This window comes from Hemibagrus wyckioides, linkage group LG01 (genome assembly GCF_019097595.1).
Source record: "Hemibagrus wyckioides isolate EC202008001 linkage group LG01, SWU_Hwy_1.0, whole genome shotgun sequence".
Classification (NCBI taxonomy): Eukaryota; Metazoa; Chordata; class Actinopteri; order Siluriformes; family Bagridae; genus Hemibagrus; species Hemibagrus wyckioides.
Genome location: NC_080710.1, coordinates 16,151,833 through 16,223,921, shown reverse-complemented (window position 1 = coordinate 16,223,921; position 72,089 = coordinate 16,151,833). Strand labels below are relative to the sequence as shown.

At 37.7% G+C, this 72,089-nt stretch overlaps 3 protein-coding genes across 6 annotated transcripts; 1 reads left to right on the top strand and 2 right to left on the bottom strand.

The window, feature by feature from the left end:
• The first annotated feature begins 2,121 nt into the window (after positions 1-2,121).
• On the top strand, positions 2,122-12,896 carry frrs1b (ferric-chelate reductase 1b). The gene is made up of 16 exons (XM_058396126.1): positions 2,122-2,324; positions 3,416-3,614; positions 4,203-4,351; positions 4,469-4,563; positions 4,649-4,778; positions 5,277-5,459; positions 5,541-5,639; positions 6,292-6,442; positions 6,542-6,655; positions 6,754-6,869; positions 6,957-7,043; positions 7,837-7,934; positions 8,677-8,735; positions 8,981-9,124; positions 9,529-9,623; positions 11,464-12,896. The coding sequence occupies exons 1-16, from the start codon at positions 2,127-2,129 to the stop codon at positions 11,554-11,556; spliced, it is 2,010 nt and encodes a 669-aa protein (XP_058252109.1). The 5' UTR covers positions 2,122-2,126; the 3' UTR covers positions 11,557-12,896.
• A 185-nt stretch (positions 12,897-13,081) lies between these two features.
• palmdb (palmdelphin b) lies at positions 13,082-36,159 on the bottom strand. Of its 4 annotated transcripts, XM_058396125.1 has the most exons (9): positions 35,778-36,159; positions 30,924-30,988; positions 29,755-29,835; positions 29,509-29,639; positions 27,617-27,731; positions 27,316-27,340; positions 27,096-27,212; positions 23,900-24,853; positions 20,742-22,606 (listed from the first exon to the last, which is right to left on the bottom strand). In XM_058396125.1, exons 2-9 carry the CDS (start codon positions 30,966-30,968, stop codon positions 22,521-22,523), a joined length of 1,554 nt encoding a protein of 517 aa, XP_058252108.1. In that variant the 5' UTR covers positions 30,969-30,988; positions 35,778-36,159; the 3' UTR covers positions 20,742-22,520. The 4 variants fall into 4 exon arrangements, with proteins under 4 accessions (XP_058252105.1, XP_058252107.1, XP_058252106.1 ...); XM_058396122.1 differs by lacking the exons at positions 20,742-22,606; positions 23,900-24,853; positions 27,096-27,212; positions 27,316-27,340 and adding exons at positions 13,082-14,046; positions 14,608-14,696; positions 14,853-16,923 and having other exon boundaries at positions 35,778-36,067; XM_058396124.1 differs by lacking the exons at positions 23,900-24,853; positions 27,096-27,212; positions 27,316-27,340; ... (3 more) ...; positions 30,924-30,988; positions 35,778-36,159 and adding exons at positions 13,082-14,046; positions 14,608-14,696; positions 14,853-16,923 and having other exon boundaries at positions 20,740-22,238.
• A 10,598-nt stretch (positions 36,160-46,757) lies between these two features.
• On the bottom strand, positions 46,758-63,183 carry LOC131369417 (phospholipid phosphatase-related protein type 4). The gene is made up of 7 exons (XM_058416091.1): positions 62,855-63,183; positions 59,361-59,546; positions 55,299-55,428; positions 54,948-55,143; positions 53,633-53,690; positions 50,312-50,485; positions 46,758-50,187 (listed from the first exon to the last, which is right to left on the bottom strand). The coding sequence occupies exons 1-7, from the start codon at positions 62,930-62,932 to the stop codon at positions 48,793-48,795; spliced, it is 2,217 nt and encodes a 738-aa protein (XP_058272074.1). The 5' UTR covers positions 62,933-63,183; the 3' UTR covers positions 46,758-48,792.
• Between the last annotated feature and the right edge of the window lie 8,906 nt (positions 63,184-72,089).

The window sequence follows — 72,089 nt, the reverse complement described above, 5'->3', positions numbered from 1 at the left end:
GTCTGTGTATAGACTTACATTTTTCCTTTTCATTTTGTGTATGTAACTAGAGGCATTAAAGGTGATAAATCACACTGCACAGCAGAAACAGTGAAGTTAAGCTTGTAATTATGACTATCATTCACATAAATAACATCCTATAAAGCACACAATTAAAGTTTATGTCGGAAACAGAAACAACCCTTTATCATAGTGTACAGAGGAAATGGTGAGGTGAGCTGTGTATAACTTGACCTTGAAGGCTATAAACAGAGGGATTATTACTTCAGTGCATAAACTTTATTGTAACAGCTGATAGGTATGTTTCCTCAAATTATAGTGTACTTTGTTATATAGTTCCCTGAATGTTGTAAACAGTCTCATTTTATTACATTCTTTAGACACTAACCGGATTTTAGCTTGATGTCATTGGGTCCTAATCAGAGAATATGACTTGGCTATCTCCTCACTGCTTGGGATACAGAGACAGATCAGACCAGCACATGCTCAGGGCCCATAGTCTCATCATTAAAAACAGCATAAGAACATCTGGTCACTCAAACAGGAGAGACAGTGTGCTCACTAATTACATGAAAGGGAAATTCAAGACAGAGCTACGCTCCCAACTGGTCTGTGAAATATTAAATAATTTTCACTCAGAATTATTCAATCACTAATCCCAGTCATCTGTGATATGAAAAAATATATAAATCTCTCAGCAACACTCCACTCTAAAATATAGAACATCATTACCTGAGAGCAGAGAATGACAGACGCCACTCTTATTAAACTGTCATCCTCATAATTACGACCGTTAACCTTAATCACTTTGCTATTATTGTTATCCCTACTGTTGATACACTACTGTTTTACTGTTTAATTATTATTATTATTATTATTATTATTATTATTATTATTATTATTATTATTATTATTATTGGTTTCAAGCAGTGGACAGTGTTGCCACCTCAAACCTCCAGGTTTCCCGTTTTGATCCTGGGTTCAGGATGTTGTCTGTGTTGCATGTTCTCCTCAGGTTCATGTGGGTTTCATACAGGTTCTCCAATTTTCCTTACAACTCCAAAAACATGCAGGTAGATGGAATGGCTATGCTAAATTGCCTATAATGCACTCCGATGGATAGACAGCCCATCTGTGAATTCTCCCACCTTGTTATGCCCACTGCTATTAGTATTGCTATTAGTGATACTTATAAATGTACTCCAAGCAGGCATAACATTATGAACAGTGACAGGTGAAGTATATAACACTGATTATCTCGTCATCATGGCACCTGTTAGTGGGTGGGATATATTAGGCAACAAGTGAACATTTTGTCCTCAAAGTTGATGTGTTAGAAGCTGGAAAAATGGGCAAGCGTAAGGATTTGAGCGAGTTTGACAAGGGCCAAACTGTGATGGCTAGACGACTGGATCAGAGCGTCTCCAAAACTGCAGCTCTTGTGGGGTGTTCCCGGTCTGCAGTGGTCAGTATCTATCAAAAGTGGTCCAAGGAAGGAACAGTGGTGAACCAGTGACAGGGTCATGGGCGGTCAAGGCTCATTGATGCATGTGGGGAGAGAAGGCTGGCCCGTGTGATCCGATCCAACAGACAAGCTACTGTTGCTCAGATTGCTGAAAAAGTTAATGCTGGTTCTGATAGAAAGGTGTCAGAATACACAGTGCATGGGCTGTTTTGGCAGCAAAAGGGGGACCGACACAATATTAGGCAGGTGGTCATAATGTTATGCCTAATTGGTGTCTGTAAGTATTATTATTCTTATTACATATTTGATAAAAAAAAAAATCATAATAGTAAGCAATAAAATGTTATATTCCTAGGCAATGAGCAGGTGTTTTACAGCAATAGCAGTGTGCTATCTTCACAGGTTCACCTGAACCTTTTTAGTCTCTTTGGTGTTCGATATAAACTGGCATATTCTGGCCACTAGTGGTGCTATTTACAAAAGATGCTTGGACCACATATTTATTACCAAAGTTCATATTCTTTTTTGATGCTTTGGCTACGCTGCACTACACTAAGGAACACCTCACAGCAGAGCAATAGAGGCGCGTGACACTGAGCAGCAAGTCTAACGGCCTTATCTGGGTGTGTTCGAATAATAACAGCGGTCTGCACGGTCGGACATGACGATCAACACCTCATGTTCTTCAAAACCTGCAGCAGAGGTAATGATTTGTAGATCAGACTCATACTCTTCCGCGTTGTGCTCCGCCTCTTCACGCTGCTCTGAGCCAATCCGATCGCTCCTTCTTACAACTCTACAGGTTCATGAGAAAGGGCTCGGTTTACGCAACTCCATTCACCAGTGTGGAATAATGGAGGTACGTCCTTTTACTCTTCACACTCACCTGCAGATAAACAGCGCACTTTTCTTTCTCTGTTTGCGTCTTTCAGCACACGTCGGAGTTACTACTACATTTCTTTCCTTTGCCTTTCGTGTAAATAGTAACAAAAAAAACGGAGGTTGTGACTAAGGAAATGTATAATTTGGGTCCTCGAGGTGCTTGATTTGTTGTTTACATTACTAGTATTAGATTGCTTGTAATTCCACTGCATTCACGCTTAAAGCTTAACAATAAAGTTGATCAGCACTTGACTGAAGTGCACACAGAGAGTCTGTATGGATGGTGAATGAAACGCGGCACAAACTGACCTTGTAGGCAGGATTTGGAAAGAGATTTTACGTCTAGTCGGAAACTTTGTTTCACAACAGATAGACACTACAGCCACAACAGTGTGGGGCAGCTTTAAATGTGAAATAGTTGTGTATTACTACATTTCTCTTTCGTGATAAAAATACAGTGTAGAAAAACATGCACACATTTAGCATGATTGGTGTCTTATTTCTTTTGTTTGTAATATTTGAGTGTAAAACACTATAGAGGTAGCAAACATTTCTGTTTGGACAGATATACACAGGTTTTCTATAATATTTATATTATAGTTTCTACGTTATTTTTTCTATTATTATAGTTAAATATTATTTTTTATAATATTTCTATTTCTATTAATATTTATACTATATGTTTTTGTAATATTTAAGGTACATATTTTAAAATTACACTTTAAATATTTACATTAAACATATTTTTTTCTTGGAACTGTATGTATTTAATGATTCATTTGACTTCTGAGATTTGTGAAATACAATATTTAACCCCCATGACCCGACAGCCTGCGGCACGTACACTCTTATCTTTACATGCAGCTTGTACATGAGCTGCTTGTTCAGCAAGGAAACAAACCTGTGACCTAAATTCGCGAGTCTTTAGTGGTCTTAAGTGTGTTTATTTTCTACACGTCAACAACATCCACACAAACAGATTGTTTGGTTGTTGTCGTTTGTTCAGTTAACAAACACACAAGATTCACTCTGGGGTTTGTTTATATGTTTGTTTATTTCTTTCTCCAGGTCTCTGTGAAGATGAAGGTGCTGTTCTTCCTGTTTGCTGTGTGTATGAAGTCTGTCTCTAGCTACAGCAATGGAAAAGTCAAAGAAGCTTGTCAGGACATGATGCCTGGCCATCATCATCATCGCCCCAGCCCTACATCTTCACCATACACCATCACTGTGGATAAGTCTATATTCAGTCCTGGAGATCAAATTAAAGGTACGTAGATATCATGTTACGGCTGCTGTATTGTTCAGACTTTACCTTGATTCCAGTCAAGTAGAGCACTTCCGGTGTTGTTATATGAAACCTATTGGAAACTTCTAGGAAGCTTTTATGTGAAACTCTACAGAACTCTACTCTTATACATTTACATTTACAGCATTTATCCAGAGACACCCTTAATCAGAGCAATTTATCTGTATATCACTGTTTGTTATACATCGAAGGTTAAGGGCTTTGCTCAAGAGCCCAGCAGTGGCATCAACTCGCAACCTTCTGATCAGTAGTCCAACACCTTCACCACCAAGCTACCACTTCCACTCTTGTGCTTCCATCATTTTTTTCTTCTCATGCTAATCATTTGCTGTCTTTGGCCTTGTTTAAGTATAGTATATTTGCGTAAGTGTTTTGCATAATATTGCTCATATTTATTAGGCTGTCATAAAGAATTGCACATTCACTAACATTTAACAAATAGCAATTTTATTTGTTTCCTTTTGTTTTTGCTGACAGCGATTTGTTTTCCATTATTAAGATTCATCTTTCCATTATTAAGATTCAATATTCATCTTTTTCTATTCACAGTGACTTTATCATCTCCAGAGAATAATTTGCAGTTCGTAGGCTTTCTTTTAGAAGCCCGAGATGCTGCAAAACTTGATGGTGGATCTGTTGGAACTTTTACTCTCATTGATTCGTCCATCTCACAGCTTCTTTCGTGTCACCACAGAGAGGTTAGCAACTAGACAATAGTTAATAAGTGTGTGAGGCTATACTGATGAAAATCAAATAATAATTTTTTAACTGATGATAAAAAAAAAATCTATGTTAATGTTGAACTCTCTTGTAAGGGCTCTGCTGTGAGTCACACCAGTGGTCACCATAAGACAGAGGTTCAGGTTATCTGGACGGCACCACAGGATGTCCCATCTAGAGTCCAGTTTCTGTGAGTGTCCATGTTACAGTGCATATTTCTGTTCCTAACCAGTTTACTGAGCGAGGAGTTGATGTATATGCTGTGTCAATTTCAGAGCAACTGCGGTTCAGGAATACAAGTTGTTCTGGGTGAAGATTCTGGGTCCTGTGTTGTCTCTAGATGGTGCACCATCTCCAACATTATCTCCTCAGACAACCACCGCTCCCATGCCTCTGCCCCACCCGGTGTGTCCTGCTACACCACAAGTTTATCATGCCTTCTGTAATAAGCTTTATTGGATTGTGAAAAACTTCTTATAATTAAACAGTTTTTGTTTATATAATGGCATGCTCTTATTTTAATAAATGCATATCCATGATTGTTCAGTCCTGAACATCCTGAGCATGCAAAATTTTGCTGACAAGGCTGAAATTAAGGTAATTACGGTCCGAGTTATACACAAACAAATCCAAACAAATTATGGGTTTTGGAACTGCATGTTTTTCTGCCGACAGATGCCTTAAGCTGATGTATTCACTTCCCAGGATAGCAGATTACGTGTGAAACCCTACACCAAACACACCTCGTGTGGCATCTCATTAACACTGTGATGTGTCATCACAGTAGAATGTGTGTGTGTGGGGGGGGCAAACAGCATTTGCAAACAGGACTAATCTACTCCTGTCAGTAATGAAGAATCTGCTAAATGAAGTAACATTTCTCCTTATCTGACTCTCTCACAGTTCACTTCAAAAGGCTGCGGCGATACAAAGACTTGCCTGCGAGATCCAGAAGGCTGCAATCCTGAAAACGACACACTCTGTTACTTCATGTCCTTCACAAAAGTCGAGCAGGGTGTAAAGTTTGAGCTCAGTGGCCTAGCTTCGGGTTACGTCTCCTTCGCCTTATCAACAGATCAATGGATGGTAGCGTAACATGTTCTTGTGCAAAGCATGATTTGTTAGTTGTTGTGAAATTGTGTTAAATGTATGTGTGCCTGTGTTTAGGGGAATGATGATGTTTACCTGTGTGTCAGTGATACCAACCGTGTCAGCATCAGCGCTGCTTATGTTGAGGGAAGGACACATCCAGTGATTGCTGCAGAGGTACCCATTTCCTCAGCTCAGTCAGATTGGAATGTAGGCTACGTGATTAAAGGATTGATTGAGATAGAACAGACTGACAGTGATAACCTGTGAAGACAAATAGGATTGTGAACACTGTATGCCAAAATCAGCATGTACTTGTTAGTGGTATTATTACACAGTGCCAGAGACAGAGGCATGTCTATTTAGATGCAGCTTACATTGCTCTATAACTTAACTTTTCAATAGTAAAGTGGCAACAATGTAGTGGACATTTTTAATGAAAAGCAAACAGATTTTAATGTCTAATCACTTGCAGTAAATAACAATGGTGTTAGAAAAGCCTGAGATTTCTGATAATACACACTAAAGTGTATCATGATATTAATATAATAATACTGTAATATTGCTTATTCCAAATGCTAAGGGTTTGTATGTTCATTTCCCCGGTTATCTAAAAAAAAAAAATGAATAGGAACTACAGTTTTTATGTAGAGAAGATAAACTGAGTCATTTGAAGAGGGAGAAGTAGAAGAAATGTGTGTGTTTTTTCCTATCAGCTACTCCTTTAAAAATTGTAATGCTCAACACTGATGTCTTTAAAACAGTCATCTGTAAGTAATATTCCTGACAGAAAGCCTTCTCTATGATCTTTGCCCTCTGGCTGCTCTAGAATGTTTTGAGAGAGACAGCATGGCGGCTGACTGATGGGGTCATTCAGTGCAGTTTTCACAGGAACATACACATCCCCAGCCCTAATCAAGGCAGATTTGACCTGGATCAGATGTACTACCTATTCATGGCTCATGGTCGAGCAGAGAACGGTGAACTTCGACTCTTATTTTCTTACAGGAAAATAGCATGTTGTACACAGGTATTATTTTTGTTTGTTTAATGATTCTCCTTTCATCTGTCCACTGTAGGGAGAACCCATAGACATGACCGACAGCCCCTTATTTCATCAAAACAAGTAGTTATTACTGGTCCTCCAGAGGATCTGAGCGGCTCTCGTTCTTCCTTACTCATCAAGTTCCATGGTGAGAGTAAACAGAATGTCTGGAACTTTAATGCATCATATGAAAACATCATTAATTCTAAATGAGTAGATCTGACCAGGTTTTCTTTGTGTTTATAGCTGCATTCATGCTCATTGGCTGGATGATGACCGTGAGCACTGGAGTAATTATAGCCAGATACTTTAAACCTGACTGGCCTGAAACAACTGTTTGTGGACAGAGAGTGTGGTTTCAGGTAAAAAAAAAAAAAAATCTGAAAGGAAGACATGATGATTATCGCTATTCCTAACAGTTGCTGACAGTAAGGCTTATGTCTCTGCAGTTTCACAGAGGTCTTATGTTGCTCACAGTTCTTCTGACATGCATTGGCTTCATATTGCCTTTTATATACAGGAGAGGCTGGAGCAAGGTAACTCTCTCTCTCACACACACACACACACACACAGTCTGTCTGCATGACTAATGCTCATCTGTGTGTCATGTTTCTCTCAGCCCCACCACCAAATGTATACCCATATGACTGGTCATTATGTCTAAATGTGTGACTGTCACGTCTGTCCGAACAGAATATATTTTGGGGGAAAACATAGGAAAATTAAGACATTATTATTATTATTATTATTATTATTATTATTATTATTATTATTATTATTATTATTATTATTATTGTTATTATTATTATTATTATTATTATTATTATTATTATTATTATTATTATTATTATTATTATTATTATCTCTTAATGGAATGTTCCAGTTTTACCCCTCAATGCTATTAAATACATTTAAAAAAAAAGGTGTTGATGGTTAATAGTTCCAGGTTGGCTGGGTTTACTGCACAGACACAATCACAGGTTTCGTATGGATTCTCCACGTTCCTCACATTGTCCACAAACAAACTGGTGGGCAGATTGGCCACTATAGTGGCCACTAAACTGCTCACAGGTGTATGTATGTGAATGCACAGTAAACATCTGAAAACTGGAGTTGTATTTCATTAACTAGCATTGCTGCAGTGTTACCAATAGAGGTCATTCTTTCCCCATTGTAATGATGAACATGTGCGCTGTCTATCCTTTTCAAAATCACCTGGCAACGCTACACTGTGATTCATTAAAAGCTGTGCCAGCTCCACTGTGTGGAGATGGATGCGTGGGAGTAAAAAAAGGTTAGCAATAATCATTTCTTGTGTGTTTTTAAAAGCGCGCCGGCTCACACCCTTACTTCGGCTGTACTGTTATGGCTCTGGCTGTTATCCAACCCATTGTGGCTCTGTTCAGACCTGCTCCAGACTCCTCCAGGTAAAACAGGGCTAGTCCTTACTAAATCCTGTCTTTTGGCAAAGCCAGTTAATGTATTCTTTACAGCAACCTTCATATTATTTTTGAATCCCACCCCAATGCCAGGTATCAAATTCTAGGTGTCTGAATATATGCATGTATGTTTTCGGTTGACACTTGATTATATAAACCACTGGTCATTTTATCAAGCACACTTATAGGTTATTCTGTAGAGCCAGGTGTCAGAGAAATAACAATGATGTGACTATAGAGAGTGTAGTGTAGAACTATGGAGAGTCACTATAAATCCATAAAAATTATTCTGACTGGTCACCTTTATGCTGAGAGAAAACATTTCTATCCTCATAGGAGTGGTCTCTTCCTCATCCATAGGCAAAAGGGCTTGCTGAATAATTTCATTTCAGTATGAAAATGATATAAATCATACAATATGCCTTCATAATCACCTGTTTTCAACCTAACTGAACACCTGTGGGAGATTTTGAGTCAAAGTGTTGGCCATCTGCTCAATAGTGGCTTTATACTACTGGTCCCAGTACATTAATGGACATGGCTAAAGGACAGACATTGAGCATTGTAACATTGGGGTACAATCAGTAGCAGGTAAAATAGCCAGTGATTGTACACCCCAGCTGTCAACTCTGTGTATAATTTAGCTATGAAGATGATATTCAGATTGTGCTGTTACTGTGTATTCTTCATTCATTTACAGTTTGCTTTATATGTGTTTTTCTATTTTCAGGAGATATATTTTTAACTGGTTCCACTTGGGCACAGGCACTGTAGCCCAGGTGCTCGCTGGTAAGCAACATGTCTATTGCAAAGTTGTAGATCAAGAAAATTAATGAAATTAGTGATTTATGTACAAGACATGAAGTCATCGAATGAAGATAAACACTATATAATTTAGGCACCCTATATTTAGCTTTTTAAATCCTAGTGGAACCTGTTGCATTCTCTCAGGACTAATAGACACAGATGGCACTGCTTTATACATACAGGCAATAGACATTCATATTAACATGTCCTTTACCTCTTGATTTTAGTCGTGGCCATCTTCTTGGGCATCCATCAGCAAGCTCTGCTGCTCCCTGCCCCCTTGACCACCGGACTCCTGTCTGCCTGTGTGGTCTGGTTTGTGTTGGCAGACCTGGCACTAGAGGTGCACAGAAGAGGGCTTTTACCTATAGGTCAGTGCTCCTAACGCATCCTTTTACAATTAAAAAATGTTCTCTCTGTGTATATAGCATTTAGCATGCCCCCCCCCCTTTTTTGAATGACCTTATTTGCCATACAGAGCAATAATTTGGGCCATGGAGGTGATTAAAGCCATTATGCTTGTAGGAAGAAAATCAATAGAACTGTCAGATTGCATTAAATTGTAAAAGGCTTTTTGGGTGTGGTGTTAGAAGTTGCTATGCTGCTCTGAATACTAATGTCTAATGCCCAACTACAACTGGCCAGGACATGTTATTCGGTGGCAAATTATATGCAAATTATTATACAGGATATAACAAATGGCTCAGCAAAGTACAGTACAGTCTCTTATTTAATCTTCAATAGCTAAACCTAACATGATGTTCTTATATTTTAGGAAAAATGTTCAGAAACTTTCAGGTCTACACAGAAAACCTCCAAACAGAAGACAAAGAGGGGATTCTGTTTGTTCAGTCTGAGAATGAGAGCAAGGTAAAACATAGAGTTTTTATTTCCTTTTCCTTTTTTCCCCCAGAATTCTTAACATCTTTAGTAACTATTTGTTAAAAAAAAAAGAAGAAAAATGCCTTTGTGGTTAATTATTATAATCTTACCGACTCATTAAGTGTGTGTGTGGGGGGGGGCATACATGTACACGATTATTATTATTATTATTATTATTATTATTATACTCTACATTTATTTCTTTATGCAACAATCAAATGAACGATTGTAACCAATCTGAATGAATTGCTTCTGATTACAGCTCCCAAATAAACTCTTTACATATAATGTAAACTTGACATACTGTAGACAATTAAATTTATATTTATGTTACATGTAATTAAAGCCAAAGTCTTAAAACCAAATTAAAACCAATTTCCATGTATGGAGTGGGGTTTAGTGCCAATGTTAAAATCCAGAATAGTCCATTTCAGGTTTTTACTAATCCTGCTCGTGTTTTGAATTATTAAATTATTTTACATTTTAATTATTTCACTCTCAGCAAAATATCACCCAGGTGTTAAATTGACAGAGAAACATTTGTGACCAGAATAAAGTCTGATATTCTAGAGTTTTAAAATGCAAGCCTTCAGTGATCAGTGAAATGCATAAATAATACCTCTAATCCTCTAATTTTATGAACCTTAAAGGTCATTGTTTGGGAATGACATAATATAAAATAATAATAAAAATAATAATATAATATAATATAATATAATAATTATCATATTTTAAATATATATACAGTATAAAAAACACTTCTTTTTGTAGTATGTATTTTGTTCATCCTCAATTAATTTCTGCCAATAATTGTGTCCTACCTTTGACACAAAATGTCCAACCTCCCAGTTATTTTAAATAGCTTTAATTCTGTAACATGAATAGTGTTAATTCTGTCAGTGAAAGTAAACATACAATAGTTTACATGACTAATATTCTTTTATTGAATAGATTATTATAGGATTATCTCCTTGTTCGATCAGATCGATCAGATGTTTCACTGCGATTCATCAGCGTTTGATTCTTTTCCTATAATGCTTGATGTGTTTGGAGAAGACAGAGCAAGAAATCTGAGTCATTCCTCAATACAGAATCTCTCCACATCGCACAGGGTCCTATTTCTACTACTGTAGATGCTCCTCTTCACCTCACCCCTCAGGCTTTAATGGAGTTCAGGTCAGAGGACTAGGGGAGGCCACAGCAAAAGCTTGATTCTGGTCTCTTGATTAGAGCAACAAAAAAAGCCCTTGCCCAGTTATGGTGAGATCTCGGGTTTAAATCCTGAGGTTGAACTGCCCTTTTTGGTAGAAGGGGTAGCATTACTCTCTCAGTCAATCACAGCAATACTAACCAATTGTGGTTTAATGTTCTGCTGAAAGATTCAATCATAACCTAGTTGTAGCTTCTTGATAGAGGCAGACAGATTTTCATTTAAACTCTCCTGGTACTTCATGTGGCCCATCTTAAAAAAGATTGGTACTTTGGAGGTTTATAGATCCTTCACCATATAACAGTCTGAGGAATTTTTTTTTTTTTCCTCCTTCTAAGCATCCTCCTTGAGTATCTGTCGGCAAGACACTCTAGAATTGTCTTATCTCACAATAGGACCTGGTTCCAGTTCTAGGAGCATAGGCAAATTTTTTAGGTGTTTACATTTGTGGTTAGATGAAAGAAAAGCTTTTCTTGAGCATTGCCTTCTAAATAGTTTATTGGCTGTACATACAGCTCTCTTAAGATTTTTTCTTTATCACAATTAACCACATTTTTCCATCTTTACCAAGTGCGCCGATAATCCTGGAGCTGACTTACTTCCTTTTTCTGTTTTCAGGGTTCTTCTTTTAAAAAGGTTGTTTTGGCCGTCTACCTGTGTGGAAACTTTTGCTTTCTGGCTTTTATTCTGGCCACCATCAGTCAAGTATGATGGAAAAGAATGACAAACCATGTGCCTTACTGACGTCTGCTGTTGTAGTCAGCTACTGTTTAAGAAGCTGAAGAGGCCTTATGTAAGGTTGTTCTTACTGTGATTTACACTGGATAACTTGATCAAACCTTTTAAAGCAACATTCCAACAGATAGTTTCAAGAAGTTATTCAGGAACACTGGATGTTTATGTGCCATAAACTTTGATACCGAACTTTGAACTAATATTGTCACAAGGCAAAAGTACAGAACATCACGTTATTTTAGTTTTTATGCTTGGATTTGTCAAAGATGCAAAATGTTTTAGCTGGAATGATTACTGATGGATCTGTATGTAGATGAGATGTTGATGAGAGTGCCGAATGAACACAGAGGGAATCTCAGTGTTTGCCGTTTATTATGATTTTATGAAAGGCAACTTATGCAATGTTTTATATTGGTGTCTGTAGTACTTGACAGCCAGTATATTATATTTATATGAAATTAAAGGTATTGTAAGAACTTAATACTAATTGTTACATTTGCTTAATTATGAAAGAAAATTTTAGTGTTATTTTTGTATGTTATAATGTACCACATATCATGTTAGCAAGATAAATCTTTTTTTTTTTTTTTTTTTTTTGTGCATTGCAGAGGAAAATAATATATTATAATTCAGATTTTATGTATGGCAGCATCAAATCAAAGCATGTTCAATATTAGTGAATTTATATCAGAAATGGAAACCGTGTTGCATCTAAGTTTCATCTGAAATGTATTTGGGGTTACTGATGATTTTGTGATGCAATTCTATGATGCAATTCTATGCATATAAAATGTTTTTTTTTTTTTTTTTTTTTTTGATGCATAGAAAATTGATGAAATTGATTTAAGCAATATTTAATAATAATAATGTTTAAAAACTGCCAGAATTTAAATCAGTTTTAATCAATCAATATTAATTGTCTTGATACCATGTTAATCAAAGTTGTCTTTGACACCAGACACAACTATATTATTAGAAACATTACAACATCCAATATTCTTGCTATGTTTTGCAGGGTATGCCCACATTTTTCAGAATTTGAGCTTTGTGAACTTTGTGTAACTGCTACTGAACTTATAGTAATGGTCCTCCACTGGATTAATAAACTTTTGTAATCATATACAGAAGCCAAAAAAAGGTTAAAAAGCATCTGACTTGAGTTTAGAACAAAGATGAAGTGAACATTGAACATTTTTCACTGTGACTGTCTTTTCAATTATGTATACAAATCACATATATCATGATGCATTGTGTGTGTGTGCACAGATGATGTAAATGTATGTACAAATTAAAAGGAATCCACCTGCCTAATGGCATTGGCTTTGATGAATATCTTGTTTATTACTCCGTTCATCCCTAAGCTCTTCTCTGATGGAACTATATGCATCGGTTAGACACATTATTTTATGAATGTTAATGTACTAGAAGGCTGGCTTCACATAATACAGGTTATTAGTCAGGTCTTTTTTATTATTATTTGTTATAAAAGAAATTATCCATGTAAGAAAGAAGTCATAATTTCTTGTTTATTGATATTGTTTCAAAGCTTATTTCAGTTCAATGTTTCATTGTAATTTTTAACAACTCAAGTGTTGTTTATTTTCCATTCTTTTCTCAAATAGAAAGCAATGCATATGTGTGCTTAATGATGGCGTACATGAATACAAACTAGCAATACTTTATAGCCATAATACTTGTAGACTAAAACAGAGTCACGTGAGCATACAAATATGTTTTTAGACAAATAGGAAAGCATTACATAAAGGAGTCTCCGTTTACACAACAGTAAAGCAGTTAAATATCTGTGTTCAATATTCAAGTTACTCTCCCTCATTTTGGGTCTATATAATAACTATATTAAAAGGTAAAGATCTTGTCATAAAAAGAGAGTATCCATATGGGGAGTACTTGTATTGTACCAAATGCTTACTTTCAGTCAAAAAGGTGGCAGAAGTCAGTAATCTCTTAGGTTGGCTTCATTGTAGTGCAGAATGGAGGCAGAAATAGCCTGAGTAATCTCTATAGTGTCACATATTTCAGTATAGCCCAGGGTTAAATCAACATACAAGAAAATACAGTATGAAAATACAGGACACATTTTCCTGAACTCTGTACTAAGACATTACAATAAAATATGCTTCAAATCTTTCTTGACATTCATGACAAGAACAAGCATAGACTGAACAACTACAATTCAGCTAACATTCAGGCGTCTTGGCAAGCACTCAGATCTCCTGCCTTTGAGAGAACATGAATGAAAAGTTGCAAATATCACACAAGCAACAGCGAGTGCTTATGATGAAATCAGTATCAGTCTGTAACACTGCTTGAAGTTTCTTACAAAGGACATGGATAATTACTGATTGATATCTAGTCTGTTTCTCTCTAGTGATTTGCAAACTCCCCTGCTTCCCATCGCAGAGCCATGGCACTTTTACGACGGCTGCCAGAATACGCCTCAGGAAACTATGGAGGCAAAGTATATTTAGATTAACTTAATTTCCAGTTTAATCATTTTATATAAGCAAAACAACAACCATTCAAGATACGCTATTTGTTTGGCCACCTGACCATCTCATCCATACATGCTTTTTGAATGTCCCATTCGAGGTTTAGTCCCCTTAAATAACCTTAGAATGACTTCTTCTTGGTAAGCTGTTTGGATTTAGCATTCAGCCAATAGAATATTAGTGAAACCAGGCACTGATATGTTGGGCCTCGCCCAGGCCAGGGGTACAATTGGTGTTTAAGTTTATCCCCAAGGTGTTCAGTTGGGCTCTGTCCAGGCCAATCGAGATCTTCCATACCAACCATTTCAAACTGTGCCTTCATGGATCTCGCTTTGAACAGGTTTGGGCCCTTTAGGTCCAGTGAAGGGAAAATTGTAATGATAAAAAATGCAAAGGCATTCAATACAATTGTGTATTTCAAACTGTAGCAGCACGCAAATGGATGTGATGGTCAGGAATTCACAATCTTTTGGCCATATAGTGTATTAATATTAATAAAATGTAGATTGGAACTCACTCTGTTATCACAGGATAGGGTTGACCGATCCATCTTATAAGTCTTCATAGGGGACGAGGGGGATGATTTACATTTGATAGGGATATCATCTAAAAGCAAACAAGTGATGACTTTATGAACATTTTCCTAAATGTTTAAAAACATCATAATGCATATTTGCCAACAAGGCCAAGAATCTGTAAAGACTTCTTGATTTATTTATAGTTAATATAAAGCATGCTCTCTCAGTATGGAAATACACAAACCTTGTTTGTCAAAAGGGTTGTCCAGGAGATTTGGAGAAACCAGGAAATTCTCTTTAGTATAAATACTTGCTCTTTGTCTTTTCAGTTCTTCCTCTCGTTGCTTTACCATCTTAATCTCTTCATCAACCAGAGAGAGGGAGCTCCGGGACCTCAGCTTAAAAAACGGGTTATTGAGAAAGGTTTTCTCCTCAGGTACCACAGAGGCAGAGTTCAGGTTTAACTCTGAAGCACTTCGAATGATTAGGTTTGAAGTTTCCAGTATGATTACACTGGGGTTTTCCTCTGATCTCCAATCAGCAGATTTAGATGTCACCAACTTTGCAGCATGGCGTGGACTTTGATGGCAAGAATCAGGTTCGAGGATAATGACATTGTTGGCTGCCATTTCGTGCTTCTGTGATCTTGTTGGGGAGGATGTAATGATGAACGATGGCATCTGGGTGCTGGAGGATAATCTGCAGTCATCGTCCTGCTGCTCAAGCATCTTTCTCTTCTCATCAACTTCTTGACATAATTTCCCAGGGTTCAAGATGACCGGTTTTCCTTTTCCTGGCACACAGTCACTTATGTATGATTTGGGCATTCCCCTTTCACGTTTCAGGATTTCCTCCTTCTCCATGAGAGAGCGAATCTCTTTTTCTACTGGGGTTTCTGGATCATCATAAGGTGACCTGAAACTAGAATCATCTACTCCTGAATCTTCTGAGCAGGGGCTAAACTGGGTATGCTGGTACTCTCTCCCAAGTGCTAAATTCTCTAATTCAGCATCCCTCTTCTGTCTGTCAATGTTACGCACTGGTGTGTACATAAAGCTGTGATTGCCCTGGCAGGAACCAGTCCTGATGACTGGATGATGTGTGAGGTTCTTTGTTTGCTCCTCCATCTGCAGCCACTGATTGCGTGCAACTCTGAAATCCACATGCTCTGTGCTGACATTTTCACTCTTCATCTCCTGAATCACACAGTAATCTTTTGGTATTTTCTTGTTTGAGTCTGACTTGACACAAGTAGATGAAAATTCTTTATGATTTACAGAACCCTTCCCGAGCTCCTCTTCATCCTCCGATATTTTGGACAAGCCATGGAATAGTGTAGAGGGATTATACGAGATCTCTTGTGTAGGCTGTGCATAAGTCATAGTACTTTCAGGTTGCTCCAACACAGCATCCTCCACAGGCACAACCAGCTCAGGTTCATCCTGTGCATCTGATTGGTTTTCAACAGTCTTCACTTCAGGCTTTTGAATGAAGAGCTCTTGTGCACTTAGCTGAAGGCTGTCGAGATAGGAGTCATCGTCCTCCTTATTAATAGAGGACGAAAATATTGTTCTCCATTTCTCATCAGTCTCACTGTCAGATGATGCTGCAGCAATTTCTACCAATAGACACTCCTCCAAGTCTTCAGGATTTTGACCAGACTCATTTGAGATGTCTGACATAACTTCTTCCCGGATGAATGATTCCAACATGGATTCATCTACTTCACAGCCTAAGCCATCTAGGATATCCTCATGGAATTCTGCTTTTAATGGATCTAATATATCAACATCTTCAGCATCCTCTATTACAGGCACAATATTTTTCAACAGTTCCTCTTTCACTGAATCCTGTCTTTTTTGCATGGCCTCATTCTCATACATGCTCTCAGCACTAGATGGTGTATCAGACACAGACGAGGTAATAGATTCATTGCGATTTAGCTCGCCATTTGTGTCGTCCAATACTAAAGCTTCTTTAGGGGAGGGCATGTCTTCAAATTCATCACCATTTGTCACTGTGGGAGGCAAATCTGCTAAAATGGCATCAGCTACTTTGGCACTCAGGGATTCAAAAAGAATATCATCATTGCAAACCTGTTCATCTTCAGCATTTGTGTCCTTGTTTTCAATTAATGTGGTCTCCTGGACTTCCATCTCATAGTCTGGTATGTTTCCTGTGTCGGATTGCTCACTTGTCTCCATGGTGATTGTCTTGGAGATGGTAAGTTCTGTTTGTGTCTGATTCTCAATGGGTGAGAAACCTTCATTCACTTCCGTGCCACCAGATTCTGCTGAAATGCCACCTGCAGCTCCCTACAAAGGAAAAAGAAACACATTATACCATTAATCATATTATATATATATGATTAATAAATATGATTAATAAATATGATATAAATATGATTAATGATATAATGTGATATATGTGATGATATAATATATATATATATATATAGAGTGTTCATTCCAGTACAGATGAACAATACCCTTCAATTAGTATCTTAGTGGTTACTCAGGCTTTAACAGGCAGAGAGGTGAATATTAATATTCACACATAATTATTTCAGCACAGTTTTTGGAAAGTGTTTGGTTGTGTTATATGACTGAACCTGGTTGTAAGGTATTGACATGAACATGATACATTAACCTGAATACCTGCATTTGATTTATATAAATAACACACCATACGACAAAATGTGTTAGGTACAAGCATGCTTTTTGCTTATTTATGCTCGTATGCTTCTAGCATATTTATGAATACCTTACCTGGTGGGTGTCACGACCATATGTCATGACATGACAGAAATGTCATGTCTTGATACAGCAAAGCATTTTTTTTCTGATCAAAAACACAAATAACCTTTTCAAGAAAATGAATCTGATTAACCCTGTTAAAATGCCCTGTTAAAATTGTTGTTCTGGTCACATCATTCACTGCAATCGCAAATAATTGTTCAGCTTGTCTAAAGCCCTTCAAATAATGGATTTCTGACAATGCACAACAGGAAACGAGAAAAAAAAATTGTTTACTATTGCAATGAATCATTTCACACATAGAGTGGCTTTGAGCAAGGAAAAGCAGAAGCCTGATGGAATTAAATGCTTCCATTATGTAAGAGCGCAGAATGGGTTCTTCGCCCACATACGATGCACCAGGGTCCCTGCATCTTATTAGCCTTTGCCTCCATTAATCTGAAGAAGAGAAGTGAATGAAGCAAAGCAGAGGCCCATGAGGAAATGTTCCCATCTTGTTCTAATACACACAGCAGGATTAACCACTGTAGATCTTAATATACATGTCTTGTATTTATTTATTTTCATATTCCCATTGCGAGGGCTTGAATCACAAATTAAATACTTTATGTCAAGTGATTACTACATTTGCTCCTGCTGTTTGGGTGTTTGATAATGACAACATAGTCTGATTACAGGCAGAGCAGACAAACTTAACAGTGCCCTGTGCCAAGTGTCAGTGTAATGTGCAGCCTAATGCAAAACTCTTTCACACAACAGCCACTGGATTCAATCCCAGATTTACTACAGAATACACTCAAATTCTCTTGGCTCTCAGGAAATGTGTTTCATTAACAATTCAGTGCCACCATCACAAGCCATAAAAAAGTGGCTTACCCAATAAACAGGTAGAATCTGTCGAGTTGTGGCTCAAACACTGTTTAATAATCTATAGTTATTACACAAAATATAATTATTACAAAAAATTATAATGTTATTTTATTTCATAATATATTTTATTTTATATATATATATATATATATATATATATATATATATATATATATATATATATATTATTATTTTATTTTATAATTTTATTTTATAATTTATAAAATCTATAATTTTTGTTTTGCTGTTGTGTGAACATTCTCAGAAATACCTCTCATACACTCAACCATTCAAATACAATAATAATTTTAAAAAAAACATAAAAAACATATAATTGGTCTCCATTTCAATTTCTATACATTTTTAACTAAAGAAACCTAACAAAAGGCATAAAGCGCAATGAAAACAACAGACATGGAAAAGTGCTGAGTACCATGGCAACAGCCCAGAAGGTATAACAGCTCAGCTGGTGAGTAAACGTCCATGCTCACAGCCTCCTAGTCTCAGCACTTGTGTCATAATAATCAGTAAGCAATAAATAATTCAGTGACATTAGGACTGAAGGCAGACACAGAGAAACAGAGGTATCTCTGCAGCCAAACACCTACCATGATCTCCAGCCGGTACAGCCAGCAGGCGATCATCTCTATCCTGTTGCTAAGTAAACTATTCTCTTCTCAGAATCTGTATGCTCTCTGATTTCCATTTCAAGATAAGTACATGAGCCTTTGAGCTAGTGTTGGCAAGGGAATAATAGCTCAGGATAACACAGAGTTATTGGCAGATACCCCATTGTATGTATGCTTGGGACGGTGATGCATGTTACCTTAGGCAATACTTTCACCCAAAACTTTCCATAATGAGCTATGTGGTCAATAATGGATTGTACAACATGTATGGATTTGTACACTCTTTTAATGTGGTCCTCTGGTCTGGCCTGTGGTCAGATAAAAATGTTACATTTTTCAGAAATGGTTTTCTTTTCTGTCAGTGTATCTTCCAACAGAGAGATTCATGATGCAGGCGATCACACAGAACCTTCAAACTGTGCCTGAGTCACTGAACAGGCACTTAGTTTGCTTTTTAATTTGAAGGACATTTTGCTTTCTGAAGCACAATAACCTGAATCATAAGCAGAGTTGATGTGAAAGAGACTCTGCAGTGCGTAGGCTGGCCATTCAGACCTCCAGCCAGCCACTTTTCTAAAAAGCTCACAGCCTTAAGAGACAGCTTGATTAGGTTCCATCTGTCACCACACAGCAGGGGCACATGTTTCACAAGTTTCACAAGAGAACAGTCAGAAAAGAATAGCTTTGATACAGTCAAGTAAATGTGCTGAAACTGAACCCTGCGATGGTTTTTGTGGCATTGTATGTAACTATATACAGCATTTTATGGTTATTATGTGATTTCAAGAATGATACAACATTTTCAGTCTAGCTGTGATTATGATTTCACCTTCATCTGTTTCAGAGATGGCTGACATCCAGTGCTGTGAGTGTAAAATATTTCTCATTCCTGTGGAGGTTCGAAAGCCGAGACTCCTGCGATCTGCTTTTTTAATGAGGGAGCAGAGAGGAGCAGAAACTCATCATCCGCAATCAGTTTCAACGACTTCCCATCCCCTCTGACTTTCAAATCCGCATTTTGGCATTTTCAGATATGTACATTTAAGGCATCACACAGGAAATTGCTTACAAGGTTTTCAACTGAGTAGACTGATATTTCTCACAATACGCAACTTTGCAACTTCTTCTCTATTAGTAATTATGCTGATGGGTGCAGAAAATAATGTGCTGGAATCTAAATGAGAACACATAGATAGATAGATAGATAGATAGATAGATAGATAGATAGATAGATAGATAGATAGATAGATAGATAGATAGATAGATAGATAGATAGATAGATAGATAGATAGATAGATAGATAGATAGATAGATAGATAGATAGATAGATAGATAGAGAAAATATCTATCTAAAATATCTATCTATCTATCTATGTGTTCTCATTTATTTATCTATCTATATGCTTTTCAAAAATTATGATGCAACTGTATGAAATATTTAAATGAAAAATATTTATCTCTTTGTTGTGTTTGTAAAGTAACATCAAAAATGTAAATAAAATATGTTTTTCAAATAAATTTCTCCAAAAGAATTTCTCCAAAAGGCAAAATTACACAAAACATGCCTCTAATGCCAGATAACACTGCAGCAAAAAAAAATCACATTCACAGAAAAATAATAAATGTTACATAGACACATGCAATCCATATGCAAATATCATTCTATAAACTTGCCCCCATTACCAATACTGCCAGCTTAAAGTCAGTATCTGTTTATTACTGTGATCTCCCCCCACAGGGTTGCCTACCAATAGCACTGCAAAGCTCAAAAAGCTCATCACCCTGCCTACAAAACACACAGGTCACTTGATTAGCTAGCTGTAGTTGTAAAGTGAAGCGAATGAGTTGGCTGTGAGTGCGGCTGTCGCTGTCCTACCTTGCTCTGTGGCAGCAGCAGAGTGGAGAGTGCTAAGCTGATGCTCTTCCCTGTAGCCACAGAGACGCGACTCTCACTGAATGTGTGAGGAGCAGCCAATAGCTGAGCAGTTTGTCTCTGCTGCTTCGTTACACACTCACACACTCACACAAATACATGCACACTAACACTCTCACAGGAGGTCTCAGAAACTGTCAGCAAGGACTGCAGATATTTAGCTCCAACTGACATTCGCGAGCAAATATCACATCTGTGAGTTCAGATTTCTTCCTGTTTGTAACACTCACGCAGGAACACAAAGGCTGTTAGTTAGACGCAGGAAATGTCTTCATTACATGCTTCAATAATAAATGTTATTTTAGGATTTTTAAATCTGGATTTTTCTCATTTTATTCACAAAGGCAGATGTTGCTACGGTTTTTCATCCCAGTCAAATCAGAGCCTTTGTCTTATCTGTGTGTTTAGTCATGTCTTTAAGTGAATATCTGGCTGGAATGGACATCTGTAGCCACAGAGACGCAGGCACAATGACCCTTTGTGAATTTTGTTTTAAAAAGTAAATAAAAACAAGTGGCCATTCAAGGCTGCAATCAAACTTTTCCTAATTCAGGTAGTAGCATTCCAGGTGCTCAGAAAATATAAGGAATAAAGAAATATAAGCTCTGTTAGAATAAAGCCAGGCTAGTGATAATCAGCAAGCTACATTATGAATGACTAAAAGAACCAGGCAGTGCATTTTCTCAAGTTGCAGTTTTCAAACTGGGATACACAAACAGTCTGCCTAAAATAATATTAGCAAACCAAAGTCAGGCTGATGAAATCAAAATGATGAAATTCTGAAATACATTTCCTCTTCGTACATCATCACACACAGTCTAAAAAATACTGTAGGCTATTCAGTGCATTCTCATTCACCTCAGGTAAAGGCTTTCTGTATTTCTATTTGCTGCAGCAAAAGTTAATGTAGGATGTACAGTGCCCCAAAGTGCAAAACACATTAACAACTAAGAAAACACAACAACCAAACCTGAAAACCAGCAACAAATTTAGAAGCATTGCAACAAAATGACAACAAAACCAAAGCCTGGGCATTAAATTCATCAAATTGCAATTTTTGCTATTCGGTTTTGTTGGTATGGTTTATTAATGTGGTTTGTAAACATACTGCTGTTGGTATTGTAGAGTTTGAAATAAACAAATAAATTCATATTTACTCTATGTAGTAAACAATCTATAGCAATGTGAATCATCTGTCATTAATAAATCCCTGTAGCAACAACACTGTGCTATGCTTTGTGTAAAGTCTAATATTCTGCATCATCTCAGAGCTCAGAAATAGCAAAAACTGTCCTGATAGTATACCGTGGATAAAATAGCTTAATGGGACCATAAGTCTGCTTATTACCATTCCATTTTTTATTTCATTCAAACACAAACATTATAGTACAATTACAAAGAAAAGGTACTGCAGTTTCTCAGCAGCAATATTGTACTTACTTTACGTTCATACAAATGCAAAAAAAAAAAAAAAAGAGAACTGTTTTATACTTGCCTAAGGCAGTCAGTAAACAAACGATGTGCTGCAGAGTATTTCAAATACTCCTAAAAAATTTTTTTTTTCATGTACTCTCTATATAATGATACAAAAAGAAATGATAAAGATTTATCATCTGCTCTTATATTTCTGAGTGATTTTAATATTAGTCTTCTTTTCATATTCATTTCACTTATTCTCAGTTCTCCTGTAGAGGACACCCAATTCTTATGTCTGTTCTTTCTTATTATGTCTTCTTGGGATATGGAAGCCTGAGATCTCGCTGTGAGGGAACTGCACATTTTCCTAGCTGAGGCTGTTTCATTGTCAAGACTGTGGGGGAAAAAGGGAGAGCAATGAGTACATCCAAAAATCTATCTACTGTTAGAAAAGGGACAGACTAATAACTATATATTAATTTGAAATCTTTTACATTTGTGTACTTGTCTTGATTGCATATTTTTTATTGGTTATGTAACTGACTTTCAAGCAGCTGTTATGAAATGTCTCATGAACAGCCAGTGTGCCTTGCAAGGACAAACTGTTCAATTAAGTATGATGGACAGCAAAGGGCATGGAAAGACTGTGAAATACTGTGCATTACTCTTTCGCACAATACACAGACAGATATTCAATCCCACCTTGGCCCTATAGATGTATCAGGGAGGGAATAAAAGATGTGAAGAAAATGATTGAGTACTGGGACCCAGATATAGCAATGGACACAACAGAATTTTTTTATTTTTTATATATATATAAAAAGGCCATGAAATGGAATTGAATCAGTAAATTTCCATGTCCTCACATTATTTTAATATCGATTAGTTATGGCAGGGTAAATAATGTGTGAAGCATTTTTCTAAATTGTAATTTATTAGGAAAAAACAACAAAGACATATTATATTATTTAAAACACAGGCAAATTAATAAATCTTTCATAGTATATTCAAGCATACAGATAAGTTGTTTTTTTAACATGGAAATCTTTCTGCATTTGATTATGTTTATTATTTGATGCATTCACAAGATATTTACATACTAATTGTGTCCACTGAGAGGAGCTAAATCTCTCTCTGTCAGGAGGCATTACACATTTGAGCACACCTACTGAAGCACACAATGCAATATTTTGTGTGTTCTGTTTCAACCATGTTCACATTTTGAATGCTTATTTTTTGTTGATTTTAACAAAACTGGTTTCTCAGCTGACCAAATGGTTAAAAACAGTCAGTCTCCCTAAAAGATGTCTAAAACCTTGCTGGCTAAACGACATCTCCTCACATAATGAATGTCATGCTTTGATCCAGATGTCAGATAATTATGTGCTGGAGCAAAATGGATATAAAGCGAATCAATCAGGTACAAGCTGTCAAAATGTCAGGTTGAGATATATGCAAAATAGCACTATTTCAGTTTCTGCACTTTTCAGACATACCGTATATATCAAAAAATATCATATCACCATAAGAAAGATTTTATTAGGTTGCTACACAGACATGGCACGCATTGTTAGTTCAGCAGGCATGTAGAAATCTAATACTGTTCCTGAAAGCACATACGAATACAGAAGTGTTAGATGTGATACATCAACATGCTATTAGATGCCATATTGCCGTTTGATTATACCTGAGGTATCTGTGTTTTGTGTTCCGTATTTGGTTATGTGCGCTCCTGAGCTGTGACTTTTGGTAAAAGCATGCCTGACCTCTGAACGATGAAGATTATCATTCTTGGGCTGGAAGACCTTGCTATAGTAGCCTTGTGGATGGTATGAGAGAGGTGGTTCCTCATTGTCCTCTTCTTCATCATTGCCTATTATCACCAGTTCAGCTTGGATCACGTCATTTTCCTCATCCGACTCTGCATTCTGATAACCCATAAAAATCATAGTGACAGGCTCACTGCAGTCCATCTCAGATGGGAAAGAGTTGTCTTCACTGAAGCAGGCATCTTCTGTTAGATCAAAAGTGGAGTTTCGCTCAAATCCCAGGTCTGAATCAGACACTGAAATGAGCCGTTTCTGTTCCTTAATCTCCTGCATCTGCTCTGCTTTATCTGTGTGCACACCATCACAACACTGGGTAATATTTGCTTTTTGTCTATTTACAGCATTGTTGTTCATGTAGAAATCCACATGATCTGGAGTAGGAGAAAGCATGGCTTTAATATCTTCTTGATGATGAGAGGTTTGAATATCAGGCTGTAATGGGCTGGGAATCTTGCTCTGTATGTGGAACCCATTGGGACCTGGGCTAACCATCCCGCGCTCTACTTTTTGAGGAGTCGAGGACCTGCTGTAAGGGCTGGAGAAAACAGGCTCATGATACTCCACATCAGTCGGGTCCTTCTTTGCGGTGGCTTTTTTTAGAAGCTCCTCCACTTCTAGAGAGCTCATCTCATCCAGTGTATCCTCAGACTCCTTTCCAGCTGACTGTACAGCATATACTGACTTCCTGCCATCATCAAAGACTTTGATACCTTTCTGCTGGAATTCCTGTGGGGTGACTGTGGCAGAGGAGATAACATGACTCTTGCCTGTGCGCAGGTCTTTTTCCACACTGATCTTCATAGCATACATGGCTGGAGGAAAAAGGCTAAGTTAGGTCAAGTCACGTCATTGGTTTACTCTATACACTGCCAATCAAAGGGATTTGCACATCATTCCAGGTAAATGTTCAATGACCTTTTGTTTTAAATTAGTAACCTGCAGGTTAGACTACAGCAATGCAATGCCTGGCTATCTGGAGGTATTTTTGTCTGTGCCTTAAATAATAAAAGCATTTTACAATCATCTTTATATTTGATTGTAAAACACATTGAATTGTCTTGTGTATGAAAATTAATTTACTTGCCTTTTCTAAAACACCCCCAGCTATGGATCAGCCCTACAATTAGCGTTTGGGATCTTTAAGTCTATTGTTTAACTTGCTTAAGCCTGTTTGTTTAGTCAGGTACTAGCTGTTCTTTTAGGTAATGAGATAGTAAATTAGGATAATTGGATGTTATCAACCTTGTCTCATGTATGTTGATGGAGGAGTGGAGTAAGGCTCTCTCCATGGCATGCCATCATGTTTTTATAATGTCATAGCTAGACCTGCTGGAGTACTTGTTTGAACTTTGATCACAGTCTACATCTGAATAGGCTGTACCTTATAATCTGTTCTTTCTATCTGCCAAGCAGCATGAGTTCTACAGCCTCCTGATGTGATGCCGGCGCTTGATCCTGATACATTTCCTGCTGCGGATCTTCTCCCACCTAATGTGCATGATTCATTCAGCTCTTCTTATGCCCTGTTCTGTCTGTGTTTAAAGGTCTCAGCAGTTATGACTGATCTACTGCTCACAAGTGCAGGCGAATATCCTAAAGATGTTTCCTTTCCCCACAAGTCACCTTTCTGATTCTCTTGCTTTCAACCTGATATTATAGTCTTGTAAATTCAAATTAATATAAAGACTATCCTGTGCTCATCCCAGGACTCCTGTTAACAATATGATGATATTCAACATTCTATATCCTTCACCACATTTAAACCACATTTAATACTGTTTTTTCCCCTTTTGCTAAATATTTGTCTTTATAAGTCCAATTTCTCTCAAAGTTTCTACCAAGTCTGCTCATGGAAATTTTCCCAACTCTCACATAAGCATAAGCTGCATGTTACAGAAAGTCATATTCACATCTTTTATTTAGTCAACACATATCAAAAATTAAGAAATAAATACAGTTATTTATAAGGTAAAAAATGAAAATAATTTATGAGAAATATTTTGAATTTTTTTCATGAACTAAAAAATGCGTTGTAATATTTAGACAACTAACACTTTAGTCTACACAGTTAAATTGCCAATTACTAAAAGACTAATATTATTTTTCTACCCTTAACGAAATCAGTTCAAAGCTGCTTGTCAGAGCTTCTCAGCGTGTATAACAGCTTGCAGCACTATGCTGTGTGCTTTCAGTTTGACGTGTGTATGTTTTGTTTAACTGGCCACGTGTGTTGTTATTTTAGTTCATGTCCTGTCTCTACCCTTGTACTGTCATTGGTTGTCTTCCTCATGTTTCCTGATTGCTGTCATATGTTTTCAGTTTGCCTCATAATTATTTTATACTTACACCCTTGTGTTTGTGTTGCCTGGCAGTTCTGGTCCGTATTGACATGTCCTCGTTTTATTCTTATTCTGGTTTTGGTCTTGTTCTGTGTTTTTGGATCATCTCCATTACTGTTGTTTGCTGATCAGCCAACTACTTCCTGTTCTGATTTTGAACTACGTTTTGTATTTATCTGCCTGTCCTATAAATAAAACACGTTTACGACACCTGCATTTATCTCAACTTCCACCCCATGACAAAAAGTAAATACAGAAATGTTCTTATTGGAAATGCTGGAACTAATTGACAAATACTCTAGACCTGGATCCCTCTAATTAGACACTTTCAGCACAGAGTGTATATTTGTCTTCCTATTGCTGTTAGCACTCTCTATACGACATTTATCTATATGCTTAACTGCTTTACCCTCCATGTGCACTGGCCTTTAATGAAGTGTTAATTTAGCACTAAATGTCCCATTAGGATTTAAGAGCAGGCAATAAACAAGTCTGTTAATGCAAAGATTTATGTCTTTAGTGGAACAGTTGCTTTAGGTGTTTCCTTATTTATTTTATTAATAGAATAAGCTGTAACAAAAATACTAGTTCTCTAAGATTTTATCTGTAATGTATTTAATTCTTTGTTGTTGTTTTTTGTACACTATTTTGTGTTTTAACATAGTCTCAATGGCCATTATTTTTATTCAAATAAAGCAGAGAGGTTAAAGCATACCCTTTTTCTCTGCTTCACTACCAGAATCCTTTACTGGAGTGTTGATTCTTCTCATTAGGTTTGGGGTATATGACTTAGGAATATCAGGTATTGCAGAGTAGATATATTGAATTCTCTCTGTAAAAACAATGCATACATATTACTATAATAAATCAGATGATTTGTATTAATCAGAAGTTATCATAATAGTTCTAATGGCCAGAACAAGGAAGCATTTTACCTCTTTGAACATCGCCATTTACTTCCTGTGTAGAAATACAGTTGGTGGATATGAAAACACAAGTTGATGTCAGGATATCAGACAAATAACATGATTAATCCACCCTTCACCAAACTGTCTTCAATCCATTCTGACAGCCACGATATTGCAAACAATAGTTTTGCAACAATACCAAAACACCAAAACATGCTTATTGAACTTGTCAGCCATCAGCAAAAGTAACCACGAATGCCACAGTAAGTCTTCAGAGCCTTCAAACATGGGCAAAAGACCAAACCCCAAAGATGAAACCAAGCAATACCTTTATAATGTCTTCAGCTGTCCTCTCTACCTCCTTCAACCGCTTTAAAATAAGCTCTTCATTTGTTGAAATATTCATCTCCTCTGTTTCAAGATCCTCAATCTCACGATCTATTCTGCAGAACAACAAGAAAAAAAATTGAATAAGGTTACAGTCCAGAAATTATATCCTGCAGTTATATCTAAATATTAATAACTTGCACAAAGCTAAACCTACATTATATTTGCTTTTCATTAAAAATAATTTTATGAAATGTATAGACAAATTTTCCTAAAACATAGACATTATCATTCAATAAATCTCAGTTAGTCTTAGCATGCAGAACTGACCAACGGATTCTATACAAATAGTAAGCTTTAATAATAATTTTCCTGAGTTCATATGGTAATTTTTTTTAAAACAAATTCTCCAGGTTGTTGGTTACAGAGAGCTAAACAATGGAATGGAAACAGAGAACTTATTTTGCCTTGCTGTGATTGGGGGCATGACTTTGAACTTGAAGTGTCAGAAACATTTATTATAAAAAAGATGAGTTGCCTCCTTTCTCTGACAGAAAAGATTTTCTCCAGAATGCTTTTTGCTTTTAGTGATCAGAGCCCATGCAGTTCAGTAAGCTAGCTTCTCAAGGCTGAAGTAATTTCAATTTATACCCTTTTTGTTTCAGGAGAGACACACAGAGTTTTGGTGACATGAACTGTGACCTGGTTATAGACTGCACCATCTTGTCTATTAATATAACAGATAGGTGGAGATGAAGTTACTAATGTGTTTGCCTTGACTGTCAGATTTCTGTGTTTTTTGGCGTGACTCATTCTTAGATCTCAGAAGATGAATATAGCTTCCTTGATTAGTTATTTAATACTTATTTCTCTGTCATCCATCAGTTAGTGTGGAACTGATGTAAGCAGACAGAATATGCAAAAATTGGGACTAAATCTGCTTGAAAAATCCTTCCAATCTCTTTCCTCTCCAGAATAAAGTGATTAGTACCTAAAATATTGAAGACAATGGCAGGTTGCAAATCTAGCTTTTTTTTCTAAATGTAAAACTACAGATCTAGAGGTTTATAGGTATTGAAAGATCTGGAAAATTAAGCATTTTGAGGCTGTTGCACATCTCTCAGGTTTATGGAGTGGAACGAAATTGGTATCCCAGGGTACCTCATGCCTGTGTTACTTTATCGTGTTCCCTTTTAGTTATACTGCTAGACCTGCTGGAGTCCCCATTTGCACTCCTTTTTATAACACCGTAGGATTAAAGCACATGCCTAATAATCTCTCTCTCTCTCTCTCTCTGTGTGGTTTGAATTGTATGTGTACTCCTGCCTCCTGCTGCCTGAAACGATGCAGGTGCTTGATCCTGACACACTTCTGCTCCTCACTCTTCAGACCTGCCCAGTTTATCATGATACTATTTCTTTTTGCATTTCCTAAAAATAATGATTCAGTGCTGCCTTACTTGTATAAGGTAGATTTGTATTCAAGACTGATGAAGCTGTGCTCATCTCAGGCCTCAAAAACTCATATTGAACATCTGCCTTTACTTTTCTGTTTGCCTTTACTTTACTACACCTCTGCAATCTTATGATTTGTAATCACACTATCCCATTTTACCCAGAAAATGGTCTCTTCTTCATTCCATCCCACTATCATGCTGGCTTTCTCATTTGGCATCTAAATCTACATCTAAATCTGGCTTTCTTTAAAGCTGCCTTGTCTGACATGTCTGTTGCTAAAAGCACTATATCAATATATATTTTTTTAATTTAAACTTATAAATAAATAAGTTGAATTGTGTTAAAGCCCAAAGTCTACATATAAAGAAGTCTACACTTGAGCAGAATAACAGAAACAGACACCAAAAAACTGAAGCAGTCTTATTGATTGGAGTACCTGTGGATTTGTTGTTGCAAGCGCATGGCCTGCTGCTGTTCCTCTTGAGCCTGTGCTCTCATGGCCTCTTCCTCTTGCTCATTCTGACCACTCAGGCCATCCATCAGCCACTGCTCCCGCAGGGCTTTTTTCTATTTGGACAACAGAGAGATTTCTCTGTGATCGTCCTTACCTAGGTCAAGGCCTAACACTACAGAACCTCAAATAAATAATACAAGAATGTGGAACTGCAGGGGTATTACATACCTTTAGATACTGAAGTTTTAATTTCTCTTCCTCAATCTCTCTCCGTTTCTTTGCAATATCCTCTTGTATTCTTCTTTTCTCCTGATTCAACACATAGATAAACAAAAGCATTGTAGTCTTCAAAATAATCTATACAGTTCTATTAAACTGAGCCCTGTATATTTTTCCACTGGACTCATTCTATGGACACTTGCTATAGCTGATTTCTGTGCTTTTTTTACTGGGATGTGCAAAATATGGAGAAAGTTTTCTAATCCTGTTGCTGTAGTTTCTGTAGCTTTAAACCATGTGGAGGCTGAAAAATGAGATGACTTTGTAGGAAAAGAATGTATAAAGCAATATCTCTAGAAAATGAAAGAAATCACAGAGATTATACTAATTAATTTGCCCTACCATAATTATTGACATTTTTGTGCAAAGATGAGAACAGTCTGATTTTTATCATCCAATTAGTCAAGAGCAAATTGACAAAAAGGTTAGGAATTAAACTAAGCATGTTCTAAATCACTACCGAGGCCAATACTAGTTTGAAATACTGGATAAATATAAGTTTGACACCTTTTAATGCAATTTAGAATCCTCTGAATTTATGGGATATGAGCACAAACTGTCTTAATGAACATCGCCTTCACAAATGTGACATTACAAATAAGTTGGCCTCAGAACCATGATATTTTAGATCATGAAATAGGAAAGTTGAAATACCCAAATTAAACACTATATCTCTTCATTTAACAATATTACAAACAAGACTATGACTGTGTAACATTTCAATACAGTGAACTCAACAATAGCAGCAGTGATTATTTTATAGATGAGGAGATATGATATTAAGATTTAGTGGTTTATGAGGCAGTATGTTTAAGTAAATATTTATTCTTTATGTAAATATGTAATCCTTACCTTCAGCTCACAGTCTACAGAGAAGTTTTTAAAAATGTGTAAAGTATATAAAGTGATTCTACACTTATTTCTGAACATGCACCAATCTGTAGTAGGGACTGCAATAAAATCTCGAAGGTTTTACTCAGGGGAGCAACTGAAGAACGCTTAAGGGTTTTACGTTTTCTAAGAGGGCAGAAGCCATGCAAACTGAGCAGAAATCCACGAGCAAGCCTACAAATATGGCTATATATGAAAATGTTGAGAATTTCTAGTACAATACTCACTGTGATGGCCTGTAGTCTCTCTCGTAATAGGTCAGCCTCCTCCATACTGAATCTAAAACAAAGAACTGAAAAAGAATCTCGTCTGAGCGATACATACAGCCAGGGAACGGGGTACAGGCAGAAAGCAGGAGAAAAGAAGCCAAAATTAGACCATGGGTGGGTGGATGGTTGGTGAAGGGGGGCACATGTTCTTGTTGAGTAAAGCTGGAAAATTGGTGGGGTTTGGAAGCAAAAGGTGGGGGTGAAAAGGTAAAAGAGTGTAACAGTGTTCTCTCTAAGGGATGTCTGAGTTGTAGTGAGAGAGCTAACAATTTATTGTACTGTCAGAATGGAAATGTAGACATGGTTGAGGTGTTTTCCTGACATATCACGTCAGATTTTTCCAGCCAGATGAGCCTGTGTAACTAAGACCTCAACCTGGGATGTGAGACATAGTTCCTCTCAGTTTACTGGCTGCCAATAAATAAGGGCTAAAGAGGCAACACATTCCATGCCAGTAACAGGAGAAGGGAAATAAATGTCAGTGTATCAGTAAGACAGTGGCCAGTGTCATTAACATTAACAATGTCTAAAAATGTCATCCAGTACATTAATCTGTATCATGGTAAAAGTTCTGTCATAGAAAATATTGTTCCAAGAATATGACCCAATACTCTAAGCCTTGCTAATCTTTCATAACATTTCCAGAACATACACTGTACATTGATCTATAAATATTACTCATATGCACCCCAGTGCTGTATCCAAGGCCAGTTTCTGATGGATTGGATATGAAGAATGACTATGACTATGTTGTTCATGTTAGTAATAGTCTGCTGAAGTGAAGCATCACGCCTGTCACTCAGAGATCAGTGTCAGAAAAGGCATTCAAATAACAAATGTGCAGTTATGAAACATGCCTACATAAGAGTCCTCCTCAGTGATGTATGAATGTGAGTGTGAATGCCAGTCAATAATAGAACTGGAAAATAAATAGGACATTGATTTACACCAAGTACAGGAAAGTCATGTAAGGTTATAATGTCAAACACTATTCCTCAAGGCTAGTTAATGCAATAGAGATTCCTAAAGTTATTTATGCATCAAAATATTTCCAAACACGTTCATTCTTTAGAGCAATCTGATAAGCAGGTGTCTGTTATGTGTTGACATACTCATACATCCTACATTTCTGTAAATGTTACTGGAGATTCAGGGTTGAGCATCTATACTAGATTATCCACCAGGAGGGTTGATTTACAGCATGTTAAAGTGTTTGTCTGGGTCTGTCTGTTTTAGCACTAGAGTGAAAATATATCTACCTCTTGGCTGAGTTCAGTGTCCATATGACACCAGCATAACAACTGGTTTAAAGCACCTGTCAGACTTGTGCTCAGTAACAGCAGTGAATTATAGAACCCCAGCTGAGTTGGGTCTAAATTTGTTGAGACTGACTATGTGAAGTCATACACAACTTTGCACTTTTGTCGGTGTTCAGTGTTTATGTGTATGTGAGTGTGTTTGTAGTTGGTGGGTGTGTGGAATGATTACTATGCATCTATTCAGTGTAGTGAAGACATGTCTCTGTGGCTCAAAACATTGTATACATCTGACTGAATATTTTATGTGTAGCAGACTATACATCAACCGTTTCATCCCATGGTTAAAGAATTTTATGTATATTCCCTCTTCTCTTCAGATATATTTTGAGAACACACACACACACACATTTTATGTTAAAGTTCAATGCATCAGGGAAGGTCCTACTCAGACTGTTAACTCATTAGCATACTTTATGACACAAAGAACAAGTGAAAATTGTCTCATGTCTCACGTCTCATGAAGTAAAAAAAAAAAAAGAAGAAAGGCATGTACAGTATAGGTGCTATACACAATGAACAAAGAAAATGGTTCTCCAAGGGGACCTGGGAGAAAGCAATTTAATATGTGTGACATTCTGATTATGTGGAAATCACCACCATAAAGTCAGTTAGAGTCAGTGGTCCTCAACACTTTTGGAGCCAGGGGCCCCGTTAAATGTAAAATCAAATTCACATGCCCCTCAGTAGAGACTTCAAGAACATAATCCAATATTTAAATATAAGGCTCATTATTCAAATGTACTTCCTCAATAATGTCAATTCCTCTCATAATATGTTTTTGTAATCATATTGGACTATAAACAAAAGTGTTTCTAACATAGCTTGCAAAACAGTGGTTCTTCATGTGAGTTGAGGACTGTGTTATTAACTCATCCAGCAAGCTGGGTTTATTCAAGTCGGATTTATTTGTCATTCAATCCTTTTTATGTCAATTTGAACATCAATACGTTTTGAATCTTACAAAAAAATCCAACCAGGACTCCTGTGTAGCTATTCTCAAATATAACAGATTCTCAAATATCTGCATAATGGAATCTTTGATGTTATACTGTATGTATATTACAAGGTTATCTGGGCCATTGGAAAAAAAAAGAAAAACAGGCCCACAACACCACAGATCCTCTACCATACTAACAGTGGGGGATCCATAATGCTGCCATCTTTTGCAGGTCTACAAATGTGCTCCTTGGATAGATTTTTGCTTCTCTAACTCTCCTACTCACTGCGACTGTGGGAGAATACACTTTCATCCTCTTCACTGTAGGTTCATGGTTGTTTAAAACTTCTTAATAAATGCCCTAACAGTAGATATAGCAATTTTTTAGGTGTGTAGCTATTTTTTCTAGCCGTTATCTGAATTATGAAGATCAACATATTTCCTGTCAGTTCACTGGTGTATCTCTAGTCTTCCCCATGCTGATGACTAAAGGATTTGGCCTCTGCATAATCTCATATTCCACCTCAGTGGCCCAGGAAGTTGTGGATGACTGCTTGGAAGTTTCTAAACACTCAGATTGGACGGATACCATGCAACTAGTCTATATTGGAGTATTATAAATATGTATTACCTCTGTATGCAATCAAACAAAGTTTATTAGCTAGCTGAAATAAGCTGTGTGTGATTCAGCTTTCCAATTATTCAGGTTTAAAATAAGCTTTTAAGTTATCATGTTTCAGTGGCTTTTAACTTACTTTTAGCACTGCACTGTTTAAAAACTATTAGATTTTCTGCCATCAAGTTTTGTCAAAACAATGAACCCTTTATCAGGAACTCATGAGGACTCATTTATTCTGTCTATTGAGTATTTAAGCTGTAATAATGACTAATCACATCTACCAGCACAATAACTAAGCAAATAAATAACACTGAGTACCTTTCATAGGTGAGCTCCCTCACCAGGGCAAATATCAGGTTGTACAGTGGGAAACACCTGCTGGATAGGGTTTTTATAAAAACTATGCTTCATCTGATTTGCAAATAACAAAAAAGCTTTTGCCTATTTATTTTGCTTTGAGTCTATATATAAACAGTGTAAATCTCATCTCAATTACAGAATGCTTAGACCCTTTTGTATCAGATAATAGCTTTTTATTCCTGCTCTGCCAGAGAGAGCATAGCTGCACTCTGAAGGTAACAGATGTGACAGCAATATAGAATATATAGATATATAGATCCGGGGATTCATTACGCAGACATATAAAGGTAACAGTAAGTGTGTCCCTCATTGACTTTTCCTATTCCCCAATAACAGTAAATTATCAGTTACACTGTGTCATATCACAGTGTAAGAAAATACTGTCAGGACAAGCTACAGAAGGTTATGTCAGGAAGGCCTAAGCTGTCAGTGGATCTGCCAGCAACTGAAAATAGCTTTTCTGTCCAGCTGTGCTGAGCAGTGGAACACAGACATTATCTTGTGAAATCCTCAGGTCTGTCAGCAAGTGAAAAGAACAACAAAAACACTACAAGTCCTGCTGGCATGCTCACTTAAAGCAGCATTTACTCTATGCTGTATTGTGGACAGATTAGGGTCTGTAAGTGGTCTGAACACTCTCTCTGTGGTCTTATGTGGTCGTAATCGTATGCTGAACTCTTAATATTCACAAAAAACAATCAATTCAGATAATAAATCTTAATCCTCCTGTAATCACAGCAAACCGGATTGTATCTCCAGGTTGCCTAATGTAGCACAAGCACAATCTTGTAGGACACAAAGCAGCAAATCTGTTCCCATGGCACAGAGTTAGCTCCATTTGTTTCTGTTCAGCTTTTCTAGCTAGCAGTGTGCATAAAGAGACAGTAATCTGTAGTCCTTAATCTTTTTGCTAATGGTTTAACAGGCTAATCCCAGAGGACAACTGCTTCTATCTATCTATCTATCTATCTATCTATCTATCTATCTATCTATCTATCTATCTATCTATCTATCTATCTATCTATCTATCTATCTATCTATCTATCTATCTATCTATCTATCTATCTATCTATCTATCTATCTACCTATCTATCTCTCTCTCTATCTATCATTACATTTTTTTCCCCAAATATAGAGCTGCTACCTTTTTTTCATGTATTATCCAGCATGCAAACAATAGAAAGAGAGGGATGAGTAGGGGATCTCCCCAAACATGCTGCCGTCACTGTAACTCTGTAAGCCTCTTGAGATGACAGCAATGTGTTACCAAAAGTCAGACCCTTTTAAATCTTATTATAAAGGTATTAAAGACCTCCCACAGGGAGAGTTGGCAAGCATAGGATCACGCCAAGCTTAAAGGAATTATAAGATTAATGGATCAAAAACAACATGCCCAGAGTAAAACAATGCCATCTATGCCAGTAATTATACTTTTTCTTTCAACCAACATAGTGAAATCAGATATTAACCATAATAAAAAAAGTCCTACTGATTAATAGGCAGACAGTTTTTAGTAGATTTAGCATATACACTTAACGCAATCATATCAGTACAAGGAAAGAGAAACAGAGACTTACCAATAGTTTGTGGCTGCTATCAGATCTTTGGTTAGTACACACTGGAGGGAAGTCACTTTGCTCTGCTCAGGCTACAGTCCATCATGGCTGAGTATGTGCGCATGCGTGTGTACTAATGAGTGTGTAGAAGTGGAGGTAATGTAGGCTGAGATTTAAGCTGAGGTTATCACTCTCTGGCAGGCTGCCCCCACACTCCCTTACTAACATACAGCCACTTTCTTCTCTTCTGTTGGTTAATTCTCTCTCACTCCCCTCTCTTCTCTCTCTCCTTTCTCTCTCCCGGTCTCCAAGCTCCTCCTGAGCCTGTCAGAACTGGGCTGCCAGACCATATGTGAGTATAATACTGCCAAACAACAGGCAAACAGACACACTGATACCTCCCAATATGCAGATCTTGTACAACGACTGTCAATCATCATATTAACAGTCACACAATTATCTAAGCAATATTTCCAAAATTAACCGCAAAGGACAGTGGTTTGGAACGGAGCCGGCTCATTAGTTTCGCCTGCACACTTGTACTGAGGCTGCATCAAAAACCAATGTGCTGCAGTATGTTTATTTTCATAACCACTGTTGCACTACAGCTGAGAACAGAGTTATTAAACATATTATGCAGATTATTGTATTCACCAAGAGATTTTTAGATGTACAAAATGACAGATCCAATGCACAGGACTCATCAAAAATGATTGCTTCATCCTCTGTTTGAGATGACTTATTACCTAAGGGATCAGATTCATCAAACCACACTGAGCAACTTCAAGACGTGGGTTCAGAATGCAGGATTGTTATACAATCAGGTTCCTGAAACAATACGCTCTTATTGCACAGTTATTTATTATAGGTACATGCATATAGATATGTAAAATTTTATGGTGGATGTAATGTTTCACAGTGTGTTCTCTTAGCTGGGTACTCCCCCGCTCTTTTTCCCATCATTCATGCCATCATTCAGCAGCCTGAGGCAGGTACAAAAGTCTCCATGGCAACGGGCTGAACCCTCACTATGTTTTCTGGTCCTTTGCTAGCTAAAGATAGGAGCATGCAGCACACAGACATATTCACACTGAATAAGAGCTCTCATGTTCTCCACAGTATTGTTCTGAAGCTGAGGAGTCCATTAAATTGATCAGTCAAATGACATGGAACACTAGATTGCTTAAAAGGGATAATATGAGGATGAGAATGAATATTGATTTGTGCTCCCTGACTAGAATGGCTATCTTGGATTACCTACAGTATATGAGTGATGACTGTCAAATGCAACACTAGTTGAGTGACAGAGTAAAACTACGAACTGGAATGATACTGTCATGAGCAGCTGACAGAATGAGCTCAGAGGGACAGAATGCGCAAAGAGGCGGATGCACATGGACGCCCACACACATGCGCACGCACACATACAAACACACACACACACGCTCACACACAGAAACGCTCACGGCAATTTGAACAAGAACAGCTTGCAGCCTCAGTGTGCCAGTGTGGGACATTCCTGATGGCTGCGCCTTGCATGCCGTCCTCACCAACCTGCTACACTCCCTGCTGAGTCTCTAATGAACGGAAATGCAGGCAAAATGTGCCAGTGGAGTCAGGTCTTAGCTACAAGTGCACTGAGAAACATTCAGCTCTGCTGCCCACTCACAGGCTGTCACAGAGCACAGGAATCACCACAGATATAGCTGAATCAATCAGACAACAGTTTCTCTATTTCAACAGGCTCAAGAGACTGAGAAAAAAAAGACTCTATAAGATTCTATTAAGGTTTTCTATTCTATCTAAGGCTTTTGGTTTCTGAAGAATTGATTGGCACGCAAATGTTTTTCAAGATGCCTATTCAGGGATTCATGGTTAAGACTTTACCCAGCATTGCATTGTTACACCACCTTCAAGGACACTGACGCTGACATGAGCTGACCAAAATAGCTCCAGTAAGCCAGGATCCAGACGAAAGCAAACCAGCTTCCAGAATAATGTGCTTGAGGTCATGCCCATTGAGCTGTGCTTAAGTGTCTGAATACTTAGATGCTCTGAAGCTGTTAAATATTGATATGCAGTTAGTGTTGCAAAAGGGGAATAGAAAGAAAAAGAAAATGAATCCTTGCTAAAGAATTATATGGTGTTAGACATGTACAAACCTCAGGATGCGAGAAAGACTTAGCAGCTATACTAGAGACAGGTTTAGCAAGGGGGTCAAAATTCCACTCAGTTTGTTCGAAAACCTGTTCTGAGTTCTGCTGTCTAAATGGAAATGCACAGTTGAGAACAGCAGTAGCAGCTCTGACACTCAAATTTACACCCTGCCAGGGTTTGACACCAGCGCCATTTACTCGAACACTTATAGGATGGATTTCTAGTCTCCATGTATCTAACTTTGTTGACATTTTGTCAAAATCCTCACACTGCTCAGAGCTGTGAAGTTGAGGAGCTAAGTGTGGAAACTCAAACCCTCTCTCCAGCCCCATCAGAGTTTATTTATTTCGTCAGGAACAGAGAAGCTCGTGAAATTCTTTCACAATCTTTCAACATGTCAAAAGAGAACTTTGATTTTATATAGCTACAGACAGAATATACAATGCATTCATGATTAATATGTAACAGAAAAACAGAGACATTCTCAGAAAGCATACCTGAATATTTTCTTAGAGTGTTGATCTCATACCTAATGCTGTGACACCTCCAGATCTGTGAATATACCACTAAGGAAATATAAACCACATCAATCCTCTGCCATTATTTCTCTTAGAACTGAAAATTAATTCATACCTGTCCAACTGATCCAAAATAATACTATTGATCAATGCCCAGGAAAAATAAAAATAAATCAAATCTCTTGGTTGGCACAATGACACATGTTGTTGCCTCAGCTCCAGGGTCCCAATTTGATCCTGTGCTTGGGTTATACACTGTGAGTAACATTTTTTTATGTGGGTTTCCTCTGGACCATCTAGTTTCCTCCCACACCATAGATTGTCTATGATAAATTGCCTAGATGTGAATACAACACTGTTTTTCCAATTCAGGGTATATATAGCTGCTTCATGCTTCATGATCCTAGGATGGACTCCAGATGGACCACCACCACCTTGACTAGGAAAAAGGTGTTACTGAAAGTAAATGAGAGAAAGTGTCTCACCTTACCCTCAGTAACTTCTATGACATGGTGAAACCTTTTTTTTTAGCTTCATGTATCTTATTTAAACTCATTTACCACTTTTTGAAAGACCTTTTTATGAACAGTTGTGATTCCTCCTTGTGTAGGTTTTCAAAGGTCTTGGCAACATAAAATATAAACTCAACCTCCTCCAAGCCTCATGCGTGGTTACTTATTCTTATGAATTGTCAGTATATATTAAAATAAGACATTTCTCATGTGTCCTAGGGCATCTTAAAAATTAGATTAATTTATTCTGAAGAAGAGGCAATTAAACATGAGTTAAATTAATTAAAGATGATTTCTATAATATTCCCCTTACACTCCATCAACAGACAGTCAAATATTTGCTTTTAGCTATAAAAAAAACTCTGTACATGGAAGAAAAAAATATTGACCAGCAACATCTGAACAACCAGGACAAAGAGCTGTGTTACCTGTCATTTCAGAAAGTCTGCACTTACATTTGGATGTTCTAGCCTAGGCAGGGTGTCTTGGGGTGATTAAAGTAAACACTGAAGGAAGGCTGTATTTTTATGTTTCCATGTTCAAAATGTTTAGCGCCTGCTTACTTTACTATTAAACCGATCGACTATATGTTAAAACAACTACAAGGCAGTCTATATTTCACTGCAAACTTCTGCGTACACACTTACAAAAAGTCTTTAGTTGAAATTACAGCCATTTGCTAAAGTTGGCTACCTCATGGCATGCTAGACACTTTAAAATCAGTGCTTTAATCGTTATGCTGAGCATAAAAAAGCACTCTCAGTTTAATATCCTGCATACTGAAAACACATCTGTGTACTCTGAATTCCCTCACGTACAGACAGCTTGTTGACTGTGCCCTTCTTTAAAAGCCTCTGCAACAATGTTAGATGACACTGAGGGCAAGTTAATAGCTGTCAAACAATTATAGCATAATGGGATGCCTTTAAGAGCTCTCACAATGATAAAACACAGCATCAAGACAAACATAAACTATAAGATAAAGCCTGTGGTTCGGTTGCCATGGTAGCAGGATAGCTCCTTTTCAGTAAGTAAGCAGGGAGGTGGGGAGTTGATCCTCTTTCCTAATGCGCCACCAGGGCACACTCAACGGGATACACATCACAGCTATCAGGAGCAATGTAATTTTAGTGTTGCATGAACTAGAACTGTCCCACTGCTTGGATTGTTAGATTTATGAATGCTATTCTTATCATTAGAGGTGTATAACACCCTCTGTAGAGCCAGGTTTAATAACACAGCATGGTTCATTTTTTATTTTGTTGATCGCACTGGGCCAAGAGTCTGATGCATTCCCAACCACTATTGATGGCTAATCCATGCATCTATGTGTGTGTGAGAGAGAGAGAGACTACAAAATAGAGGTAAGCCTCTGGCAGCTGTGTGTGAACATTACATTCTTTCTGCCTTGTATCACTGTTGGCCAGGTCACACTGCTGATCACAAGAAGATTTTAAAGGGCATCCCTCACCATAAAAAAACAACCGGTCCAACTATACTTTCCAAAGTTGTTAATTAATGCAACTTGTAAAATGCTTATTTCAAAGTCTCGCCTCTGGCTTAAATCACATAGTTATACTGATTAACTTCTAGGTATGACTGACGTTCATTATTCACTTTCTACATCTATGGGTTTTAGCTTCATCAAGTGAAATTAGGGCACGCAACAAAGTGAAAAAAGGACAAGATTTAATCAGCTATGTCTTATCTGATTCATCACAGACCTATGTTATTATGCATAATGGGAAAAAAAGGTTTCAGCTTTGATTATGCTTTGATGATTAATTCACCAAATTAGCAGTCATTTAGAAATCCTCTGGTGATAAATCTCTTTTCATGCCTTCATAAAAATGTACTTGACTAATGACTGAATAGAAAGAGCTGTTAATAAGCGTACATATAAAAAAAAAAAAAGCCATGCTACCAGAAGATGGCACTGAAGCCCAACTAATAGGATGAGATTTTATTTTGATGAAAAGTGAGTATGTGTGAGAAGACATTCAACACCCAGTAAAATAATGTCAGAATATAATAACTGCCTGTGGTGTGTGCATGATTACAAGTGTGAGTACACAGTGATGAATCATAAAACAAAGCAAGCACACACAACAGGGATCATGAGAAACGTCACTAGAACATGATATCCCATGGTTCTCCTGTGGTTTTATCACATTCAATTTTATCTTGATAGCGTTTTTTAACAACAAACACACAATTGCCAAAATTGGCTTGATTGAAGTCCAGATATAGTTCAACAGACATGACAGATTTAAAGGAAACATAAGGTTTATTATTAAGCCACACGTGTGGTAGTTTTGGGCTACCACAAGCTAACAGAACAATGTCAATGCACCTTGGAAAAGCTTTCACAAGAGTTTAGAAATCCTGAAAAGTATTGACGAGATAAACGTCATTTTTGAATGTTTTTGATGATGGTGGTTGGGAACACTAACATGTCACTGCAAAATCTCCCATAAGTGTTCATTTGGACTGAAATCTGGTGACATATGTTTACATAATATCATAGCGGACAAGCACATCATGCTAGAAGTGTTTCATCGTAAAGGTGATCAGTCACTGTAACTGATCTGATTGATTTGTAGTGACCCTTCTGACTAAGGGCTCAGGATTAAACAGAGGATCTTGAAACTGTGAGGTGGAAACACTACATACCGCATACCATGGTGCATTGGAATACAATGGATTGACATAACTAATGGAATTAGAATATTGTTCTTTCGGTTTTCAACAAAGTGCATTAAAATTCTGTTTGTTTGCTTCTTTGTACCTGTGTTTCATTTCAGATTCTGTCATTCTCCTGCAAGAATGTGTCCTCCTTCCTCATCTCTGCCTTAATCTATTACCTCCAGACACATCAACAGCCTGCTAACGCTAACTCCACAGACAGCTAAAATACAAGGAGACAGCAACAGAGAAGAGCTGTCAATCCAAGTTTCAAATGGTTTTCAGACCTCTCTATCTAGACCAAACATTGAATCTGGCAGTAAAAAAGATTTATTGAAGAGACAGACTTGCTCTTATTGTCCTCTGCTTTTACCAACACTAACAGCATGAATTCCCAGCAACCTCTGTCTCTCTTGCTGTGAGTCCGCAGCATACTGGAACATGTGTGAATTAAATTATCCACAAAGCACTGACCTCAATCTCATATATGGCCATTTGTTGAATTATGTCAGATGGATTAGTCTAATTTCCCTGTTTCTGTTGATGTGTCTCTTTATTTAACCCATTCTGTGGGGCACTTAATCATATAATAAAATCACATAGTCACCTGTACCAGGACATCACTAGCAAAGGTAAAAGGAAACACTTCATTAACCTACAGAATTCTCATTGGTGTACTTGTGAGGGGGATTTTTACATGAATATCTGCAATTCAGATAAATGGGAAGAGGACTTCACCTGAAATGCATGTGTAGCAATCTGTTTAAGAAACCCCCTGTATGTGAATTATATGTCACTCACTGTAAGAAACGCAGCAGGGATGAATTTGAAGGAAAAACTGTGCATGAAAGAACAATGTACATCAACTAAAAGATTTGCATTACTTTTTCCCTATCTTACATTTACGTTTCTGGCATTTGGCATATACACTAATCCCGAGCGACGTACAAAAGTGCTTTGAAGTCTCTATCAGTGAATACATTAACACTGGTTCACTAGGTCACAGACTAAGCATACCATCGGTCTAAAACTCTGTTGAGAGGAAATGTAGCCCAGATATTATTTTTATTATTATTATAATTCTTTTAACAAACAGGAAAAAAAATATGTGCAAAGTTTTTGTCATTGTTTTTGTGTGTATTTTATGAGTAAGTAAGTAGCTGAACATGACAGCATTGTAAATGTCTTCTCCTCCCAGAATCATGTGAGGAGCATACAAATTATCAAAACCAAATCAATCACCTAAAACAATAATCCTGTTGGCTTTACAAGGTTAATACGGTGGATCCACCTCCTCATGCAGAATATTAACTCCTCAACAGCAGTCAAGGGCAGCCTCAGCTATCATTTCTCTGTATTCTGACCTACTTTTTTCGGCATGTGAATAATGGACTGTGTCCATGTGGATTGCTCCAGTGCACCAGTGCTGCTTGCATTTCATTAACACTAAAACCAAGTGTGCACTCACGCCATACCAGAAGCCATTCATAAAATATTCAAAGGTTTTAGGAACAGGTCCTGTAACAGACACCTCTACAACTACCATTCCTCCTATAACCTGCTCGGCCTGCTCATGTCACTGCAAAAGAATAAAATGTGGTGTTTTCTGTAAGTCATTACTGCTTAAATTAAAACAGGCAACAATGTAATGATACAACATGTGATTTAATGTGTTAAGATAATGACTAGCTCAATCCTAGGAGCAAATTATATTATAGTATATCACGAGTATATTATACCACTAGGGTGCACTTTAGAGGGCATTTCATATATTGTGTTTTTCTGTCATAAGCTGTGAGTGAACATCTTATTGACTCTCCTGCTGTGCGTACAGCTTACAGCTAACACAAACTGCAGCTTGCTGTGCCTTGGTGCAACACAACACACTGAATACATTGAACATGAAAGTACAGCTGATCTCTGCACATACACTAAGATTTTTGCAGCAGTTCTGTTTATGCTGTATTTGCACACTCCCTTTTGTTGTTGTAGTTTAATTATTAAAGTACAATAAATGAAACAATAAACTTAAGTACTGAAAACTTAAGAAAACTTAAAAGTAAGAGTTGACCTGATCATAGTCCTCTTTTTTCAGCAGCAGCAACCGACTTGGCTTGTCATTAAAATGAAGGCATTATAGTACCATAATAAGATAAGGTCACACTTCCTGCTGATACTGATAACAAGCAATGTTTGAGAATTCTTTCACACACGTTCATGTCAGCCATTGGCTGAAGTATACTATCCTTATACTCTCACTGATAAGCTTTTGCAGAAGTACATTTTCTCACAAATCACAAAGATTCTGTAATATATTAGGGGATTATGTTGTTGGGACGTTACAGAGCATTGTAGAACTGCAAATAAAGCCTAAATATTTAGCTTGTCTATATGCTAACACTGGGAGCAAAGTTAACTCCATCCATGATTCCCAAGAGTGGTTGCCTAATAACATAGGATTTAACAGGGCAATAGGGCTAAAGAAAATGGAATTAGTTCTTTCGGAGGCTGAGCATCCCAGTCCTGTGGATTCCTCCTGTTGCCATGGTAACACTTTTCCCCCCTTAAAACTCAATTCAAAGGAATTGAAACAGTAATTAAAAGTGGGTAATGAGACTGTATTGTGTAATAAAAGGATGCACTTCTCACTAAACTAAACTATATGTATCCTGAGGTCATACTTTTTCTATTGCATATGCATACAACAAACAAGAAAGGATTATAATGATTTAATTTAAAATAGGAATATAGTGGAGGAAATGCCTCTCTAAAACCTGTTCAAATATTCTATTATATGTGGTATTAAAATTAGAAAGAAAGCCTCATGCAGTGACAGTAGCCAAGTCATATGTGTATTACATAAACAGTATAGTATAATTTAAGGGACTATATGTTCATCTACTAGGAAATTTCGTTCCAAAAAATGTCTGTTCATCATTTACTTTCACATGTGAACCATTTAGCTTACATCCTCATCCAGAGTCACTTACAGAAGAGCTTTTTAGCCGCCATAAAATATCCTCATATTAGTCAAATAGAAGAGGGTTTAGCTAAGAGAGAACTTAAAACAGCACAACGCTATTATATAAATAAAATAGAATTCAAGTCTAGGCTATTTCTACTGAATTTAGTTTGCAGTTAAATGGCATAGTAAAGTGGTGGATCTTTAATCTCTCTTTGAAAACAGACTCTTTGCTAAATCTCAGATTCTTCTGAATGTACACTGTGCAGATTTGTGCTCTAACTACTCTTCTATCACACACTGATAAGGAGACCTCCAGTGTCACTAAATCATACTACAATGTTAGCACTGTTAACTTAACAATGAACTGTGACAGAGATGATGTGCTATGGCACTGTGACTCAATTCTCTTTTTGTGGAAACTAAAGCCTAGCCTAGTGTGCAACAGGGGGCTCGTTTTGAGTCACACCCCAGATCATTTTTGTGATTTTTCTTTGTTACCATGACCAGTTATTTAAATAGCCTTTTAATCTTCAATCAAGAGAGAGACAGAGAGAGAGAGAGAGAGAGAGAGAGAGAGAGAATTATTTAGAGTATTTAGAGTGAGAGAGAGTGAATTTAGAGTATTTAGAGAGTATTTACTGGACAACTGATCTTTCTTGCTCTCCAGTTAGTTGTACAACCCTATCCAAAATGAAAGGGCTTTAACCTTTCTGTAATGACATCTGCTATAGGACAACTCTGCAACACCACTGTATAGCCAAATCATCATTTGTCTATTAGTCTCTTTGTAGTGACATGTTTACTGTCTTGAAAGGTCATTTAATAGATGTTTAATCTGCAGTGCAAAGGTTGCGATTTTACATTTGGTAAAATGGAATAATTAGGCATGCTTGTGGCTAATAATTTACTACAAACACAGTTCACTATTTAGTGATTTCCAGAGGGTGGAGTCAGACCTGAGCTAACTCCTCCTACCAGAGCTTAACTGATCCAAAAATTCACAGGGTGGAGTCAGACCTGAGTTAGCTCCTCCCAACAATGCTGAACCAATCCAAAAATCCAGAGGGTGGAGTCAGACCTGAGCTAACTCCTCCTGCCAGAGCTGAGTGTATCCAAAAAACCAGAGGGTGGAGTCAGACCTGAGTTAGCTCCTCCTAACAAAGCTGAACCAATCCAAAAATCCAGAGGGTGGAGTCAGACCTGAGCTAGCTCCTCCTACCAGAGCTGAGTGTATCCAAAAATCCAGAGGGTGGAGTCCGACCTGAGCTAGCTCCTCCTTCCTGAGCTGAGTGTATCCAAAAATCCAGAGGGTGGAGTCCGACCTGAGCTAGCTCCTCCTTCCTGAGCTGAGTGTATCCAAAAATCCAGAGGGTGGAGTCCGACCTGAGCTAGCTCCTCCTTCCTGAGCTGAGTGTATCCAAAAATCCAGAGGGTGGAGACAGCTCAGCATGATTCATGCAGGATATGAGAGTTTATTGTTCTGGGTTGTACAGCATCTCATAGGTTGGGTTTAGGGTTATAGTAGGAGTTGGATCAGGTCCAGCTCCACCCCCTGGACTTTTGTGTTTGCGCTAATTTATTTAATTGGTCATGTACTTTATTAGATATTGTCCTTGAAAATCTTACAATGTAGAATGTTATCTGTTGTAATGTAGTGTAAGGAATGGATCCTGTTCTGAGCTAACCTAACACAATACCTCATACCAGTATCCTCTTTCAGTTGTACAAAGTCAGGAGACACTACCTAAGCTGGCATAGGATGCTTATAGGAAGGCTTATCTAATAAGTATCATGACATGGAAAACCTAAGCAGCAGAATGAAGCATTGTAGAACAGCATCATAAGCATAATAGTAATTTACTGCTGTAACTGCTGTGTATGATAACATAAATGAACAACTATAGTATAGTTTTAGAGAAATCCAAATAATTGTTAAGACACAAGCTCTGGTTATCTGATAGTTGGGTGAATGTTAATGACTGAATCACAAGGATCACTTACTTACAGAAAGAAATGTTTGGAGATAATATAGAAATGAAGTGAATAGTGTATCAGACTGCACTTCAGTCAGCCATTTATTTTAATGAAACCTCTAAAATTAAAAGAATCAAAGACACACAAAATCAAAAAAGGAATGAAGACTTCATTGTGGACTAAATAACAAACATTTATTTAAACACAGCTACACAGTTTTTCCCCTCATGGATCCTTTTTCTTGCGTGGATCTGGCACAACTGATGGAGAGAAAGACGATGTCTCGTAGCTTCTTAAACAGAGCCTGTGCCAGTGTAATGGGTGCTGCTGGACTTGTTCCCATACACAGCTAACCTATCACCACTTTCCTGATTAAACACAAACACAGTATTTTAGGGTAGAGCCCCTCAGTCATCTCAGAAACATGCACGATGCATTCCCTAAATGAAATGTGCACACACTATTCAGATGTCTTTCCTTTGTAGTGTCGAGGTTGCTACTCTAACAAAATAACACTTTCATAAAGATTGTCCACCAACAAGAATAAATGTCCAGAATAAACAACTAAATAATTACACTTTCTGCAACTCTGTTAATCCTTTTCAAAAAGAGAACAAAACATATGTTTGATATCAAATCATCAACATGCAGACGCTCTAGCTGTGCCACGCTGTATGTGGATTTACAAGAATACAGAGTGTTGTAGAAGTACTATAGCAAAGCACAAAACCTTCCCTTTTAAATACCCTTTGGCACATTTACATGTTTTATAAAAATCCACACACATAAAGAATATTGTTAATCTTCATCTCTATTAAAATAAACATTTAATTCTATTTTTTATGTGATAGTTGATATGGCACCACATTGGGTAAATACGTCTAAAAATAGTTAACTTGTGTGTTCTTATAATAGCCACATGTATATTTTGACTAAATATAAATATACTTTACATGGATATAGGGGCTGCTTAGATAAATATGGTTCCAGAAATCAAGCATATTTTTTCAGGATCAAAATTAGACATATATGAAATAGTTAATTGGATCTATGTGAAGAGATTGCAATAGAGTAAAGGAAATATCAGTGGCATAGGCTTAAGTTACTTCTGCCTCACTTTGTACACTCAAGTGCAAAAATGAGTAGAGAACAGCACAGCTAGAGGTCTGGGCTGTGAGTGATCTTACAGTAGCAGCAGAGTGTGTCCACAAGCACCTGGTTCTAACACACACACTAAAGGAAGACGGTGATCTATTTGCACCTTGATTTGCTACTGAACATACGTTCACCTTAGTGAGACCAGGAGAATTCATTAAATTACGGCGTACAGCAAAGTTGAAAGCAAGAAACACAAATTAAGTTAGTTCACGATGAAGTTGTGAAAACAAGGATTCGTATTGCAAGTAGGAGAATATAGTGCATGGTATTTCAAGCAGGGCCGGTGCATACATAATGTTGAACTAGGCAATTTCCTAGGGTGGCACTTGAGCATGGGTGGTTTATAGTGCCAACACTATTGTCCAGTATGTCATTTAACCAGGCTCTCTATGAGTGCATTCTGTAAGCACTTTAAATAGATAAGAAGACAGTCATCAGCAGTGATCAATTTGTAAAAAGTTTATACAACAGACTGGTTGGAGGTATAGCTACATTCTGTTACGCCTAGAGCATCAGAATAGCATGTACCAGCCCTGATTGCAAGACTATACAACAAACTACAGAAAATATTCTAAGCACTTATGGTCATTAAATGCTTCTCACAAAACAATTTTCTGCTCCAAGCTTTTTTTTTTTTTTTTTTGCTTTTTTTTCCCATATCTAAATAGGACAGCACCCATTTCAGAGAATATTTATATTACAAAAAATTACGGGCTAGGGTAATCACTGAAAAATTACTTTGTTCAACATTTATACAGTGTTTAAGTTAAGACTTGGCACTAGGTCAACTTCACAGTGTATAGAATAAAGAATTAGTTTATATGCTACAATATACTGTACTTCTTCTTTAGGACAACAGCCAACAGCATAGAAAGAGTTCTGGGTTTGTGCTTTTGTGTCACTGTGACAACTTTATAAACCAGTGATTTCATGCAGTGTAAGAAATGGTGTCATCCAGAGTGCAAAACACACCAGCAAACTGTACATGTGTGGACAAATATAAATGAACACCTCATAAATGGACCTCATGTGTGATACATAAACAGTGAAAAGGCATTAAATGCTGGCTACTCTTTAAATGCTGGGGTGGTGGAAGTGCCCTTGTAGAAAATGGTCCTGGTGTTGTCTGGGCTGTTCCCTCTTTCAGGGATTAGGATCATATTGCTTTTCCTTCTCAGTGTTGAGTCGCGACTCTCTGGGCCACTCTCATTGCTTTCTATAGGGGTGACCCGGATGGTGGAGATGGTTTGATGAGGGTGCTGATCTCCTACTGAGTTGGCTACAGTGGAAATAGAAGAGACAGCAGGAACTGTTGGGACAGTGACATGTATCGGAACACCAGAGTTGCTCCTTTTCCTGTCTGTGGAACCATAGCTGTCCCTAAGTGAATCACAATTCTCTGAGTCTCGGTTGAGGTCATTGAGCTCAAAAGACTGTCTTAAGCTGTTCTGAGACTTCCAGGTCCAGAAAGCGTTGCCTTCAGTAGAGTGGGCATGAACCAAGGGCCGTCCGTTCTCTGGGTGTGCCTCCACCCTGACTATGGAACTCTGGCTGGTAACACCTGAACCAGGCTCCTCACTCAGGCTCTTATGGCGGTGCAGAGGTGCAGTGGAGCTGGTGTGGCTACTGCTCTCAGAACTGCTGGAGCCTGCAGGCAACAGGCCATGCTGCTTGGACATGCCAATCACTGGCACAATGCGTGGTTGTCCGTTGGCATTCTTTTCCATGCTTTTCAGCCACTTGTCCCGTACACTGCCTCTAGGTGAAATGCTCATGCCTTCCTGAGTCTCCTCTGGAATGTGCACCAGTTGTGAAGAGCCTGGCCTGGGCTGAATAGGCACTCTTGTACCTCCAGCAATACCACAAGGGTTACTGGGTAAAGTGCTGCTTCCAGTGGCCAGTTTGAGACATGACCCTACTGGACCTTGCTGCTCCCCAGCAATGCCTACGGTGGAAGGTTCTGAACTACAGCGAGTCTCCATGTTGTTGGTGGAACACTGGCCCAGGGCACTCTCCACAGTCTGCATGGAATGCTTTCGATTGTCATTCTTACTCTTCCACTGCGATAACAACTGTTTGGAACGACTGGAGTCCATAGACGAATAGACTGTTCCATTGCGCCTTGTGTCATCATCCATGGTTGCTGGGTGAATCCGAGGCAGAGTGTTAAAAGTCACCATGCTCTCCTTATCTATAGGGCTGTGGGGCTGTGGGACTTCGACGTCCGCACTGGATCTCTTCAGGTTGGTAAGAGATCTAGTGTGACGGGTCTGAAGATTACGGTGAAGAAGTCCATCTGAGTGTGAGGTGGAAATGCCATCACTGCTGCTACGGCTTTTAGCAGGCAGATGGTGGCCAACGTGTTGACCCAGCTCACCCAGGGACCTAACAGTATCCTGAACCTGAGATTCATTCTTCAGCTTCTCCTCACTGGGTTGGAAATTCCCAACAGCATGCAGACCCTATCAGAATAAGAGAGTTGTGTATTAAAATAACACAATACACTACAATAATTCTAATGCTATATGAAATGATTTCTTGTGAAACTCTAAGGGCTTGATCTGATTATAAAAAGAAAGAACTCACTAAATAAATGGCAATGCCCCCTCCAAGGAGAAATCCCAGGTAGACATCAATAGCATGGTTCTTGTGCTGGATAATCCGGGTTAGACCACATATGATGGCACTTATGATGAAGGAGAAGACCAATAAGGGCTTCAGAAGTTTAGATGAGTCTGTCAGTGTGCTGTTGAAATACATCTGAGCAGAAACATATACACTCTCATTAATGAGTTACCTTTACACATATCGAGCATAGTACTGGCATCAATCTCGCACTGTTATTTTTCTTTACATGTACATATCAGAGACCTAGGTGGATGATGAGCTCATTCAATACAAAGCAATATGATGGCAATTAACTTCCACAGTGGTGTCTGCTTACGGCACTGTAAAATTATTGTCTATGGTAAAAAAATAAATGTTCCTGAAAAATGCAATTATAATTAAAATCATCGGCCTCATTTTTGTATATCTGCCGATTTAACTATTGCGACCATGTGTAATTATTCATGTATAAAGGTTTTACTTCATTGCTTTAAAAGCACAAAGATTTGTGTTAGATTGCATTGTCTTGGTTTTTAATAAGCCAGCTAAGATAGAGAGCCAGTCTTCATTTAAGCAGACATGGCAACTTCATATTGAAAAAAAGGGTTCCTGGTGCAGCAGAGAGATAGAAGGGCTAAAATATAAATATAAAATGAATTATAGAAAGATAAATCTGTTTTAAGAAGATGCTATGAGTGTCCAAACTTCATCAGGAACAGTATAAATAATTTAACACCTGAATATTGAGATTAGGATATTCTATTTGTTTCAGATTTTATTGATAACTACATATAGAAAATATTGGGAATGTGTCAATACTGAAACATACACTATATTGCCAAAAGTATTCGCTCACCCATCCAAATAATCAGAATCAGGTGTTCCAATCACTTCCTTGGCCACAGGTGTATGTATCACAGTATCACAGGAACTGTGATAGGATGCCACCTGTGCAACAAATCCAGTTGTGAAATTTCCTCGCTCCTAAATATTCCACAGTCACCTGTCAGCTGTATTATAAGAACGTGGAAGTGTTTGGGAACGACAGCAACTCAGCCACGAAGTGGTAGGCCACGTAAACTGACGGAGCGGGGTCAGCAGATGCTGAGGTGCATAGTGCGAAGAGGTCGCCAACTTTCTGCAGAGTCAATCGTTACAGACCTCCAAACTTCATGTGGCCTCCAGATTAGCTCAAGAACAGTGCGCAGAGAGCTTCATGGAATGGGTTTCCATGGCCGAGCAGCTGCATCCAAGCCATACATCACCAAGTGCAATGCAAAGCGTCGGATGCAGTGGTGTAAAGCACGCCGCCACTGGACTCTAGAGCAGTGGAGACGTGTTCTCTGGAGTGACGAATCGAGCTTCTCCATCTGGCAATCTGATGGACGAGTCTGGGTTTGGCGGTTGCCAGGAGAACGGTACTTGTCTGACTGCATTGTGCCAAGTGTAAAGTTTGGTGGAGGGGGGATTATGGTGTGGGGTTGTTTTTCAGGAGCTGGGCTTGGCCCCTTAGTTCCAGTGAAAGGAACTCTGAATGCTTCAGCATACCAAGACATTTTGGACAATTCCATGCTCCCAACTTTGTGGGAACAGTTTGGAGCTGGCCCCTTCCTCTTCCAACATGACTGTGCACCAGTGCACAAAGCAAGGTCCATAAAGACATGGATGACAGAGCCTGGTGTGGATGAACTTGACTGGCCTGCACAGAGTCCTGACCTCAACCCGATAGAACACTTTTGGGATGAATTAGAGCGGAGACTGAGAGCCAGGCCTTCTCGTCCAACATCAGTGTGTGACCTCACAAATGCGCTTCTGGAAGAATGGTCAAAAATTCCCATAAACACACTCCTAAACCTTGTGGACAGCCTTCCCAGAAGAGTTGAAGCTGTTATAGCTGCAAAGGGTGGACCGACATCATATTGAACCCTATGGATTAGGAATGGGATGTCACTTAAGTTCATATGCGAGTCAAGGCAGGTGAGCGAATACTTTTGGCAATATAGTGTATATCAGCCTGTTACCATGGCTTTTTTATTCATGTATTTATTTTAATTATTGATTTTCTTCTTATTTTTGTCTTGGCCAATTCCAGTCCCCAAGTCCCCTATGGCATGAACACATGGAGGAAAGAACTATCTGCCCTATTGCACATGCACTTGCTCCCAGACAGACGTACGTGCCTAATGACGCTGTGAGTGATAGGTCAGAAAGAACATATGTCCCCACTGCCACCAATTAAGCATGGCCAGTTTTGTTCTCTTGCCCATGGATGTAATATGCTTGTTTAAATGTACTTGTAAACGATACCCTAATACAAACAACCAATACCAGATGATACAGGTATAGTGTACCTTGTCACACTAATGAATAGACAATACATAATGGCAGCAATCTAAATATATTTCTTGATTAATGAGGACAATCAGAGCAAAGCAGACTGCAAACTATGCTCTGTGAAAATGTCAGGAGGTGGAACTGCAATATAAATAACCTGATAAAACATCTTAATGTAAAACTCAGCATGAGGAGTTCACTGCTAGCAGCACATGACTGCAAATAACCCTACAGTAAGCAAAAAAGCTATTACTCAGTTGTTTTTGCCAAACAGGCATTATTGCTCATTGACAACAGGGATTATGGAAACACAACTGAGACTCTAGCAGTAAATTAAAAAACATATACTCTGAAATAGCATCTGTATGTTGCATCTGAAGTGAATATATAAAAGGTAATTAAATACGATGAGCAGAAGGATCACAACTTTTGATTGGTAATGTATGTGCAAGAATAGGCAAATAATTGTAGTGTATATGTAAGAATAGACTCATTATTTGTGATACACGTGACTGGAAAACCTTAACGATGTATATGATTAATTAATAGCATGGTAAAATATACAACAATATTATTTATGCCATTTGTCCTTATGCAGTGACTGGGACTGTTCCAAGTTGTGAATCAGCAATACATCACTCATATATCCTCAGCATGAACACACACACACACACCCTCTACTACTCCCCAAACATTGAATCTAAAGCACTAAAGGGAAGTATTATCAAGCAAAGACTTTTTTTCTGTAAGTTTTAACTTCACTGTACTGTCTAAATGACAATAGCATACATTTATCATTTTAGAGAATTACACAGCAATGAGGCTGAATGATGAAATAGTCCATAAACACATCAAAGCTGTGTGCATTGCCTCTGTGCAGTGGTCTGAATTTTTAAAGCTTTTGTATGATAATGAGGTTAACCTGAATAGACGTTATACACTGCATGGGGGTGACAAGCTACTCACAGAGATGTAGACAGCTGCAAAGGATGCCAAGGTTGCATGCTGGGAAGGAAACGATTTTCTGGAAAATGAGAAGAACCCAAATGAGACTGAAAATTATATATGAAAGAAAATACATATTTATCTTTTCTAAACCGATGCAGAGAACACATAGTGCTGGTACTCTGCACAGGCTGTCAGCAAAATGAAAGCAGTTTCATTAAGCCTAGGTTCAATAAGCACCTTCCTTTAATAAAAACTTACCTCCACAATAATATCTAACTACATTTATCAAATATTTACGACCGGATATATTTAGAAGAAAGTGAAAAACTAACCATCAGTGTTGGGCTGAAAAAGTAATGATGCTATTTTGTTTTTGTTTTTTTTCTTTCTCCTGCTGTCTCTGGTGTAGGAACCTCAATCAATATACAAGTACAACAAAACAGCCCTCTGAATGCAAATCTGCCTTTGGTAAAGAAAAATACATCATCGAGCTGTGTCTGCTGCTATCAGCTTGACAGTTACTAAAGTGTGGACTTCTAATGGAAATGGGCTCTACTTTATTACCATTAGGTTGACGGGCAACAATAAAAGGCAGTGCAGCGTTTAGTTTATAAGCTGTTTGCTTAAGAAAGGTCATTTGTAACAATTTACACATAGTTTAGTCATGCTAACTTCCACAGCTGACCTCATTTTAATGACCAGCTTCTTAAGTGATTAAAGGATGAATAAAGATACGCTAGACCTTCAGTAAACACAAATCCCTACAAGAGCAATAAATCTGCCTGATAGCACTCTGTGGAAATAATGTACTAATTTAGTTAGAATTTAGTGAGCAATTCCAAGAACTGCCAAATGAATTCTGCAAAATGATCGGCTAAATTATTGTCATAAGAGCTACATACAGTTAAATTAACCTACGTACAAGCTTTATATCTGGAATTCCAAGGCTAGATGCATTTCTGATTGTTTCATTATTTACTGAATCTGCATTACACCAAAGATGACAATTCGCACTACCATCATTTGCCCTGAAACTTATTAAAAGAATAATGAAAAGCCTCTTTAGGTATCCAGAATAGCCCTTACTAATACATGCAAGCGCTCGTCTCCTTAGTTTTAAAAAAACAACACTGGAAATAGTTTGTTTCAACATCCCGTGTGGAGAAAGCTCTAAAGATAGATAAAGAAACACTCCACTGAGGAAATATTCAGGTCATTCTGTGACAGACTTCTGCATGCTTTCAGAGCCTTTGCCTGGCCTTGTGATGCGCTATATACCGTGCTACAAAATACAAAAGCAGACTGTCTACAATCTTTTGGTATCCAATCCTACCTGCCGGCATTAATGATGGCAGTGTCAGATCCAGAACATATGTCTTCCAGTATGAAAGAGTTCTCATCACAGGAGGAGTTCAGGTGTGTGTAGTTGGGTTTGCATACAGTAAGGAAATACGGTGTTGGGTAACCTGTCGACAGCTGGATGATGTCCGTTATCAAAGCAGTGGCACAGAGACCAAACACATGAACACCTATAATAAAAAAAATAAATGATTAAATACATTTTAAGGATGATGCTAGAAAGTAAAGTGTATAGTTCTGTACACTTCCAACTTCTAGTAAAACAAAAAATCAATGTTACTGAGTGACTGGGTCACGTAACTGAGTCACACTGAGTGCAACTTACCCACAAACCTGATGGCGCGTCGGACATAGGAGTTGAAGTTGCAGCCAGCTGCATTGATGTTGGCCTCGGCTCCAGGGCCGCTCTGAGTTTTGGAAAGCCAGCAGAACAGAATGCCCTCTCCAATCATTATCTGTAGACAAAATAATTTTTTATAGGTTTTTAGGTCCTTATTTCACTGAATTGAGGACTATCATTCTGCAAATGTGTATAAGAATGAGTGCATGATCTATTTTATTTCTGCACACTTATGTATTAATGTCCTCTCACTATAGACCTGCTGCTGTGTATCAGAGATCTGTGTATCTTTTCTCCTTCTGCCCTGAATCTGTCCGTCATTCAACCTAAACTGCATCTGCATCTGCACCTAATCTGTTAATTTTTTTTCCTCTAGTTTTAACCCATAAGCAAAAAAACTTCAAACTGCCATCAACATAAATCTGTATGATCTGACTGAGATGCTCATGAAAATACGCATGATGAATGTTGTCCATAGACAGTGTAGACATGGTGGCCTCTGCTGCCTTGTCCATAAAGGCTAGACTGCTTTCGTCGATAGGTGAGGAGTTTAAATCCCGGCAGGGCTTTGTGTTTGATGTCAGCGGTGCTCTACATATTGCAATGGCAGGCGAGCTGTTATGGATATAGACAGACGGTTGGTTTGATGAAGTGCCACACAGTGAGCTAAATCTGAACCCTGACAGCATGCAGATCACACCACACACCTCTCTGTGTGACTGACTCTGGCCCCCCAATCTCTCTCTCTCTCTCTCTCTCACACACACACATACACACACACACACACACAAACACACAAACACACACACAGTCTCTCCTCTACACTGTGACAATTGGCAAAACCACAGGAGTCCCAAGAGCCTGCAGTCACTTCCGCCCCTTGTGCTAAATCTGTCAGGTAAACAGACTTTACACACAAATGAGCCGAGTAAAAAGAGAGCAGAAGGTTTATTATCCACTGTTATTTAAACTAAAAGCTTAGTATTTATTGTGTATTGTGTATCTGTGTTGTGTATTTGAATATACAGTTTTCTTAAAGGCAACTGGAAGGTATTGGATTCATTTATGCTGTGATGAAAAAAAACAAAAACAACTACAGTCAGTGACATCATCACCAACCTCCAAAGTGCAGGGTGAAAGTATCACAATCCACCATTTGACAAAGACCATACCACAGGATGCAAACCACTCATCACCAGTAAGAATCAGAAGACCAGACTGGAATTATACAGGTGTGATGATCCGGTTTCAGTATAAGTTTTTGGCCACAGAGATACAAACAACTATTGGTTTTGGAAATTTGAGAAACACAGTACAAACATGGCAGCATTTTGTAATCTTCTCAGTTCGGTTAGCTGTTAAGATGGACTGTGTGTATAAGCAGGGTGTTCAACAATGCCCTTCATCATGATCACTGGTGAGTTACACAGAAGAATATTGCCAACAAATTAAGCAGTGTTTTCATAGTTCATACTTCAAACCCATTTAGCCGTCTAGTCAATTGTGTTTAATAAGCTTCAAGAGGTCAATATGAAGCCGAGCATGAAATAAAGAATGTGTCTAGCCATAAGGGAGCCCTGCTATCCTCGCTGCTATAAATCTAATTTAATAACTCTGTGTACCACAGCTCACAGAGTTTCTGTGTTCTGAGACCAGGCTGACCTAATGATTAATTTTACTTCTTTGTGTGTATATACAGTTAGGGAAAAAATTATTTGATATTTTGTACGTTTGCCCACTGACAAAGAAATGATCAGTCTGTAATTTTAATGGTAGGTGTATTTGAACAGTGAGAGACAGAATAACAACAAAAAAATCCAGAAAAATGCATTTCAGAAAAGTTCTACATTGATTTGCATTTTAATGAGTGAAATCAGACTCAATCAATCAGAAAGATTTCTGGCTCCCAGGTGTCTTTTATACAGGTAAGGAGCTGAGATTACAGTAGGAGCACTCTCGGGGAGTGCTCTTAATCTCAGCTTGTTACCTGTATGAAAGACACCTGTCCACAGAAGGAATCAATCAATCAGAACCCAAACTCTCCATCATGGCCAAGACCAAAGAGCTGTCCATGGATGTCAGGGACAAGATTTTAGACCTACACATGGCTGGAATGAGCTACAAGACCATCACCAAGCAGCTTGGTGAGAAGGTGACAACAGTTGGTGCGATTATTCCCAAATGGAAGAAACACTGTTGTGGTCAAATGAGACCAAAATCCAGCTCTTTGGCATCAACTCAACTTGCCATGTTTGGAGGAGGAGGAATGCTGCCTATGACTCCAAGAAGACCATCCCCACCGTCAAACATGGAGGTGGAAACATTATGCTGGTGTTTTTCTGCTAAGAGGACAGGACAACTGCACCGCATCAAAGGGACGATGGACGGAGCCATGTACCGCCAAATCTTGAGTGAGAACCTCCTTCCCTCAGCCAGGGCATTGAAAATGGGTCGTGGATGGATATTCCAGCCTGACAATGACCCAAAACACACGGCAAAGGAGTGGTTCAAAAAGAAGCACATTAAGGTCCTGTAGTGGCCTAGCCAGTCTCCAGACCTTAATCCCATAGAAAATCTGTGGAGGGAGCTGAAGGGTCAGCCACAAAACCTTAATGACTTGGAGAGGATCTGCAAAGAGGAGTGGGCCCAAATTCCTTGAGATGTGTGCAAACCTGGTGGCCAACTACAAGAAATATCTGACGTCTGTGATTGCCAACAAGGGTTTGCCACCAAGTACTAAGTCATGTTTTGCAAAGGGGTCAAATGCTTATTTCACTCAATAAAATGCAAATCAATGTATAACTTTTCTGAAATGTGTTTTTCTGGATTTTTTTGTTGTTATTCTGTTTCTCACTGTTCAGATAAACCTACCATTAAAATTACAGAATGATCATTTTTTTCCCTCACTGTATATATATATATATATATATATATATATATATATATATATATATATATATATATAAAACACAGTCCTATGGAAGGTTTAACTGATGCTCACTGATGTTCCATTAGTCTCCAAAAGCACTACTGAATTTTCATTTAAATGACTGTTATAACTTTTATATGGATTATATGGAATATACAGTCATCTAAACTTTATCAAGAAGAGCTAGAGTATAGCTAATATTTTGAAGTATATTATCTGGGTGTAGTTGACCTCTAAGACCTTCCCACAGGCATGATCTCATCTTCTTTATGGTCAAATAGCTTACAAGGCAAACAACTTTCCTATGTTAATTTCTCCAGACTACAGGCAAAGTTGTCAAATATCAGTACAACCTGTAATTTACATTCACTGTTCACCTTATGAGGAACACCTACAACACCTGCACATTCACGCAGTTAATCTCAGCAGCCAGTCATAAAGCAGCAGCACAATGCAACTTGTGCAGAAACAGGTCATGAGCTTCAGTTAATGTCAGCATCAATCATCAGAAAGGGGAAAATGTGGTCTGTGTAACTTCAACGGTAGAATAGATGTTGATTCTAGATGGGCTAGTTTAAGTGGTTTAGAAACTGCTGAGATCTCTTGAGATTTTCACACTCAACAGTCTCTAGAGATTATACAGAATTGTGTGAAAAACAAAAACTCCTTGTAAGTGAGAGGTCTGCAGACTAAAACACTTTCTTGATGATAGAGATCAGAGGAGAATGACCAGGCAGGTCAGTAATTGATTGACGAAGACGTCTGCTTTTGATACTGCATATTCCATAGCAAATAAAAAAAATACATACACAGAGCTGTTCTCATCTGCTATATGCACAAAGCAACACTCTTTGTCCTTATATTAAGCAACTTTTATATATATATATATATATATATATATATATATATATAGATATATATAGATATAGATATATATAGATATATATATATATATATATATATATATATATATATATATATATATATATAGATATATACACACACACACACACACACACACACACACACATATATATATATATATATATATATATATATATATATATACACACACACCTTATAAATGTCTTTCTTGTGTGTGTGTACGTTATACTTACCGTGAGGGCAGGTGCACCAAAGGTGAGGATGAGGAGCATGAGGAAGGGGATGACCTCATGTGTTGGCTCGATGTAAGGTAAACTCAGACTGCGATCATAACAGCTGAAGCCCCAGTGCACAGGTTTGAAAATGTCTGTCCATTCTAGAAAGTAAAGGCTCACTACTGATGAAACCAGGATTGGAAGCTGGAATAAAAGAAAGGCAACATGGTGAGAAAATGTGGCAATAAGTCACTATCATTTCTATTTTTTTTTTTTTAAGTGACTTAAAAAAGTGATCCACTGTACGTTGCTACAATAGAAATTATAACATTAGAATAAACATGAAACATATAAACCTTGTTGCTGGAACTACTGTTTAAGCCATTCTGCAACAGAAAATTAATCAACACTTTGTGACCAATCGGTATCAAGCATTCAGCAAAATAAACAAGCATGGGAAAATGAATTTGGATTCCAATGAGTCTTTTGCTAAGAAGAGAACATGTTGGGCTTAACACAGCAAAGTGTCCTCTCTGTGGCGTATGGTCTAAATTTGGCCGTTGGCATCTTCTCGCAGACGTGTTCCAAATACAGCTTTAACAGGCAACCTTGAAAAGAGAAAGCACAGGAGCTCTTAGTGCTGAACAGAAGGACAACTCCTGCTGAGCTTGGGAGTGCTAACAGATCCTCAGTTGAATTCAAGCACAGTGAAATACTAAAAGACCAAAAAATCTCTCAAACCAAAACATGCCACTCTGTTCAATTGATCTGCATTTCATTATTATTATTATTTTTTTTTTAAATCCTAAAAGTAACCAAAGACCCCAGTGCAGGAAAAAAATCTACAACATGTAAAGACCTGGATGCATTATAACCATGTAGTAATGCTGAGGACCTCTCACTCTTTGTCTTTTTCAGGAGAAAGGAAAAAAATATAGGTCAGTGGAACCACCTTGACTACAGTAAAGTTTTGCAGAATCAGCATGCTGAGGCAGCTGCTCGCTGTAGCACTGTGCATATCAAGCAGCTTCTATTTCTACTTCCCAACCTCCAAGTGATACCTCATTAATTGATCAGGACAATGAAACAGGCATGAGAACCACTGTACACCACAACAGGCCATGTAATACGATGGAAGAAGTGATAAGTCCTTCTGTCCTAGAACTTGGCACACTTTTAGGAAAGGTACATTAAAGGGTTAAGCCTAGATGCAATTTCAGCAACACAAAATCCAATCTGGAGAGACAGATTAGAATTCCTCTCGTACCTGAAAATGGCCTTCTAAGATTTCAAAGCTTATTCAAGTGTATCACTCATCAAATGGTCGACAAAGAACTTGGAGGAGGAAGCGAAAGTCATTTCAATAATGAATTTATATGAATAGGGAATGGTTGCTTATTTATAGAGGCACAGGCGTGGGTAATATCACAACAAGCACTTAAAGATTCCCACATCCAGCATTGTTCAAATATTCATGCTGTGCTATAGGTAGCAGGTGGAAGAACAGATTAGGACACTCTTTACCTTGAAAAAAAAAATTCAGCTACACACACACACACCTGATTCACAAATCTATAAATCTACAACTGGATTTTTGTGCAGCTGTTTTGTTAAAACTGTTATACGAATAAAACTGAAATAAATGTAATATTTTGTTGGAAGTCACATGACTTGCAATTCTTCAGACTAATTATAGTTATAATAATTGTGATTACATTTCTTTACAAAATCTTAACAGATATGACCACAAGAACAGGTGATGAATGACCTTTTTATTTATTTATTTGTATATTTCTAAAATACCCACATGACTGGCTACTTGTATACGTACATACAAGCACAGGGACATACACAAAAAGACAAAATTACAGTAATTCAGTAATACAGTAATACAGTAAAAGAGGCAAGACCTATTTTTCAAACCGGTTATTGGCTACTTTGTGTGTATCATTACAATTATCTATTAGCATATTAGCTAGACATCTTATTTAAGAATATTATTTCTCTCTCTGACACACATAAAATTGGAATTCTAGTTTTGCATCTTTACTCAGTTGTGTATTACTGTAGCTAAATAATGCTACATGTACATCTACACCAAACCCTAACCTCACATATGTCCACATAAAGAGGTGAAAAATTTCCACTCACAAACCATATACAAAAAAAAAATATATATACTGTATATACTGTTATACTGTATACATACACACACACACCGATCAGGCATAGTATTATGTTTTGGTCCCCCTTTTGCTGTCAAAACAGCCCTGACCCGTCATGCACTGTGCATTCTGACACCAACTTCTTCAGCAATTTGAGCAACAGTAGCTCGTCTGTTGGATCGGATCACACGGGCCAGCCTTCGCTCCCCCCGTGCATCATTGAACCTTGGCCACCCATGACCCTGTCACTGGTTCACCACTGTTTCTTCCTTGGACCACTTTTGATAGATACTGACCACTGCAGACCGGGAACACCCCACAACAGCAGCAGTTTTGGAGACGCTCTGATCCAGTCGTCTAACCATCACAATTTGGCCCTTGTCAAACTCGCTCAAATCCTAACTCTTGCCCATTTTTCCTGCTTCTAACACATCAACTTTGAGGATGAAATGTTCACTTGCTGCCTAATATATCCCACCCACTAACAGGTGCCATGATGAGGAGGTAATCAGTGTTATTCACTTCACCTCTCAGTGCTCATAATGTTATGTCTGATCGGTGTATATTTCTGTTTGCTGGATCAAGTCACAAGGTGCATGGCCACCTCGTGTGTTTGACCCAGATACGCATGATTCTCACAAGGCCAAAGGTATAATGGTGAAATCTTAAGAAAAATCACTAACAAATACAACTAATGACTAACACAGTATTAAATGTATGGGTCAGATTTGTCCTTATCCTCACATAAAGGAAATAGGTGTCTGTGCAAACAACTTGACAAGGTCTATAATGTGTTGCTATAAAAATAAATAAGCATGGATGTTGTGAATCAAATATGAGGTGGACAGGAATCATTAGCCTTTTTTAACCACATTACATTTTTAATCTATCTGATCTAGAAATCTCGAGGCATCACTGCACGTGATCTCATTCACTCAGGGTGTAGGAAAAAAACTGCTAAAGAAAAAAATGATTTGTTAGTAACCTGTTTAGAAAGTACCTTCTTGGCTTAAACGCAACGTGAAGCCTGATGCATGAAAAGCCTACTTTCAAAGCCCCAAACTATAACTATTTAGGGAGCCTAGATGCACAGAAATGGGTTCAGTACACCTGCTATAGGCTACAGCACCCAGATTTGTACAGTCCCAAAGCTTAAATCTCGGATCCTAGTTTAAATGCACAAAATATTTAATATGCAAACATGTGAGATACATGTGCACCTTTGCAAGCCTGTCAAAACAACAACAACAACAAAAACAAACAAACAAACAAACAAATAAGCAGCATCTACTTAATGGCTAATCATAACGTCCCGATTCTCGCGATACACAGTAATCACTGACCCACCTCAACAAAATAGAAGCATGGCAGCAAAGAAAGGCTATCCTTAGTCGCATGTCCCTTTGCTCTTTCTCTCGCAGACATGGCTATTTCTTTGCCTTTCCGTGCCAAGAAGACAGCTGGCTCACTTGTAGCGTTTTTCAGCGGACCACGACCACCAGCCGACCATTCCAGGCGACTAAAGCTGCCATCAGCTCCAAGGATGGAGGAGCTCTAAATGTCTTATTACAGCATCTTGTCTATTCCCTAAGAAACAGTCCCGGTTTTGTAGCTCGTGTGTAATTTGCAGTAATATAGTGCGTGCAGGCTCGCTGGTCAAACCAGAGAATAATTGATTTGGCGGAATGGCTACTGTACTGATGCGCGTGCGCACAATAACAAACGCTTCACGCGCCCCTGATCTCACAGGGCTGATGGGGGAAAGAAAGCCTCAATTATTATTATTATTATTATTATTATTATTATTATTATTATTATTATTATTATTATTATGATTATTATTATTATAAGACTAATATATGACCGTGCACTGAACTGGCAATAAAGTAGGCATATTCAAAACACGTAATGTATCAAAGCAATGTATATTATTACTTGTTACTATTACAATTATAAAATATATATTTTAATTTGACCCTTAGCCATCCATTAATGTCGGTTTCTGACATAATCAATACATCAATACATAATCAGTTCTGACATAATGGTGTCTTTGCATAATCAATCAAAATATTATAATATTTAATAATATTATACTAATATTATAATACAAATATTATATATATATGTGTGTGTGTGTCTTTTGTACTTATAAATATGAATAAAATCCCATTATACAATTCATGCTTACAGGAATACTGCTTATCGTTTTCAGTATCCTGACTATACTCACACTGCATTCACTCTCAGCTAGTAATTTTAGGACATCCTCTACTGTCATTCCAAATATACTGATACACTGAAAATGTTAAGCTCTAAAGTCAAGCATATATTGCATATCTCCGTACCATCTAATCCCCCAAGTCATTACTCTATTAGAGTAGATGGATAGTTCTTGTCAAGTTTCATTGAAAAGAGACCTTCTTTTTGTTGCAGGAAAACAATTAGCTGGGCTTCTTTCAGGAATCCCAGCATAACTTAGTGTTAATATTTTTCTTTTTAAAAGGCTTGCTCATGTATTCTCATGAAATTCTATGTGTGGGTTGCATTCTTGGATTATATAAAATCTGCTTTTGGTACATGTCTATTGAAATGAATCTTGTGTTTTATTATTATTATTATTATTATTATTATTATTATTATTACTATTATTAATAATAATAATAATGAGAGGAAATATTATTATTATTATTATTACTATATGATATATACAATTATTCTGTTAAACAGTTGTTCTATTAAATATATCAATTCACACAATTTATTCTGTCTATGGTGTATTCTGCTGTTTCTGCAGGAGTACCAAACATTTTCAAATTCACTACAGTCAGTGTATGTTAGCTTGGTTTAGTCTCTTAAGCCTGTTTAACACAATTCCAGTGGTCTGTAACAATTATTACTTATCACACTATATAGAAGTTAAGTAGCCTTTCTTTGTCACATAAACAATACCGCTCAAAAGTTTTTGATCACTTGCATATTTCAGCTTGATTTCAGCTAGGGTGGAAGACTCCATCAATCAATCCATCTTGTGGGAGATGCTCCAGGAAGCATGGGGTGAAATCTCATCAGATTATCTTGAAAAATTGACAGCTAGAATGCCCAGGCTATAATTGCTACAAAAGGTAGTTTTTCTTTATGAAGGCAAAGTTTGAAGAAAACATTCATCATTTCCATCAAAATCATTATTTCTAACTCTGACATGTCAGCATGTCCTGTTCTTTTGCTATATTTTCTATTCAGACTAATTTCGTGAGTTTCCTTGGAAAACAATACAATTTTTGAGTGATCCCAAACTTTTGAGCGGTAACGCACAGTGACAATCGTTCTTCGCATATCCCGTCCTTGGAGGGTTGGGGTGAGAGCGCAAGGTCAGCTATGATGCAGCACCCTTAGAGCAGGGGGTGCTTGGGTTTGAGGGGTTTGCTCAAGGGCCCAACAGCGACAGCTTGGTAGTGCTGGGGCTTGAACCCTATTCTTCTGATCAACAACCCAGAGCCTTAACCACTTATATGAGATGATCGCAATAAAATCTTGGCAGAATTCTCTAACCGACTGTGCAATAATGTGTTTCACGATTAAATAAAATGACTACATTCTGCCATACTGTGTCCATAGTGATGCAGCATGGGTTTGTAGCTACTTTGACTGGAAAGCATGAAATTGTTTCCAGTTTTCATAATGGAACATAAACCTAATGTGTTTGAACACATCATTTGCATGCTAATTAGCTAGCTACAAACCTAGCTTCAGAATCAACACTCTCTCTGCTGCCACAGTTCAACAAACCACTCTTCTTTTAAATCCCATGTTTTGTATACTTTTTGTCCTTGCACCATTGTCCTGTGAGTTTTGTGTAATCCTATATGCTGTCTTTCTCTTGGTGGCTTTTAGATGAACATCAGCCGTCACATCAGCCGCCTAGATTCAATCAAAATTTTTGAACACTTCCAGAAATGTTATCTTTGGTCACAGTGGCACTAAATCTGACACCAGTAAGCATGTCTCATTGTATGTTTTAAGATGCTGAGAACAGCTCTGATCCCAGGGCTGAAAATCACATGGGGTAAAGCTAGTGTGAACTGGACCCAGTATGAAACTGCCAGAGTTCCTGCACCTTTACATTCACTCCACACTACTGGCAAATTCCCTGTCCTACTGTGTCTAACATCTTAGTTCACCATGCAGAGAGAGAATAGGCAGAAGGGGAATATGGGCTTCATAGTATTCCTTTTCCTTTAACCCTTTGTGAACAACAAAGACAGAAGTCCAGCAAATTCATCTAAAATGCAAGAAAATCCTGTAGAATGAGATCATAAGACAATAAGAATCTACTCCTCCAGGTTTTGGATCTAGTGGTCTTTTGACTTCTATGTATGCCTTGTCTTATAAGTAGCATCTTCTTTTCATATGTGGCTGTAATCCAGGGATTATAGTTTCTGTCACATTCTATATAGGACTATATAGGATTTAAACACTCCGTAGCAGCTTATATTAGAATCCCTGCCTCTTGTTTTTCAGCATTTTGTCAGCTGTTTGTCATTATTGCCCCAGTGGCAAATAGTAATAAAATGCTGGTGCAGTAGAGAAAGTGCAATTCTGTATCCATAGGTAGAGTTTAAATGAGTTTCATGACAACTGAACCACTTCAGTCAAGGATTTTGAGAGCGTTACCATAAGGCCATGTTTTGTGAATGTAATTCTTAGAACAAAATGGACTTGGTTTGCTTGTGACCTGCTGGTGAAGATTCATAACCCCAGAAAAAAGAATCATTTGCTCATAAGCAGCAACCTCTTATAGTCTTGGCAATTTCAGACAGGCATCTTTAAAAAACTTTCTTTACAACTCCTGATTCCTTTAAAAGCTTATCACACTTGAAATCATTAACCCTGGGTCATTTTAAGTACTGGGTTATACGTTTCACACTGCTTATACTGTACTCCAGATTGATCCTGGGTATTCATAATTTGACATTTCAAGCAACATTCCTAAACCCTTGGTTAATGTTTTTATATTTTTGTATGTGTGTGGTATCAGCAACCATGACTGAATAAATACAGCACATGATGGGTTTAAATAATGATTTGTTATGCACGTTCACATCAGTAAGGGGAAAAAGCACAGGTCTGCCTTTATGTATCAGAGCAAGCATTGTTACCCTTTACAGCTTTCTGATCTTTGTTGGCCTTTTTAAGCTTGGTGCATAGTTGACTGGTTTTATACGAGATACTTACCTCCATACTAACCTGTTAAATATCAGATACTTACCTCCTTACTAACCTGTTAAATATCAGATACTTACCTCCTTACTAACCTGTTAAATATCAGATACTTACCTCCTTACTAACCTGTTAAATATCAGATACTTACCTCCTTACTAACCTGTTAAATATCAGATACTTACCTCCATACCTGTTAAATACCTGAAACTTACTTCCATACCCCAAGTTAAATACCAGATACTTACCCCTACCTACCTGTAAAATACCAGATACTTACCTCCATTTCTAACCTGTTAAAAACCGGATAATTACCTCCATAACCTGTTAAACACCAGATATAGTATATATTTCTGATTATATGTCTCTACAAGGACAATGTGGCAACTCAAATCAAGGCAGAACAACGAATTTAAATAACCTCCATGTTTCTTTTATACATTGCACTATCACATGTTAACTGGCTGGACACAAACACCTAATCATAAAGCTTTGGCATTCCGTCATTTACTCCATGGACATCTCCTACAGCAGCTCTTTTAAGGTATTGTGTTACGGAGAGTTAGAACTCAGGTGGAAAAGTCGACGCAAAGCGGTGTAGATATCCACTGAACAGACACTTGAGTGCTGGCTGAATCAAACGAATCGAACAAGAAGATTCGACTAAATCAGAAGATCAAATAATTGAGTCAGAAAAGTGAATCAGATTCGATTCCGTTCGAACAGCGTGCGCATGCGCAGTATGCGTTAAAATTATGCCGTTACCCGGTGTTACAAACTTCGGACAAATGTGTTGTCAGTGGACACGAAGTAAAACCTGGACATAATGAAGAGTTAGACTGGATATTCCATCTTCCTTCTGGGACCTGAGATGCACTAAAACCTCCTAAAAAGGTAGGACTTTAACACACCTTGTGTTATTCAACTAATCAGCTAATTAATAGTCATTTCTGAGTTATGTTGGCATGTTAAAGCATGGAAAACTTTAAAATGCGAAAAACATGGATATTTTTGGATACTGTATATATGATGGTCAGGGTCACCTGACCATCACACCTATATTTTTTCATATTTTTTAAACCATTCCAGATTAAGCCTCTCTTTGCTATTATAATAACCTCCAAAGATGTTCACTAGATTTTGGAGTGTGGCTGTGGGGACTGGCTTATTGAGCCACAAGACCGTTAGTGAGGTCAGGCACTGATGTCCAGTGAGGAGGCCTGGGGTACAGCCAGTCTGTGTTTCAGTTCATCCTAAAGGTGTTCAGTGAGATTGAAGTTAGTACTTTCTGCAGGCCAATCAAGTTCTTCCACTTCCACAATAACCTTGGCAAACTAGGTCTTCATCAATGTCACTTTGTGCACAATCGCATTGTCATGCAGGCTTTTCTATGGCCATAGTGACAAACTGTAATGCTACAGTAGTACAAAGACATCTAATGTTATCGTGTGAACCTGTTGAGTTGTTGTGGGGAGGTGGACGGTAAGTAGAGAACTCCTAGTGTCCAGGTGGAGAACATGCAAAAAAGACACTAATCTCACAGTCAGTAACTCAAGTGCAGGATTGAACCTGGGACCCTGGAGCTGTGAGGTGACAACGATTCCTGCTGCACCACTATGCTACTAGTTTTTAGTTAATCTTGAATATTTTTTTTTGGAAAAATTAGATAGTTAAATTACATTTTCTGGGAAATGTAATTCAGTGAGTATATACCGGGTTGGTGACAGTAGGATTCTTAAAGCACTTTGCAAAAGTTTAACATGTAAAATATTATTATTCAAATAAATGACTTCACTATGACATCCCTCAAGAAGTACAGAATTCTGCTTCTTCTATCTCTCTTATTAAGGCATAATATTATTATATGTAATATTTTAAAATGTAATGCTTTTATTCCAAAGCTTACCTTTTTTTTTTAGATGCTTTTGATCCCGAGGGCTCTTTTTTTTTTTACCTCCGCATTATTTGTCACATACATAACCATACACAGAAAGATGCATTGATGTATTAAAATGCTTTTTGATTGTCTGTGTCATAAAAAAAAATGAATCAATAATAATAAAAGAAAAGAAATAAAGAAGAATAAAAAAATGTAAATAAATAAATAAATAAATAAATAAAATAAAAATAAAATATCATTTCAATAAAATTATGATAAAATAGAATTTACTATATAGGTGGGGAAGGGAAGGAAGTTTATGGAAAAATATTAAAATGTATATATGCATATATATGCAAGGGTAAAAATGTATATATTCAGTGTATGAATGCAGATTGGTGGTAGAACAGTATGAATATTGTGAATAAAGAGCAGATGTATTGCTGTGTGCAATTATAGTGAACAAATGTATGCAATATGTGTAGTGCAAAATATATACTGTGCAAAAACAGGTCTTGTGGAGGTAGTGTGTGTTGCGTAGGTGAGTGCAGCAAAAGTCTAGGTTCAAGGTATTGTCCTGGTTGTATTGTCTCTATGTTTGCCTTCAAGAAGCAGAAGTGTATCCCTGATCACAACAGAAAGAACAGTCCATTGTTCAGATGGCTGAGGTCCTTTGCTGTCTTTCAGCACTGCCTGCTGTATATTGAATGCAGGACTTGAGAGCTCAGCTATCCTGCTTGGTGCTGTTCCCAAATCAGTGCAGGTGTAAAAGGTCCTTAGCACCTTAGAAGGCAGCTTGAAGTTCTTTATGGGCAAGCGTAAGGATTTGAGCGAGTTTGATAAGGGCCAAATTGTGATGGCTAGACGACTGGATCAGAGCATCTCCAAAACTGCAGCTCTTGTGGGGTGTTCTGTCTGCAGTGGTCAGTATCTATCAAAAGTGGTCCAAGGAAGGAACCAGCAACAGGGTCTTAGGCGACCAAGGCTCATTGATGTACGTGGGGAGCGAAGGCTGGCCCGTGTGATCCGATCCAACAGACGAGCTACTGTTGCTCAAATTGCTGAAGAAGTTAATGCTGGTTCTGATAGAAAGGTGTCAGAATACACAGTGCATGATGGGTCAGGGTTGTTTTGGCAGCAAAAGGGGGACCAACACAATATTAGGCATAATGTTATACCTGGTTGGTGTATATCGATGTCTTTGTGTTCTGACTGAAAGGCCTTGGTTGTTTACAGTCACATGCCTTGGGAATGTAAATGAGAAGTGAATCACAACACTAGAATTGGGGAATAGAGTGATGTTGATTAGATGATTTTAGAACATATAATTAAAATATGGACAGAGAAAGCTCAGTAATGTTTTTTTTAAAAAAAAAAAACATAAATAGCAAAGTAGTAAGGTTAATTGTACAGCCTCTGCTGCTTCTGCTGGCAGTGTGGTTTTGATATTACTCATGAATGGTGAGTAGCCTATGGAAGAATTTAGCATATTTTCCAAGCATAGTTTCTTCTGCTATAAATGGACTACAAAAATAGTTGATGGTATTGAGAGGCAGACAACATGTGTATTCGCAGTATGCATTGAAAAAAAAATATTGTTGGTTGTTGTGTTACAGACTTTGGACAAAAAACATGTTTTCAACATACACAAATCCGAAATAAAGCCTGGGTGTTAGACTGGAGCTTTCATCTTCCCTCTGTTACCCAAGATGTTGTTGGAGCACTAAAACTTGCCAAAGGTAAGACTTTAGGCCTGGTGTTATGTCTGGGGTGTATTCTAGCTCAGGGCTGTGTGTGTCAGAACCGGCTCCAGATCCACCATGACCCTGACCAGGATAAATTGTCTATTTAAAATGAAGGAATAAATAAGTGACTGTATTGTGTATGAATGTATTCTGAATACACAGTTTTAATTTCGGAGAAAGATCACCACCTGCTGTTTAAGTTCCAGAGTATCGAGTTTGCTTCTCCTGCACACTTTCTTCACTTAGTGTGTGTAGTGTAATTGTGTGCATTAAAAATTATGTACAGTTTAGTATAAATATTAGTGATAAATATTCAAAGCAAAAAAAAAAAACATTACGATTTAAATGCGATGGAAATGTAGAAATGAAAAAGAAAATTTCCAAAATATCAGTGAAGTCATGAAAATGTGGTAAAGGTCTCCACCTAGTGTTTCATCGGGGTAATGTTCTTCTCATTAAACATTTTTTTTTTTAGGTGCTCGAGTGAGAATGCAACCTGAAGGACATCACACTGGACTCTATGCTTATTTTGCTCTGGAGGTAAGACATCGGAACATAACACCACAGTCAGCAATTTGGCTTAATGAACCGAGTGTAATTAGTTTCACAACCTTGTCAAGGGCAGTAAGCTCAGCTTTAATTTCATCACAAAATATATTTGGTTATTACTTTCGCAAGAGACAGGTCAACATAGGAAACTTTAATTTTGAACTTGAACTCTTCTGTGTGAGAGTTTAGACACATTTCCTGAGTAGAACTGGGATTTGTATAGGTATCAGACTGGATTGAGCTCGATTTGGCAGAAGTCGTTAAAGTGAATTTCAGCTGAAGGTTGAGAAGGCTGTGTAATCAGCAGGTCATTATCACTGAAGAGACTCATCACACTGGAATAAGTGTGAAGTGATCCTGCTCCACTCCGCCCACATGCAGAGGTTATTTAGCACTACTTATTCGGCACTAATAAAAAACCGATATGTTCATGTGCAGCATGCTGTCCTTGTGCTGTTATTACTGTAGTCAGTATACAGTTCATAAATGTTCAATATGCAATTACCTACAGAATAAAAGACAATGTGACATGTTATAGCAAAGGTATAATTTCCTGACATTAATAAAAACAACATGCTGTTATATAATTGCAAAACAGTTGTTTCTTCATCACTCTCTCTTGTTTTTGTCTCTTGAAGTTAATAAGACAACATGTCATGTTACAGAGAAAGCCCTTTGTCCTGATGACTGCCTTAGTGACTAGGACACTGAAATCTTATTCATTAAATCCCAAAGAAATGTCTTCAGAAAGCACCCTATCAATTGTTAGACCATTTTTTTGTGTTAAATAATAACATGCTTACTATTATGCTTACATTATTGGGACTAGCCGATCTACAGGTCATGCTGAATTCGCTGTTACTTGTATTAGACCAAGCTTGTAGTAAACAAGTGATTTGCTTCATAGTTGGAACCGTCAGATCAATACCCCTATAGAAAATCGATAAAAACACCTTTTGACTAATCAGATTCAGGAATTCAACAGCAGTAAGATGTACTGTTCAATCTACAATTTGTGAAATGTTTAAATTATAACTCACTAGTCATAGATAGCATGAATAGAAATTCCCACAGGGTGTGTGGTGGAGAGAACCTTGATTTAGCAGATAGTTTGTCAGATAGTTTTGACAGTGACTATTATTTATATTCAGAACAATATAAATGCAAGCTGGACTTTTATTCGCGTAGC

Coding starts and splice junctions, on each gene's coding strand:
- palmdb (XM_058396122.1), bottom strand. CDS start 30,968: ATGGAGGAGGCTGACCTATTACGAGAGAGACTACAGGCCATCACA. Junction 29,836..30,923: donor AGAGACTACAGGCCATCACA/GTGAGTATTGTA, acceptor GTGTTGAATCAG/GAGAAAAGAAGAATACAAGA. Junction 16,924..27,616: donor CAGCTGAAGACATTATAAAG/GTATTGCTTGGT, acceptor TTTCCTTTGTAG/GGAGCTGCAGGTGGCATTTC.
- frrs1b (XM_058396126.1), top strand. CDS start 2,127: ATGACGATCAACACCTCATGTTCTTCAAAACCTGCAGCAGAGGTAATG. Junction 5,640..6,291: donor ATCCAGTGATTGCTGCAGAG/GTACCCATTTCC, acceptor TGGCTGCTCTAG/AATGTTTTGAGAGAGACAGC. Junction 7,044..7,836: donor ACAGGAGAGGCTGGAGCAAG/GTAACTCTCTCT, acceptor TGTTTTTAAAAG/CGCGCCGGCTCACACCCTTA.
- LOC131369417 (XM_058416091.1), bottom strand. CDS start 62,932: ATGTCTGCGAGAGAAAGAGCAAAGGGACATGCGACTAAGGATAGCCTT. Junction 55,144..55,298: donor ACGCGCCATCAGGTTTGTGG/GTAAGTTGCACT, acceptor TTTTTATTATAG/GTGTTCATGTGTTTGGTCTC. Junction 50,188..50,311: donor GGGGCATTGCCATTTATTTA/GTGAGTTCTTTC, acceptor TTATTCTGATAG/GGTCTGCATGCTGTTGGGAA.